Source organism: Quercus robur, chromosome 12, assembly GCF_932294415.1.
Source record: "Quercus robur chromosome 12, dhQueRobu3.1, whole genome shotgun sequence".
Taxonomy (NCBI): domain Eukaryota; kingdom Viridiplantae; phylum Streptophyta; class Magnoliopsida; order Fagales; family Fagaceae; genus Quercus; species Quercus robur.
Genome location: NC_065545.1, coordinates 11,008,426 through 11,069,373, shown reverse-complemented (window position 1 = coordinate 11,069,373; position 60,948 = coordinate 11,008,426). Strand labels below are relative to the sequence as shown.

Sequence of the window (60,948 nt, the reverse complement as noted above, 5' to 3'; positions counted from 1 at the left end):
TTGATATGTCATTGGTCCAAAAGAAAATAATTTATATTATTATTTTGACTATTATTTTTAGTATTAGGGTTTATTTAAATACTGCTTATTTTACTAAAATTAAAAATTTATTACTGAAAATACTGTAAATAAAAATAAAAATTTGCTGAAATAGTACAGTGGGGTTGATGAATAGTAAAAAAAAAATTATATAGTGAAATAATTTTCATTTTTCATTAGTATCCAAATAGAGGCTCAGTGAGCTTTTGGATACAGCGTTTTCCCTCAACGTTTGTGTCTGGCGTTTGCAGTTCGTGGGACCCGCGGCTACAGTAGCATCCATTAAATGCCTAAGACTGAAGAATGCGTCTGTCAGTGGATTCGTGCACTGTTCACAGAACTCACAAACCTATTTTTTCAACAGAATTTTCATTATAATGTGTCTACAGTGGGTCTCATGCTGTACAGCATGAGACTCACAAACTTCTTTTTTCAGCCAAATTTTCATTCAAAATGGGTCACACAGCATTATTTACACATTTAAAAATTATTTCACTACAGTATTTTCAGTTTTCAGTAATAAGCGGTTCCAAACAAACCTTTAGTATTAGTATTTGGATTTGGATTCTCAGCGAGAAAATATATATATATATATATATAATATAAATTAGCAATAATTCTGAAATAGTATACCAATATTAATTGATATCAAATTTTTTTTTTTTTTTTTTTACTAAATCGAAATAGTCTCAGGTATGGTATTAACTCCCTTACATCATACTTCACATGGAATTTGTTTTTCCAAACACGTGCTTAACGGATGATTAATTGACAAACCAAAAATTTTTACTGGCTTCCCACTTTCCTATTGTTGCGGAAAAAATATACGTCCAAGTAATGGTATCAACTATCAAACTATCAGTATCACCAAAATTACTGCTACATTTTCCCAAAAAAAAAAAATTAATGCTAAAGTCACAAACTATTTTACAACGTTCATCAAAATTATTGATGTAGATAATTCTTAGTGGTTCTGATATGGATATACCACTAATATCACTTTTTTATTTACCAATAATCGCTAAGGAAGTTAATACCATACCGAAAGCCATTTCGATTTAGTCAAAGAAATGAAATATTTCGGTACCAGTGTACCATTTTAGAATTAATACTAATTATATATATATATATATATATATATAATTAGTTAAAATATTTAAAAAGATAAGTTTACATCTTATATATTTTTATTTTTATTTTTAGAATACATATGTCATCTATACAATCAATCAATGATAATAATGGTAATCTATGATTTCAAAACTTAAAAAACCAATAATATATATACATATACACATATATATATATATATATATTTATATATATATATATATATATATATAAGTCTAGTTAATATATGCCCTTAGAGCACATATTAACCATCTATTTTGAGAAAAATTTTATGAATAATTGAAAAAATTGTCAAAACAATTAATTACTTTCTTGTTTTTCGATAAATTTTTTTTTTAAAATGGTTTACTAATATATACTCTAAGGATACACGTTAGTAAACCTCATATATCTACTAAATCTATTAACTATATAAAAAGCGGCTATGCCGCTACAGTGCTTCGGCATTGTGCACTCAGTGTGTTTGCACTGTGCAAGCACTATAGTGGAAACAGTGCTTTTTTTTTTTTTTTGTCTTTTTTCTTTTTCGGTTTGTTTTGTGCTTTTTGTTTTTTTGTCTTTTCCTTCTTCTTTATATATAGTGCTTTTGGTTTAGTTAACCGGTATTGTAGCTACCGTCCCTAAATTTTTTTTTTTTTTTTTAATATTTATGTAAGCTAGTATATATATTGTTATAATGACGTAACAAATTTCACAATTATTGACCGGAACTGTAGCTACAGTGCCTAAAGTTTTTTTTTTATAATATTTATATTTATGTAAGCTAGTATATATATTGTTATACTAACGTAACAAATTTCACAATTATTGACTGGCACTATAGCTACAGTGCCAAAAGTGTTTTTTTTTTTTTTTTTCTTTTAAATATTTATGTAAGCTTGTATATATATTGTTATACTTACACAACAAATTTCACAATATTTTCACAATTATTGACGTGTCAATTACTTACAAGTTGAAATAAATAATAAAATATGAGATTATGACTAACCGCAATTAAAAATAAATATTTTGAGAAAATGTTACAACACTTATTGTGTAGTACTTTTGTTTTATCGCGAATGCATGTAGGCACGATAGCTATAGTGCTTTTGGTTTAGTTAGCTGGCACTGTAGCTACTATATATAAAAGCGCAAATGTGCTAAATTACTGTAGCTACACTGATTTGGTTTCGTGAGCCATTTTTTTTTTTTTTTTTTTCAAGTTTTGAACAATAGCTACAGTGCCACTTCTATAATAGCTACATTTTTTTTTTTTTAGTAATTAGTTTTTGTTTTTTTTTTCCTTTTAAATATTTATGTAAGCTGATATATATATATATATATATATATATTGTTATACTGACAACAAAAATTTTATAATATTTTCATAATTATTGACGTGGGCGAATGCGCTAAAGCATTGTAGCCACAGGGCTTTGGTTTCGTGAGTCACTTTTCTTTTCTTTTTCCCAAGTTTTGAATAGTAACTATAGTGCCAAGTGGCACTGTAAATACAGTAGTTACATTTTTTTTGTTCCTTTTAAATATTTATGTAAACTGGTATATATATTGTTATACTGACACAACAAATTTCACAATATTTTCACAATTATTGTCGTGTCAATTTCTTATAAGTCGAAATAAAATAATAAAATATGAAACTGTGACCAATCACAACTAAAAATAAATGTTTTGAGAAAATGTTACAACACTTATTGTGCAGTGCTTTTGGTTTATTCAACTGGCACGGTAGCTACAGTGCCTAAAGTGTTTTTTTTTTTTTTTTTTTAGTAATCGGTTTGTGTTTTTTTTTTCTTTTAAATATTTATGTAAGCTGGTATATATATTGTTATACTGACACAACAAATTTCACAATCATTGACATGTCAATTTCTTACAAGTTGAAATAAAATAATAAAATATGAGACTGTGACCAACCACAACAAAAAATAAATGTTTTGAGAAAATATTACAACACTTATTGTGCAGTGCTTTTAGTTTATTCAACTGGCATGATAGCTGCAGTGCCTAAAGAAGTTTTTTTTTTTTTTTTTTTAATATTTATGTAAGCTAGTATATATATTGTTATACTGACACAACAAATTTCACAATATTTTCACAATTATTGACTTGTCAATTTCTTATAAGTTGAAATAAAATAATAAAATATGCGACTGTGACCAACCACAATTAAAAATAAATGTTTTGAGAAAATGTTACAACACTTATTGTGTAATGTTTTTGGTTTATTCAACTAGTACGGTAGCTTCAGTATCTAAAGTTTTTTTTTTTTTTTTTTTAATATATATGTAAGCTGGTATATATATATATATATTGTTATACTGACACAACAAATTTCACAATACTTTCATAATTATTGACGTGTCAGTTTCTTACAAGTTGAAATAAAATAATAAAATATAAGACTGTGACCAACTATAACTAAAAATAAAAGTTTTCAAAAAATGTTACAACACTTATTGTGCAATGCTTTTGGTTTATTCAACTGGCACGTTAGTTACAGTGCCTAAAGTTTGTTTGTTTGTTTTTTTTTTTTTTTTTAAATATTTATGTAAGCTGATATATATATATTATTATACTGACACAAAAAATTTCACAATATTTTCACAATTATTGACATGTCAACTTCTTACAAGTCGAAATAAAATAATAAAATATGAAACCATGACCAACCACAACTAAAAATAAATATTTTGAGAAAATGTTACCACACTTATTGTTATCACAATTGATGAGATCTCAGTTTCTTATATATCAAATAAAAAAATACTAAGTCCACAACATTTTAACATTAATTCCTACAGTGCCTAAAGGTTTTTTTTTTTTTTTTTAATATTTATGTAAGTTGGCATATTTATTAACTATATAAAAAGAGCCAAAGGCTCATGAATAGTATTTTTTTGGTTTGTTCAATTAGTGAGGTGCACTTTTTTTTTTTTTTTTTTTTTTAAGATCTTTAAATGTTTACTTTGTACTTGCAATGCAAGTTTACATTGTCAATACACAAAAGTGGTTAATATTATACACATTTGCACAAAAAATGGTAAATATTGTACAAATTTTGTAAATGTGTACAAAATTTGCCAATTTTTTTGTGTCTAAAATATAAATTTACATTGTAATTAAGTACAATATATACATAGAGATATTATGAAAATGTTGTGACGCATGTGTCAATTCCTTATGGATCAAAATAAAATAAAATAAAATAATAAAATATTATACCGAGATCTAGCATAATTAAAAATGCGGTGACATTTTGTTGTTATTACAATATATTCACAACTATTGAGGTGTAAGTTATAGGTCAAAATAAAATAATAAAATATTGGACTAGGATTTGTCATGGTTTTATACGAATGAGATTAACTTTTTATGACATAATTATCAAAATTCTTAAAATTAATGTCTCTTTTGATTAATGTAAATCTCTATGTATTTAAAAAATCAAATGATTTATATCTTTATTTTGTTATACAAATAAAATCTAAAATCGATTCTAATCACTAATATTTTTTTTTTTTTTTTTTTTTATGGCTAGCACATGCCTTGCACGTGCTGCTCTGACTAATATATAAAAATAGTGGGATGGCCATGGGTAGGGTATGGGTAGGGTATACCCATACCCAACCCAATTAATTTATCCATGGATATCCAATTACCTTACCCAATTAGTATCCATACCCAATTGTTACCCAGTTTGTTTACCCATGGATATCCATACCCTACCCAAACCCAATTTTTATAAAATCACCAAATATGCTCAAAAATCACTAAAAAGACCAAAATATTCTCAAAATCTTTAAAATGAGCAAAATACCCATGAAACCTCTAAAATGGCCAAAATACTCCTGATTCTCTAAAATCACCAATTATGCTCAAAAACCACTAAAATGACCAAAATATCTCAAAATCTCTAAAATTAGCAAAATACCCATTAAATCTCTAAAATGACCAATATACCCCCAAAATTACCAAATATGCTCAAAAACCACTTAAAATTACCAAAATACCCCCCTAAATCTAAAAAAATGACAAAATACCCCCGAAACCTAAAAAATGACTAAATACCCACGAAACCTAAAAATGTCCAAAATACCCCCGAAACCCAAAAATTATCAAAAATACCCCCTAAACCTAAAAAATGACCGAAATACCCCCGAAACCTAAAATTTGACTGAAATACCCCAGAAACTTAAAAATTACCAAAATACCCCCGAAACCTAAAAAATGACCGAAATAACTCCTAAACCTAAAAAATGAGTAAAATATCCCCGAAACCTAAAAACTTACTAAAACACTGCTGAAACTTGAAAATTACCAAAATACCCTTGAAACCTAAAAATTGACCGAAATACTCCGTAAACCTGAAAAATGACCAAAATACCCCCGAAATCTATAAAATGACAAAAATGCCCCTAAAACCTATAAAATGTCTAAAATACCCTCAAACCTATAAAATGACCAAAATAAGCCCTAAACTTGTAAAATGACCAAATATGCCCAAAACCTCTAAAATGACCAAAAATAACCCCAAACCTCTAAAATTACCAAAAATACCCCGAAAGCTATAAATCGACCAAAATAGCCCTAAACCTCTAAAACAACCAAATACCCCCAGAAAATATCTAAAATGACCAAAACACCCTTGAAAACTTTAAAGTGACTAAAGTACCCCTTAACCTATAAATGACCAAAATACATTTGTAACCTTTTAAATTACGAAAATAGAGGTTTGGGGTATTTTGGATGTTTCAAGGGTATTTTTGTCAAGATTAAAGGTTTTAAGAATATTTCAGTCATTTTTTAGGTTTTGAGGGAATTATGGTAATTTTTTTTGGTTTCGGGGTTATTTTGGTCATTTTTTTTAGATTCTAAGGGCATTTCAGTCCTTTTTTAGATTACGGGGGAATTTTTTTTCATTTTTTAGGTTTTAGGGGTATTTTGGTAATTTTTATATTTTGGGGCTATTTTGTTAATTTTATAGATTTCGGAGGTATTTTGGTAATTTCAAGGTTTCAGGGGTAATTTTTTATGTTTCAGGGGTATTTTGGTCATTTTTTAGGTTTTGGGGGTATTTTGGTTATTCTTTAAGCTTTGGGGGTATTTCAGTTATTTTTTAGGTTTTGGGATCTTTTGGTCATTTTTTAGGTTTCGAAGTTATTTCAATCATTTTTTAGGGTTGGGTGTATTTTTATCATCTTATAGGTTTTAGGGGCATTTTTGTCATTTTATAGGTTTCGGGGTATTTTGGTAATTTTATAGGTCTCAAGAGTATTTCGGTCATTTTTTAGATTTAAGGGGGGTATTTCAGTAATTTTTTTTATGTTTCGAGGGCATTTGGTCATTTTTTAGGTTTTGAGGGTATTTTGGTAATTTTTAGGTTTCGGGAGGTATTTTGGTCATTTTTTAGGTTTCAGTGGCCTTTCAGTCATTTTTTACGTTTAGGGGTTATTTTGGTAATTTTTAGTTTCGGGGGTATTTTGGTCATTTTTAGGTTTCGTGGGTGTTTCAATCATTTTTTTTAATGTTTCGGGGGTTTTTTGCTAATTTTTAAGTTTCGGAGATATTTCGGTCATTTTTTAGGTTTAGAGAGTATTTCGGTAATTTTTTATATTTTGAGGGTATTTCGGTCATTTTTTAGGTTTAGAGGGTATTTTGGTAATTTTTAGGTTTCAGTGGTCTTTTGGTCATTTTTTAGGTTTATGGGGTATTTTGGTAATTTTTAGTTTTCGGGGGTATTTTGGTCATATTTTAGGTTTTGGGGGTGTTTCGGTCATTTTTTTTATGTTTCGGGGATATTTTGGTCATTTTTTAGGTTTGGAGTGCATTTCGGCAATTTTAGAGGATTTTATGAATAATTTGGTCATTTTCAAGTTTTAGGGGCAATTTGGTAATTTTGATTATTGGTTAATTGGGTGGGTTGAGGTTTACCCATAATAATTTGGTTGAGTTTGGTTTGAGTTAGATCTAATTAGTTAAATGGGTAATAATGGGTAAATGGATAATATCCAAACCCTACCAAAAATATTTGGATAATATCCAAACCCTACCCAATTACCTTCTACCCATTAAGAACTGGATATTACCCAGAATAATTGGATCGGGTAGGGTTGGATATCCATTACCTAATGGGTATGGCCATCCCTGTGCCTCTGCAGGGAATTTTTGGTTTAGTCAATCACTGCCCAAAACTCACCGTTTCATCTCATGCCTCTATCTACACGGTACAGTATTTGTGCTACAGTGCTTTCGTTTATTCAATCTCACTATTAAATAAGCCAATGAGAACTTCTGCTACAGTAAATGCATTTATTCAATCCCACTGTTACGCTTTATTATACAGTTATACTTGCCTCTTTTTTTTTTTTTTTTTTTTTTCTTTTTTTTTTTTTCACTTGCTTATATGATAATAATAAAATATTGACACAATAAATTGCCACAATATTTTCACAATTATTGAGGTGTAAATTTCTTATATATTAAAATAAAATAATAAAATATCATACTGAAACTGAAAGCAACCACAAATAAAAATAAAGGTATTGTAAAAAAAAAGTAGTACATCTATAACATTTTTACAATATTTTCATAACACATGATAAAGTGTTATTATGATATAAACTTACCAATCTACAGTACTTTCCTTTATTCAATCCCACTGTTATGAAATTATACTTGCCTCTTCCAACTTTTTTTTTTTACTTGCTTGTATGATAATAATACAATATTAATACAACAAATTGTCACAATTGCTAAGGCGTATATTTCTTATATATCAAAATAAAATAATAAAATATTATACTGGAACCAATCACAATTAAAAATAAAGGTATTGTGAAAAAGAAAGTATTACATTAACAATATTTTCACAACATTTTCATAATAAATCTTACATGATAAATCTCTATTTCTATTAACTATATAAAAAGTGCCAATGCCTCTACAGTGCCACTTTGGTTTATTGAGTCTTTATTTTTATTTTATTTTTTCAAGTTTTGAACAGTTGCTATAGTGCCACTTTGGTTTGTTCAAGTGGCACTGTAGCTACAACGTTTTTTTTTAGTCTTCTGTTTGTACTTTTTTTTTTCCTTTTAAATATTTATAAGAACTCGCATATATATTGCTATACTAACACAACAAATTTCACAATATTTTCACAATTATATTGAGGTGTTAATTTCTTATAAGTTAAAATAAAATATGAAACTGCAACCAAACAAAATTGAAAATAAATGTTTTGTGAAAATGTTGTGACACTTGTTGGGTGAATGTGTAAAAGTTACAATACTTTTGGTTTGTTCAATATGTACTGTTCATCGTTTTTTTTTTTTTTTAGTCATCGATTTGTGCTCTTTTTTCTATATATAAAAAGAGCGAATAGGCTCATAAATAGTATCATGAACAGTATTTTTGGTTTAGTAACTTGCCTTCCCCCCCTTTTTTCTTCAAAATCACCAACTTGGTTTTTTTTTTTTTTTTTTTTTTTTTTTTTTTAAGGATCTTTATTTGTTTACTTTGTACTTTTAATGTAAGCTTATATTGTATACACACAAAAAGTAGCAAATATTATATATATTTAATAAATTCATGAACAGTGTTATGAACAGTATTTTTAGTTTAGTGAGTTACCTCTTTCCCCCTTTTTTTATTTTTTATTTCTTCAAGTTCACCAACTTGGTTTGAGCTTCTTTTTTTTTTTTTTTTTTTTTTTTTTTTTTTCTTTTCTTTTAAAGGAATTTTATATGTTTACTTTCTACTTATAATGTAAACTTACATTGTATACACATAAAAAGTAGCAAATATTATATACATTTGTACAAATTTTGCAAATGTGTACAACATTTACCAATTTTTATGTGTTTACAATATAAATTTATATTATAAGTGCAATATATATATATATATATATATAAACAGTGAATGGGAAAAGGCTATAGTAATTTCATTATAGTAATTTTGGTTTGTTCAACTTTCAATGTTTTGCTGACCCCTTTTTTTTTGTGAATGCATAAAGTTGTAGTATATTTGCTATATTATTTTTGGTTTGTCCAATTCACGTTGTTTCACATTATAATAAAATATTAACATCACAAATTAGCACAATATTTTCACAATTGTTGAGGTATTAATTCATTATAGGTCAAAATAAAATAATAAAATATCATACTAGAACCAGTTATAACTAAAAATAAACGTATTGTGAAAAAGAAGTGTTATATCCACAATAATTTTCACAACAATTTCATAACGAATCAAATATGGTAAATTGTTATTGGTTCTAATTTAAACTTACCAATGAAACTACTTTTTTGCCCACCAATAACAACTTGTAGTAACCTACTACTTATGATTTGTTGTGAAAATGTCATGAATATAACATTTTTTTGTGTGAAAAATGCTAAGACATCTTGATGTAGTCACAATATTATCAAAACTGTTGAGCTGTCAATTCTTTACAAGTTAAAATAAAATATAACAAAATTATAAAAGTATTATGAAAATGTTGCGTCATTCTGTTGTGTTTTTAGAAATTTTTTGTTGGTTTAATCAACTTTGTTGAGCCAAAATTCACTATTCCACATACAATTTTCTTGGGTTGACTTTTTGTATATTTTTTCCTTTACACATTATTTGAAGTAAAAACATATAGTTTTACACACAAAAACAAAAACAAAAATTTAGGAAAAAAACATTTTTCATTCTTTATGTTTGGGGTAGTTTACAATTCTTCCTTAAACTTTAAAATCAAGCAATTTTTTCCTTAATATTTTGAAAAAGAGCAAATATGTCATAGTGTTATTCTCTCAATTAAACCATAATTAAAGCTTATGATTCTTAAAATATTTTACTATGTAATGTCTAAATTATTCCCGCTAAATTTTAACATCCTAAAAATTTTCTTTACGTATTTTGAGTTTTAAATGATAGAAATTCTTAGAAAGTTAGAATGATGATATTAGGTGTTTTATTTGTAATCTAAAGAATGTTGATTTTTTAGGTTTAAATTTTCAAAACTTATAATTTATCTAATGAAAAATTTGATGACACATGCCTTTTGTTATCTTTTTTTTTTTTTTAATTTCTTAGCAAAACTTAGTTATTTATTGTTGGAAGATAATGATATTCGTTATCATTCTTAGAAGTTTTTGGAGAGTAGATATATTGTCTTTAACAAGTGTGTACTAAAAATCTATTATAGTTAAATAAATATTTATATGTTAAATAGCTATTCTAACTTTATGGTTGATCAAAAATCTTAAGCGAATGAGATTAACTTTTTAAAATATAATTATCAGAATTCTTAAAATTAATGTATTTTTTTATTAATGTAAATTTTTATATACTTTAAAAATCAAATGATTCATATATTTGTTTTGTGATATAAATAAAATCTAAAATTAATCTTTATTACTATTTTTTTTTTCATGGCAAGCAAGTGCTGCCCTATCTAGTATATATATATATATATATATCAAACCTTTATTACAAAAGGTGAATATAACTTATATAAGTACATTGACGTGAGAATGGAATAGTGGGAACAATTTACGTGGACTTAAGTGATCACTTGAATGAAAGCTGGCCTCAAGGCCACCTGTCAAAGCCATAACCCATATGTCTTTTCACTTGGTGGGGGTAAAGAGTGAAGATAAAGACAAAGTTTATATAAAAATATGAAACCTTTATTACAGTAGGTGAATATAACTTATACAAGTACATTGATCACTTGAATGAAAGCTGGCCTCAAGGCCACCTGTCAAAGCCATAACCCATACGTCTTTTCACTTGGTGGGGGTAAAGTGTGAAGATAAAGACAAAGTTTATATAAAAATATGAAACCTTTATTACAGTAGGTGAATATAACTTATACAAGTACATTGACGTGAGAATGGAATAGTGGAAACAATTTACGTGGACTTAAATCTGTCAAAGCCATAACCCATATGTCTTTTCACTTGGTGGGAGTAAAGAGTGAAGGTCAAGACAAAGTCTTCTCACTTTCCATCTGATTCGTTTCTCTCCACTGTTCTCACTTCTCATCTGCTCAACAGCTCAAGCAAGGCAGCAAGCTTCCTCCGCCTGGACGGCTGGACTGCTCTCTGCTCAGACTGCTCTCCGCCTCTCTCAAGTTCTCAACTGCTCTTCGCCTCTCTGTTCAGCCGTTCAGGTATAAAGTCTTTGACTTGGCCTTCTTTCTTTCTTCTTCTTTTTTTTTTTTTTTGGTGAAAATGACTTGGCTTTCTCTTCATTGGTTCTTGTTAAGATGATAAGATTGGGCCCTGGTTTTTGTTTATCAGTTTTGGGCCTTCAAGTTTTTTTTTTTTAATAAAGCCTGCGGTTTTTTTTTTTTGGGTTATAGATTGGATTTGTTTTGTGTTTTTTTTTGGGGGTGGGTCTTATTAACAGACCTTGTGTTATGGTTGTGATTAAATTTTTGTTATGCTTGTGTTTATTTTTTATTTTTTTATTTTAATCTTTTGTTTTTTTTATATATATTTTAGTTAGTGGTAATATATTGAATAAGTCGTTATTTATACCGGTTGAGATGGTTAAAAAATTGTTATTATTCGGTGAAATTACAACAATACTTTTTATATAAATCAGATTCTATTTTTCATTTACTCTACACTTGAAAGTTATTTTTTATTTTAATCTTTATAAATATATTGTTTGATTAAAAATGTCTACTAGAAAATATGCATTTGAGTATAAAAAACTTAAAAAAAGAAGAAAAATTAATTGAGTCTCAAAAATGATTAATGGATAAATTTGTTATTAGTAACAAACAAAATATAACTCAAAATTTATATAAAAATATCACAAATGAGCAAGAAATTCACCAAAAATAGTTAGAAGATAATAAAATGATACAATTGCAAGATAACAATAATGTTCAATTTTGCAATACAACAAATCTTGATAATGAACTTCAAAATAAGTGAATTAGCTATATTATCGATTGAAAATGAGATGTTTGAAGAACTTGAATACAAAAATTTAATTAGTCAATTTGCATCTCAAAAGACAAGAAAAATAGATTTTAAATGAAATATATTATAATATAAAAATATTAAATAAATATTAATTTAATTAATATATAAGTATAAAAAATGTCCAATTTTTAATTCTCGCTTTAGGTTCCAAAATGTCTAGGGCTGGATTTGACCCTACAAAAATTTCATAAATCACAATCTACATGAGTTTGCATATTATTTCCTTTAAAATCAAGCGATGGCCCCTTTAGTTAGTTTGACCCAATGTTAGTTTATCAAGTAGATCCCAACCAATTAAAGCATAAACTTTTACCAAAGCTTAACAAATACGCCGTGTCCTTTCTTTTTTATAAGCATACAAAAGTGCAATGCACTGTGTTCCTTTGTATATTTTGTGCACTGGCAAGCGATGGCCCCTTTAGTTAGTTTGACCCAATGTTAGTTTATCAAGTAGATCCCAACCAATTAAAGCATAAACTTTTACCAAAGCTTAACAAATACGCCGTGTCCTTTCTTTTTTATAAGCATACAAAAGTGCAATGCACTGTGTTCCTTTGTATATTTTGTGCACTGGCAACATTGCTTGAACTTATGAGTTATTTTCTTCACAAATTTGATCCTTTCGTCATCATTTCATATTTTCCCTAGCTAATTTTATCTTTCAATTTTAGTTTTAGATGCATTGATTCGAGTTTAGAAATATTATTATTATATTTTAATTTTGATCATTTTGTATTCCATATATTTATAAATTTAACATAAGAATATATAATTCGTCCCCCAGGCAAAATATCCAGGCTACGCTCCTGTTCATTCCTAAGATACTCTGAATCTCTGATTCCCACCCACAATGGTAATGTGTGGTGAATGGTTCTCAAGGATCTACGGCAAAGTCGGGAAATGGTATCACGATTATATCTTCTTCTCAAAGGCTGTGCCATTCATCTTTGGTAATAATTCTGAAAATAAAGTAAAAGTTTCATTAACGTTGGAGTTGACAGAGAATAGATTTGTATTCTTTTCTCTCTCTCTCTCTCTTTTTTTCTTCTTTTTTTTTTTTTTTGTAAAAATAAAAAAATATTTTTTTCTAATTCAATGAACTTCAGGATTGATTGTGAGCCATAAAGTGATCAACTCGGCAGTGGTGGAGATGTTTATTTATTACCTCGCTACCACCTGGGAGGGGGACCCTTCCAAGGCTCCTATGCTGGAGGAGGACTATTTGCCAACAGCTGCAACAATCGTAAATCTTCTGGAAGGCATATCAACCATATCAGCAGTTATTGTTGCGTATATTGCAGGTTCCTCTTTAACAAGTTTCACAACGATTGTCATCTGCGCGTTGACCTACACTATGGTAATTCCACATTCTTTTCTTGTGTAATAAATAGCCTTTGGCTGATAAAACTATTAAAAAAATAAATTGGAATTTTCGAACGTAGGTTACATAAAATGAAAGGAACAAAAAATACATAATGGTTTTGAGAAATACCTAACCCAATCTAGGTATTGATTAAGACCCCAAATTTTAATTTACCGCTTAATCACTTTTAAGGTAACCTTTTTTTTAAAAAAAAAAGAAAAAAAAAATGAAAAACAGTTCAAACCAAATTCAAGTGATTAGTCAATTATAGCGTGCTTGAACATCAAAATAAGCATGGATAAACATAAAGAGCATATATAAAGAGCAAGGGCGGAACTAGGTGGGGCCCATATATACATGTGTGTGTTTTTAACCATTTTATATTTGGGCCTCCACTTTCTAAAATTTTAAGGCCCCTCTCCCTACAATTTTACATTGAATTTATTATAATAGTGTTTGCATTAGTTGTAAAAAAGTATAAAGCCTCAAATTTGTCCAATCAAATTCGAAATACACCCACATCAATCTAGGAATCATTGTGCGAAAATACATATGTGCTATAGTAACTAAGTAAAATTACACAATTATTGTAGCACAAATATATTTTTGCAAATTTACACAATTACAATAACACAATTGTATTTTTGTACAATAATATATAGATTAATGTGGGTGTATTTTGGATTGATTGGAAAAATTTACACAATTATTGTTGCTATGCAAATGAATGTTTTAGAAATTATTTAGATTGAGGATAGTGGTTTTTGGTTGAAGAAGAGAGAGATGATTTGAGATAATAATAAAAAATTGATAAGGAAGTAGTATTATGATGAAATGTAGAGTAAAATAAATAATAGTGGGAATATATATATATATATATATATATATATAGATATATATAAAAAAGGTTATTATGCTAAAATAGATAAAATTTTTGCATGAGCTGATACAAATGCTCTAATGTATTAAGAAACAATGAAGTTTTGTGTTTTTGTCTTTATTAGTAGATGATTGCGTTATAATGTATTATTAGTCGCATACCCGCGCGTTGCGCGCGGTAATTTTTTTAGGATGGTCTCATTAAATATTTTATTAATACTATAATTTTAGTGATTAACCATTTGATTTTCATTAGTTTTTAAGTTAACAAAAACCTTAAATATACCTTCTTCTTTTCTTTTTTTTTTACCTTTACACACACACATATAGTGAATCTTTACACATACCTTCAAAAAAACTCTATATATTCCACTTTTTTGGATGCGTAAAATTATAGACTACTACTCTATATAATGATAGTGGCTAATTAATTTTATATATTTTTTTTAGTGATCTCATTTGTAACGCTTCTTACCATTATCATATATTTACTAACTGATGATTTGCATAACAAAGACGATAAATGAGAGGTAGCATTGTTCATTAGATTTTTGAAAGTAATAGTGCATGAAAATTATATATATATATTATAAATAAGGTTAAATGAAATGTCAAAAAATGGATTTTTAAATTTTCTACTACTATTAGAGAACATCTCTTTTTTAGTTATGATTAATATGGTTTCCATAGTTAGAATTTGATTAGTTTTAAATTTAAATTTAGTACTATGATTGTATTTAATTGTTGATTGTTGATTTAATTTTTTAAGTGAATTAAACAGTTTATGTTACTACACTGTAAAGTTTTTAATATTCTCTACACGATAATCTCTATTTTATTTTTTACTTCTCCTAACAACCTCTTTGTTTTCCAATCAACGATTACTAATTGACGTTTGGTTTTTTTTTTTTTTTCTTTAACTACTCTTTATTACTTTGTATTGGTTTTTTTTCTATACCATCTCTCTCTCTCTCTCTCTCTCTCTCTCTCTCTCTCTCTCTCTCTCTCTCTCTCTCTCTCTCTCTCTCTCTCTCTCTCTCTCTCCATTGGCAACCTATCGCTTTCCAAAATTTGATGATGATTCTATGACATTAAATATGCATTATTAGTTTTTTTTTTTTTTTTTTAATTTAGTGTTTCTAACTTGATTTGTTTTGTATTTCATTCTTCCTTTGATGCATTGGGTGTGAGAATGAGTGTTTCCCTATCATTACTCCACTTAATGTGGACAATTTTATTTATTTAATTTAGGCAAAATATTATATTTAAAATTTTTAAAAATAAAAAAGGAGTGGAAATATAAATAATTTAATGATATATATGGGGGATGTGGTTGAATTTAAATGTTAAATAAAATGATATGAGAAAAAAAATAAAAATAAAATACATAACAATAAACACTAACTTATCCAAATAATTCTATGTAATATAATAATAGTACATTCTTATATACTATTTTTAATTATTTATAATGAAATATGATAATATTTAACAATCAAAGACATAAAAAATAAATAAAAAAATTTAAAACACAAAGCTAAATCCCATAAACCAAAATAGAGCTCTAAAGAATACAAAACTTTATCAGGCTAAAATAGAGATGCAAGAAAAATAAAAATAAAAATCTACCAAAAAATTGAGGGAGAAAGAGTGGGAAATAACCACTTTTCTATGAGATAAAATTATGTAAAGAATAGAAGAGTGAATGATAAATTTATACTAAGAGGATGATAATATGAAAAAACAAAATAAAGGAAGATAAAAGGAAAGAGGAAGAGTGATATCAAGGTAGAATTTTTGGGGAGATGAAAAGGTAAAGAAAATGAGAAAGGTTGAAGAAAGTGTAAATGTTAAAAAAAAAAATGAGTACAACTTGATGAGCACAATTTTCTTTTATTTGAATTTAAGTAAAATATTACATTTTTTATTTTTTAAAACAAAAAGAGAGAGAAAATATAAATAATTTAATGATAAGGAGGATGTGGTTGAATTTCAATATTGAGTAAAATGGAAGAGAAGAAAAAAATAAGAAAAATTAAAAGATAACAATAAACACTAAATTATCCAAATTATGCTATATAATGGAATACTATTTTATTTTTATCTACTATCTTTAATTTTTTATAATGTAATCGGATAAAATTTAACAATCAAAGAGCAAAATAATAATAATAATAACTTAAAACACAAAACTAAATCGTATCAACATAAATTAGAGTTCTTAAAAATACAAAATTTTATCAACCTAAAGCGGAGATGCAATAAAAAATAAAAATCCACCAAAACATTGAGAGAGATAAAAATCCACCAAAACATTGAGAGAGAGAGAGAGAGAGAGAGAGAGAGAGAGAGAGAGAGAGAGAGAGAGAGAGAGAGAAAACCTTTTTGTGAGAGAAAACTATGCAAAGAATGGAAAATAGTGACAAATTTATAGTAAGAGGGATGGGATAAGAAGAGACAAATAAAAGAAGATGAAGAGAAGGATGAATAGCAATATTAAAGTAGAGGGTAGTGGGGAGATGAAAAGGTGAAGGAAGAAGAAAGGTTGAAGAAAATGTAAATATTTTTAAAAAATAAGTGAATGTAAAAAAAAAATTATAGGAAAATTGGAAATAAAAAAGAAATATATATAGATGTTAAAATCGACAAAGATGAATATGTAAAGTCAATAATCTATTTTTATATATATATATATATTTGTAAAAAAAAAAGGAATAAATATTAATTATATATAGATATTAAAACCGACAAAGATGAATATGTAAAGTCAATAATCTATATATATATATATATATATATATATATATATATTTGTAAAAAAAATAGGAATAAATATTAATTATGTGGCGAATGACGTGGTGGTGAGGTGGCGCAACAGGAGCTCAGCAGCTATAAATTCCACGCTTCAGCTTTTAGTAATATATTGATGAAACAAAAATTTTGTATATTTTTCTTTGTTAATTGTTTGTTAATACTAAATAGAAACTTATTTGAAATTTCATGATTTTTTTTTACTGTACTCTGGCTCCCCTTAACTCGAAATTCTAGGTCTATCCTTGATAAAGAGCAACCCACATAAAATTAAAGACACAAAACCACAAGATAACACTAAATGTGTTATCAAAGAGAAAACGCGAGAACCAAGAGGAAAAACCTCTTTGTGGCACCAACACTTAAACGATCTACTAGAATAGATTATTGCAGTATAGATTACATGACACAACCCTCCAAGCAATACTGTAATACTGTAAACTTTTGCTAGCAATTCCTCGACTCATTTCTCTACTCTAGCAATTGGATATGCAATCGAGCTCCAACTGCATCTTCAAGCCTCTATGGCTGATTTTGTGGTAGTTCCAATGATTCCCAAGGTTGCCAACAACACTCACAACACTCTGGTAACACTCTGGTGATGATGGGTGTGAGGAATTTAATCTCCTCTCAAAAATTTGGCTATGGCGAGAGGGAGAAAGTAGAGAAAAATGGTTAGTGTTTGGCTCTCACAATTTATTGGTTTCTCTCAACTTTCAAATGAGAATTAGAGTTTAATTTGTGGGAAATGAGGTTTATAAAGGATGGGTAAAGGCTAGAACAACAAGAGAGTGAATTCTTTGCTATTCTGACCATTTCGGTTGACCAAGGGTTAGGTGAATGTTTTTCCCAACAGATTTTCAAATGCTTGACACATGCCAGTTTTCATGGGACCAATAAAATTATTTGTTCATTATCAAGTATGATAAGACTTAATTTAAGAAGATGCATTTAAGCCATTGAAATTTGATTAAATGATTACTTTCAATTTAGAGGTCTGATTGAGGCCTGTGACCAGTTGTTTTGATTGTTACGACATTAACATCATTTTGATAAGGGACAATTGAAGATCAAATGGATATAATTAATATGATATCTCCAGGTATGAGATTAAATTTAGGTTGTAGAATGAGGTGTCTGTAATAATACATAATTTTAGATGATAAATAGAAACATATAAATCAGTTTAAGCATGTGTAGAAGACAATCTAAGCTTGTAGTAAATAGAGTATAAAATTATGATCAAGTATTTCCACACACATCCTTAGAACATTGAACTCGTTCTACTCACAAATCATAACTAGCTAATCATAACTAGCTTGATAATGCACTATGCCATTAGTACAAAGGTACTTGGGCAAACACAAGTAATATGTGATCAACCATATTTAGGTTAAATTTTTAGATTTTTCATTTTTTTTTTTATTGTTGTGTTTTTAAATTTTTAAAAACTCACACAAAAACAAATGAAACGCATTGATCATATAACAACAAACAAGATAAATAACTCCAAAATAAAAAGGATGTATATTGCATGTGAATAAAAAATCTAATATGCAAAATATGTCCAAAAATCAGATTAATTAGATCAAGGATGGAGTAGAAACCTCTCAAGTTAGAGCGTGTTTCTTCACGCAAATAGCTTTAATCTTCAACTTAGGGGTGAAGAAACATTAGGAGTGGGGAATTGTCTACACAAAGACAAAGATGTGGTACCAAACTTACCAAGGTTCAAAGAACTTAAGATTGACTAAATTTTCTTCACGGGTTGACCTTGGCATGCGATAGAAGGAATATCAACAATTCTAGAAACTCCACGTTTAGCATGTTTCCTTGGGCTTCCTCTAGGAATTAATCTGGCAACATGATTTTGTTTTTGTCTCAACAAAGAACAATGTGGTCTAATATGACTAACAACACCACAATGGTGGTAAGTGGGAACAAAATTTGATCCATCCATTTTCCTTGGATGAGACCTAAACACGGGCTTTGACTTATGAGCTTCCACCATAAGCCTTTTGCCATTATCAAATCTAGCTAAATTAGCATTTATCTCCACTCTAGGATTCCTCTTATGAGGAGAAATACATACCAATTTGCCTTCAGAGTTAGAGGACACACTTGGCACAAAATTAGGCTTAACATTAAGTTTGGCATAAGAACCTTTTTCCGATTTAGCATTTGATTAAGCTATGCCTTCTTTCAAACACTTAACATGTACCTTAAGAGATTCATTTTCACACTTAAGTTCATCAACCGACTTGTTAGTTACATCAAGCTTAGCATCCAAATTCATCTAAATACATTCAATTACTTTTAATATTTCCAAGCAATTTTGATCAATTTAAAAAAAAAAAATTTCAACCAACTTGTTAGATTCATCAAGTATTATAATTAAAGTTTTAACAAACAAAATTGCTCAATGTCTCTTGGAATTTCTTAGACTTTTTCTTGAAGAGCTTGTTACCAACAATTTTTAAAATTATCCATAGAATCATGTAAAACATCATTACAAGCATGAGAATAATCACACATAGATTCAATAGCATCACAACTCATGCAAAGAAGCACACAAACCTTTATCCATGGCAAATTGAGGGTCATCGATCACACTTAGGAAATAAATCCACAAATCATGTGTACCATGATTTGATACCTATTGAGATTACCAAACTTTAATTATGGTAATTATTTAGACCCCAAGTTGTAATTACAGGTAATTCCAATTTTAAGCTAATCTACCAATTTTTAGCCCAATTGTTTACATGATTAGCCAATTAACAATACAACAATAGCAAGCATGGATAATCAATAAAAGTAGCTCAATAGCAGCAAAATAAAGAGCATAGTACTACATGATATCACCAGATGTGTTATAAAAGAGAAAAACTCAAAAATTGGTAAAAAAAACCTCTTTGCGACATTGACTCTAAAATAAAAGATACACACAAAACCCTCCCAGCCTAGTGCTATTCTAATACTTGTGCCCTCTAAGCTCTAGTTAGCAACTGACTACTCTTAAGTCCTTTCTTCATCTAGTTGTAGAATCTACAATTGAGCTCCAATTTCATATTCCAAGTCTTCTTGGATGAATATGGGTGTGCTCCAATGATTTCTAGCAATCCAATCAACTTTCAACACTTAGGAATTGTGTAGATTGTGATGGAAATGATCTCTTCTCATAGATTTGACTATGTTGAGAGGAAAAGAGAGGAGCGAATGGGTAAGCGTCTGGCTCCCACTATTGGGTAGGTTTTCTCTCAATGTTAGATGGGAATTCTAGGGTTTATTTTGTGGGAAATGATGTATATATATGATGGGCAAAGGTTGGAACAACGGGTGGAATGGTCCTAGCACAATTTCAAATCAACAAACATGTGTCCATCTCGTGGATGCAACACATAATTTCACTCAAGCGAAATTCTCTTCTCAACCACAGCCCTTTAAGTTCTAAACCTTCTACCCAGTTACAAAAAAGAAAACACCAATAGTATACAATGTGTTGAATTGAATCACATGCAAATTGCATGGCATTAAGCCAACACAAAGACAAGACTTAATAATAATATCACAAGTTGGTCCTCAAGTAAATATTCTTGGCTCCCTCTTGCTTAGACAATGAATTCAAGATCCATGATAGGACCATACTATGACACCTTGTTCAAGTATTGAACAAAGGCGCTAGATCAGTAGGTGATTGTGACATTGAACCATCTAAAATTAAATCCAATATTTTTCTTGTCTATCAATGCCATTTGCATTGACCTAAACCACGTAGAATGGATTCGAGGGATCATATTTCTTGATTGTAACTGATGATGAGTAAGAAGTAGATGAAGAAAAAGTAAATGCTATTGAAAATTTGAAACGAAACTAATCAATAGTGATTTGACACCATATGAAATGAGAGAGAGAATTGATGAGAATTTGTTAATGTTTCTCATTGATTAAACTAGATTACAATGCATTTGTTATATTAGCCAAAATTAGAGAAACTAAACTAATCTTTACTGCTAAATAACATTGTTCATTAGTTGTTGTATAGTAGCAACAAACTTAACAGATTCCATTCACCACCTTGGCCAATACACGTGAGACACGTATTAGTGAGGCACAAGCAAAACACATGATGATTAGTAAGAAGTAGATGAAGAAAAAGTAAATGCCATTGAAAATTTGAAACGAAACTGATTAATAGTGATCTAATACCATATGAAATGAGAGAGAATTGATGAAAATTTGTTAATTTTTCTCATTGATTAAACTAGATTACAATGCATCTATTATATAAGTTAAAATCAGAGAAACTAAACTAATCTTAACTGCTAAATAACATTGTTCATTAGCTGTTGCATAGTAGCAACAAACTTAACAGACTTCATTCACCACCTCGGCCTATACACGAGGCACGTATTAGTGAGGCATAAGCAGAACACGTGATGGGACAAAATAAAATTACAACTTGCAGCCTTATAGTACAACACAAAACAAACTCACAACACAAATATACGTAACAACACGACTTGCTGTAGTGACTAAGCAACATGTTGTTTAATTAAAAAAAAATTCAAATCCTTCAAATTTTTTTTTTTTTGATAACTATTGCAAATCCTTCAATTTAACTATTGCAAAAGCTATGCAACCTATGTATTTCCTTCAACCATGTTCTTTCAAATTTTTTTTGATAAGTAATAAGAATTCATTGATAGAAAAAAAGATACACCCAAGCACACAGGTAGTATACAAGGGGGAGCAAGTCAAGAATGAAAATTACAAAGGTCAAGTAAATCCAAAATAGAAAGAGGATGGTTTCTCCACACAGAGAACCATTCAAGTAAGGTTCGGAAGAAAAGAAGCTTGAGGTCAGGCAAAGCACGCTCAGAGTCTTCAAAACATCTACTATTCCTCTCCTTCCAAATACACCACATCAAGCAAAGAGGAATGATCTTCCAAATGGCTCCATTGTGGAGGCGACCAAAGTGACCTTGCCAACAAGCAAAGAGACCAACAACAGATGAGGGCATGATCCAACACACTCCAAATAAACCAAAAACCATATTCCATAACTCCGAGGCAACCGGGCAATGAAGGAAAAGATGGTCAACGCTTTCACTACTACGCTTGCACATATAACACCAATCCAAAATGCAAATCTTTCTTTTCCTAAGATTGTCAATAGTCAAACATTTCCCCAAGGCTGCGGTCCAGACAAAAAAAGCCACTCTAGAGGGGATCTTCTGCTTCCAAATATTTTTCCAAGGGAAAAAATGCTCACTATGACCAACAAGAAGATGATAGTAGGAACTAACCGTGAACCCCTTACTCTTACAAGGCAGCCAAAGTCTCTTATCCTCCTCACTCCTGCTTCCAACAGGAGTGCTATAATTTTGACAACTTCTTGATAAAGAAACTCCCAAACTGGTGTTGATGGAGCTGTAGGTCTCAATTAATGGTGGTGACTGTATGGAGGTTGCAATTTGGGTCATTGTGTGGTATGAGTGATTTCTATGAGTTAGTGTGGGTTACCATTGGTCACAATGGGTTTATGTGTTTTCCGAGAGTATGGAAGTGCTCTTAGCCGGTTGTGTCCTAAATTTAGATCCACTTGCTGGGAACATGGAAGCGCTCCTAACCGATTGAACCGGTATGGTAAAAACCATATTAATTGCTAAAAAAATCAGTCAAAACCAGTCAAGAACTGGGAAAATCTAGGAACTGGACCCTTTCCTGATTCTTTGACCATTCCAGTTTTTAAAACCATGGTCTTGACCTTCTTGTCGTGGGTCACCGTCGGTTAATGGACTCAAATTATTCAAAACCCAATTATGGTTTCTTATGTATTTCTTTCTAATTATGTTAGTAGACATTACATATTTGTAGTTTCCATGGGATATGGTTTGAAGAACATGTAACTATAATGCTAGTACTACTGCAAAATGGCACACCATTATAGCTAAACAAGGATAATGGTCACTATAAGGACTTTCAATTTTTGTGTTACAGGCTCTTGCAGCACCCTTGGACAATGCTACAAACACAAAAGGATGAGAAATTTTTTATGTCTATAGACCTTCTCAATAGAATGGTAACACATATTCGAGTTATACCTTTAAAATAAGGATGAGAGGGCATATGTAAGAGTATTCGCATCAGTTTGTCTAAATTTTTCTGTTTATTTACGCATAAAAACCTACTTTTTCTATTTTATACAACCACTTTTACAAAACACCTACGTTAGATTATTTATTCTACCTTTCATTTTATTTAAATACTCATATTCATTCTTTTTAATGCTATTTGTAATCTCAAATCTCTTTCTCCCTCTCTTTTTCTCTCTCATTTAACATTAGAGGTTTAATTATCTTCTCTCTCCTCTCAACCCTAAGCTCTCTTTCTCCATTAGGTTTGGGTTTGATTTTGATTTTAGGTTATAATGTTACAAATCCATGGGTAGAACTCACAATTGAAAACCAGCTTGCAAAGAGAGGGTGCCCAAAAACTTATAAACACATGGTTAAGGATCATAACATACCACCATACTCCATAGCCGACATCCACGACGGCTCACTCTAGTGACAGTGACTCGATGGTAGCCTTTTCTCTATTAGCGGCTTCACTCACCTATTTGTTATTTTAATCTAGTCTTTAGGTTGCTCCCTTAGGGATCCAACCACAAAACCACAACTCATTTGATCCCATACTCAATGAACTATGTCCGATTACTTGACATGGTGGTTGGTTTTGATACTAAATGTTACAAACTCATGGGTAGAACTCACCCTTGAAAACTGGATTGCAAAGGAAGGGTGCCCAAAAGCTTATAAACACATGGTTAAGGATCATAACATACCACCATGCTCTGTAGCCGACGTCCACAACGGCTCACTCTAGTGACACTGACCCAATGGTAGCCATTTCTCTTTTGGCGGCTCCACTCACCTATAAGTTATTTTAATCTAGCCTCTAGGTTGCCCCTTTGAGATCCACCCACAAAACCGCAGCTCATTTGATCTTATACTCAATGGGCTATATCCGATTACTCGACGTGGTAGTTGGCTCTGATACCAAATATTACAAACCCATGGGTAGAACTCACCCTTAAAAACCGGTACACAACTTTAGCTTAACTGATGTGAAAGAATTTTGGAGTTAAATATATAAAATTGGGCACTTTTTTCTTTTTATACATTCACAAATGTGAATGCTCCAAGGCTCCTTTCTCATATAAGGGTGTACCTCACAAACAAGGTATCCATCTCATATGAGAGAGGTATTACATGTTCGATACACAGAGAGAGAGAGAGAGAGAGAGAGAGAGAGAGAGAGAGAGAGAGAGAGAGAGAGAGAGAGAGAGAGAGAGAGAGAGAGAGAGAGAGAGAGAGAGAGAGAGGAAAATGTAGTAGTGACTAAGGTTGTTCTATCAGACTTAACGATAATTTAAGAAGTTCCACAAAAATCTAAATATCAATTTGTCTTTCTTGTTGCAGGGAGTGATGCTTTTATGGTGTTCAGCCAATTCTCAAAGTATCCTTATCCATTATGGACCTATTTATGTAGCAGCGTTGGCTCTAGCACTAGGTAACTATGGCCTAGATTCAATCCTAAAAGAATTTCTTTCTGAACAGTTGATTGAGGGAGAAAAAGGAAATTCCAACGTAAGTGAAGCCCCAATAGAGGGTCGTACAAATGTCTGGTGGTATATTGCCTCGATTTCTGGATCTGCCATTGCTGTCTTTTGGCTTTCAAATATTGATACATGGGAAAGAACCTTGTTCGCTTCCAGTGTAATGATGGGAGCATCTCTTTTATTGTTCTTATGCGGCTTCAAATTTTACTGTACCGAAAGACACAATAGGAACTCCCATGTTATTTTCAAAGTCTTCAAGGCAGCTATATCCAAACGTTATCTCGCCTACCCTGGTACACCAACTCAGTTATCTTGGAAAACTGTACCAAATCTAAAGTTGTACGAAGAAAAAAATAGTCAAATACTGCCAAAAGTTTTTTGGTTCAGGTTGGTCTCTTTCTCTCGGTGTTACACACACTTCGTACGTATGTGTTTTCAAAACACATTTTACAAGTTTAACTAAAATTATGTTTTTTAAACTGATGTGGTGTTCCATAGAATCCATTCATATGATGTGGGGAATTCATGGGGTAATTATGCTGACGCAGGTGGTTAGACAAAGCTGCAGTGACTGTAGAAAAAACCTCAAGCAGTCCGCAGGAAGAGGAGAATCTTTGCTCAGTTGAACAAGTGACCCAAGTAAAGTGCTTTTTGACATTGATACCTTTGTGGACAACCTTTTTAGCCTATAGTTTGGTCCAGGCTACCGGAAATACTTTCTTTATTGAGCAAAGTAGCAACTTGAAAAGTACTAAAAACGATGTCAGGGTTCTTCTAGTTGCTTTCTTCGTACTCAATTCCTTTCTACGCTTCATAATCCCGTGTCTGTTTTGGTCAGAGAAAGCAAGAAATCCCAATGTCACACTGGTGAGAATTGGTGTTGGGATGATTTGTTCTATATTGTGTTGCATTGCAGCTTGGCAGGTGGAGGTCCACAGATTGAAAGAAATTGAGAGACTTTATCCTAACAAGTCATCTAAGACTGGCACTATCTCCATGAGTATCCTCTGGTTACTTCCACAATTTATTTTGTTGGGACTAACGGAGGGACTTGTCGAAGAAGGGCTCCGGGAATTTTTCACTAAGCACGTCACTAAATCGATGTGGAATTCTGGGCAATTGTTGACTGGATGTATATTAAGTTTCGGAAATTTCTTCAGCATACCTTGTGTTCAACTAGTAAGAAGCTGGTTCAAGGGCGACATAAACGACAGTCATCTGGATAGGTATTTTCTGACTTTAGCAATACTAAGCTCTGTGTTCCTCTGCTTTTATGTGTACGCTTCAAAATCTTACTCCAAGTATGCTGACATAAGAGATTTATCAAAGGAAGCAGAATTAGCCCCTAATGTTTCAATGGAAGGAGGAGAGATGAAAGATGAAATGTCGCTGGCTTCTTCCTCTGCTCAAAACACACCTTTAAATGAGGACTTGGACGATTATTCTGTCCAACCTTCTCCTCTCCTTTCCTCTCATCCTCATCCATCTCACTCTATTTTAAACATACCCCAAGGAGATGGTGTTGAAGACAATACCAAACACCTGCCAACCGGCAACCACTCTCTCTTATGGACAAAAGTGTCCAGAGTCATGGGCTTCACTCGCCACCTCTACTCCCGCTTAGCAAATGTTGAAATGGTTGGTTTGCAATCTTCCCCGGATGTACACTATGCTGAATCTATGGAGGAACTCCCTTTGCAGTCCCACGCATCCACTGAAGCTGAGGAGGCAATCTATGATGATGAGCCTAGGAACTAAGTTCCACGGTTTAAAAATTAAGCAAGAACATTTTTAAAATGTTTGCACATTGTAATTGAATTTAATAAATAGGTTGGAAATCTTATCTATTAGTACTCCATTTTTTTGGTTATTTCCATCTTATATTACTTATTAGCTTTTTTTTTTTTTTTTTTTTTTTTTTTGGAGAATTGGCTTTATTTAAAGAAGTATCTAATTATCCCCAAAATCAGATATTGGGCTAAGATGCTCTTGTTATAGGCTGCAATAGCAGAAGCATATAGATTAATAGAAGAAGATAAGCAGATTAATTTTCGGGCTGTAGCTCAACAAGTTTTCTGGCAGCAACATTCCCTAGAACAACATTTTCATGGATGTTGCAGGCTGATAGAAAAATCTGCCATATATGAGCATCAAGGTGAATGAGCATTTGTTTGATTGTCCTCTTTGCATCTTCTAGGTTTCCAACTTGTCCAAGCAAGTCAAACATGTTGGCATATTGTTCTAAACGAAGGACTAGGAAACACAGACACAAGTATGGGTAGGATATAACAAGAAGGTAATTTTTTGAAAAGTTAGGACATGAAATTGTAGGGATATGCATATTAAAATTAGAATACAAAACAAGAATAAGATCCAAAGAATAAATAAAATATGAGCAACAGCCTAAAGGAAGAGGGTGAAATTGCCTTGCATTACAATATGTGTAACAAGATCAGCAATGTTCTAACTACAATAATCAACAAAAATCTTAGGGGTAGAAGGCCTCTTCCAAAAAGGGGGCAGATAAAGTCAAGAATATCAGCAAATGCTTTCCACTCAGTAGTCTCTATGTTCTCTAGAGCCTCTTGAGATCACCAACACTCCTGCAGGAAAACTTATATGAGGAAGAATTGAAACAATTGAAAGCACTGATCCATGTTAGACATCGTATGATCAGTGATCATTATCTTATTAATATAGTTACTTATTTTTCTTTTACTACTTTCTTTATCCCATTTTCTTTTGCAAATGGAGTGTTTCCATTCTGATAGATTTTACTTTTCCCATGAAGTTGAAGGTTACATTATTCATGGTAATATTAGCACTGAAATGGAGATGCATAATTTCATGACTGGCAAAGATTATGTAAACAACTCTAAAGTATTTATCAATTAAAAAGGGGACAATAGAAAGCACAATGATATGATTAAAGACAACCACAAACCAAAATGCATAGACCTGAAACAACATGAGATCAAATTTATGGGAAACCCTGTGTAGAAACACCGTATGACATGTAGTATCCTCAAGAAATTAAGTGTCAGTTCCCTTGATATCACCTCCAGCTTACTCAAGTCAAGATATTACATCCTGCTTCTTGAAAATTTGAACTAATTTTAAATAGATGAATGCTGCCTATCATAAAATAACAACCAATTCCAATGCCTATAAACATTCATTACTAAGCAAGGGCGGAGCTGTGTTAATGGGTGGGGGGGCCATGGCCCCCAAAATTTTAATTTTTTTTTAAATATATATATATATATATATATAATTATTTTAATGTTTTCAAATTTTAGTCTATAAAAATAAGAGTTGATCCCCCCAAATATTTGAATTAGTCTAATGATGCTCTTAAAAAAAATAATTGCTCTAATAGTTATGAAGATATAACTCTATTTTTCGCAATTCTATTTTTTATTGTAAAATGTGCTCTTATATTTGTTAATTGAAAATACTAAACTCTTTTTTTTTGTTGGGTGTGTGTATATATATATATAACTTATCAAATAAATTAAAATGCGTGTATATATATGTGTGTATATGTAATAAAAAAACATGTGCGTACATATATATATATATATATATATATATATGTGTGTGTGTGTGTGCGTGTGTGTGTGTGTGTGTGTGTATGTGTGTATGTGGCAGTTATCTTGATAAATATATTAGTACCGCAACTTGGTCCCCCAAACAAAAATTCCTAGCTTCGCCCCTATTACTAAGTCATTTGAAAATGTATAAGTTACATGTTGTAGAAAGATGTCACGAGCCCAGCTTGTTCTCATTGGGACAAGAGGTCGCTATGTGTAAAGTAGCCTCCATGATATATCTTTATGTCATAAAATATGAGACTGTAAACATGAAACAAAACTAATATCCTAAGCATATGAAGTCCTAAATCTAATTATTATGTATCTTCTGCCATATCCTCATTCACCCACTGGCCACTTTCTACCGCAAGAACCATAAACAATCTCAAAAGATAGTGAATCAAATAGAGTTATATGATAAACTACTACTTATCCCAAAAGCTCAATCTGATAGGAGATTCTCGAATTTTAATCAATTAACCATTATTCTAACACTATATACTGGCTTACCTTCACCTGGACTTCCAACTCATCAGTCAAGCATTTTTCCTTTTATGATAGAAGATTCATCTATCCTTGGCAAAAATATCAGGAGCAGAATGCCACAGCTTAAAAGAGACCAGATGAAGTCAAGGACAGAAGCAGACACTCTCCACGGGGGACTGTGTAGCAGCAAACTTCTAAAACTTTGTTATGACCACATTCCGATGTCAAAACTCACTTTGAGCAGCCAAAAAAGCACCATAAATGCTGATTTACATGTAATATCTCACTTTTTTTCTTTCTAATGTTGTAGATTTTAGTCAAAAGAAGGCCACACTTGTTAACAGTATCTGTGATGGAAAGTAGAATCCAATCATTGCTTTCAGTTGTGACTAGAAATACTGCCACTGTAGATTAACGACAGAGCTTTTAGTGAGCAATGCACACCTGTGCAGTCATAATTTTGGCTAATGGCAGTTTATGGAGAATTCTCTCTCAGAGTCGTGTTAGTTAACTTGGAACAAATAGCTACAAAGCCATAATTTATGGCCTTTTCAGACTTGCGCCTCTGACCACTAGTCAGATAAATTTTCTGAAGTCATCTGTAATACATATGTTGAATGGATTTCATATGCCAACTGATTTTAGACAATAGGTAACGACACTTGATGAGCTCTGGAAACACACACCCTGTACAGTTAATTGCTGCAAAATAAATTAGAAAACATTTCTTTGCTTCTAATTCATATTTTCATCAGGAAAGCATCGTTTTGATCCAATTTTGGAGACACTAACATCTGATCATACAACTTTATTAGCTCCATATATATTTCTTTACTCTCAGGATGTGTCATGTCGCCAGCAAAAAAGTAATGTACTGATCCTCCAACTTGAATCCAATTAGAACCAGGTTATTTGTGAACTACTTTTTCCTTCATTTGTTTCCTCAATTTTCCAACATCACTCCACATACCAGCAGAAGCATAGACATTTGACAGAAGAAGATAAGCAGATTCATTTTCAGGTTGCAGCTCAAGAAGTTTTCTGGCAACAACATTCCCCAAAATGACATTTCCATGGATGTTGCAGGCTGATAGAAGAATTTGCCATATATGAGCATCAGGGTGAATAGGCATTTGATCAATTGTCCTCTTTGCATCTTCTAGGAGTTCAACTCGACTGAGCAGGTCAACCATACAGGCATAGTGTTCTAAATGTGGGATGACTCCATGAAATTCAAACATAGAGTTTAAGTAATCATTTGCTTCTCTCACTAGCCTTGCATGACAACATGAAGTAAGAAATCCAAGAAAAGTTATCTCATCTGATTCTATTCAAGATTTACACATTTTCTCAAAAACCTCAGAAACTTCATGAAAACAACCGTGTTGAGCATATCCCATTATCATGGCATTCCAAGCAGCCAAATTGTCTCTAGATGTAATCCTAAAAGCCTTCTGTGCATCACCAATGCTTCCGCACTTACAGTAGATGTCAATAGCACTACTTTCCACAAATGTATCCTGATCAAATCCAAATTTAAGACACAGTGAGTGAACTACTCTTCCCTGTACCAAATCTGTCAATGCACCACAAGCTTTGATGACAATACGGAAGATTGTACTGTCCACTTCAAGGTACAAGCTTCTTGTGGTGTAGAACAAATTTAAAGCATCAGCATGGCAATATCTCTTTTGCTTCATCTATCCCATGGCATTTCCCATATGTTTTTATCAAGCAAGACACCATAGAATCATTGAACATAAAGCCACATTTAATCATATGCAAATGAATTTTCATTGCCTGAATTACAGAATTCGAGTTAGAAACAACTTCAAGAATGCTAGCCAGAGTATATTCATTTGGCTGTAGTGAAAGATCACTCATTTGAGAAAACACTTCAAGACCCTGACTACTAAATCCATTCTCAGAATACCCAGCAGTCACAGAATTCCAAGAAACAGAAACTCGATGAACAATATCATCAAAAACATGTCTAGCATCATATATTCCACCACACTTACCGTACATGGACATCAATGCATTGCTAACACAAATCACTTTCAAAAACCCCACCTTTTGATAAAGTGCTTGGACTTGCCTACCGGAAATTAACAGCCTTGTTGTCATCCAAACCATATACACGTAGTCAATTTGGTCCTTATTATTTTCAACTTTCAGTTAAATTTTGGTTAGTGGGTTGATGACAAAAACCAAATCGACTCCAAGTTAAAAATAACATAAACCAAATTTACTGCTATCAAAATTGGCAAAAATACCATTTTTGGCCCCTACATTTGAAATTACTGTCAATTTAATTCTTACATTTTTGTAGTAGTCAATTTGGTACTTATTATTTTCAACTTTCAATCAAATTTCCGTTAGTGAGTTGACGATGAAAACCAAATTGACTCCAAGTTAAAAATTATATAAACTAAATTGACTTGCTATCAAAATTCTTCTTCATATATATATATATATATAATTGAGATTTTTTATTGGACCATGATTGGTTTCTAAGATCACTTCCAACTTTAGGCATTTTACTAATTTGTCCTGGTAAAGCCCCCAAACGGGATGCCCATGACATGTACGTGTGGGATGAACTAAATCTTTATTGAATTTAATTTTTCTATTGGAAGGGGCTCGTACATGTTCTATAGTACCACCTGTGAATACTCCGCGGGTATGAAAAGTTCTTAATGTTAGTTGAGTACTGGGTACCCCAATAGTTTAGCCTGTGATAATAACTACAGCCTCTCCCGTTTCGACGACGCACACGCAAACTCAGTTTAGCACTGCCCAGATTTAGCACCACTACTATTGAATATAAAAGTTAATAATAGTGATACGGTTTTGTACACAACATTGCTAATTGGTCATTAATCTTTGACATGAGAGGCTTGGTTTGATTTAGGAATGAGAGTGATAAAAGTGTTCCTGAGCTCTTTTTGGGGGTTACCATTCTAGAAAGAATTTTGAGACAGCATAAGTGACACGTCCATGGAAACAGTTGACCAATAAGACCATCCCGTTGGTCTGTGAGACTTTAACCCCAATTGGATCCAACCTGCCCATAATTGGTTCGGTTGGTCCGGAAGCTTCCAATCCTAGTAAGCCTCCGTCTTTTGATATGGGTTCGTGGAGAATCCCTTCCACCTGGACCAACAACAAAACTACTAAAGCCCACATTAAGGAGAGACTTGATAGGGCTATGGCCAATTCACCCTGGAACCTCCTATGCCCTTATGTTCTTCTAAAGCACTACCCTATCCAAACTTCAAAAAATGCCCCCCTATCCTCTTTTACATTGAAGGAAACACAAACTCTAGACCAAAACATTATAAATCTGAAGTAGTTTGGATAAGAGATTCTCTAGCAAGGGTGTTGTTGTTAGCTTTAGCTTGGGCAAATTTTGGCTCTCCTAGTCTCCTGTCCACATATTAGTCGATAAAGTAGGGTAGTTACCAATATATTAAGAACACAAATCCTCTGTACCATTTTTTGTATTTCATTTTATGTTTCACCAATCATGGTATAACCAGTTTTGGATGTTGTATTTATAAATTAGTGTATAACTAGTTTTGGAAAATAAAATTGTAATTATTATGTGGATAAATATCAGAACGTGTTCGTACAAATGGTACAGGAATTCTGAACCGTGGTCTTTTGGAAGTTCGATGTCAAAAACTGCAATACAAATAGGGACAAAAAGTTCTTGATTTAAACGATTTAAAAAAAAAAAAAAAAAAAAAAAAACTTTTATATCCAAATTATAGGGTAATTCAAATTTGACAATTATTAGTATCTTGTTGAAGTAACATGTACAGACCTCGAAATTGGAGCACCTGATAGACATTCTTTCATGTATTGGGATACAACATACAAGGGACTTAGCTAGGGCTTGATTAAGATTAGGACTTTACCTCTAACAATCCAAACATCATTTTGCTTTTCTTATTGCAGGGATTGATGTTGTTAGGTTTTTCAACCACATCTCCAAATCCAAGTATAGAATTCGGAAGTATCTATGCTGCAACAGTGGTCATAGCATTGGGCAAATCTGGTCTAGATTCACTTCTACTTGACTTTCTTGAAGATCAGCTGAGCGAGAGAGAGAAAATCCTGACATAGACGAGGACCAAAAAATTAGTCGTACAAATTTTTGTTGGTATACTTACTCTCTTTCTGGATACGCCATTGGTGTCTTTTGGCTTTCAAAAGCTACATGGGAAGAAATCTTCAGGATTGCCACACAGGTGATGGGAGCGAGTTTTTTGTTGTTCTTTTGTGGCTTCAACTTTTACTACCACAAAAAACCAATAGGAGGCCCCCTTGGTATGACTTTTGGAGTTTTCAGGGTAGCTAAATCCAAATGGGATCTCAACTACACTCATAGATCAAGTCAGTTTTTTTGGAAATTTGCACCATGGCTGTTTGTCTGGAATTATACTGGTCAATACAACTGTTGCCAAAAGTTCAATTTTTCAGGTATATCTCTCTCTTAGATAGCAAAACGTCTTTCTGACCTACGCAAGATTTCCCCTCTTTGAATACATACTACAATGTAACCCGTGAATAATAAATTGAAGTGGTGTTATTGATGTTAGCTTAATTTATTAAACATATAGAACATTAGTTTGACTAGGACATTTAGGGATACTAAAATAATTTTTCTCTATAATTTTCATAATATTAGTTACGCTAAGTTTATCATATATATAATTTTAAAAATCACTATTGAATACTACATATACAATATCAATTTACAATCATAGTACGTGAAATTCTACTAAATAAAAAAAAAAAAAAAAAAAAAAAAAAAAAAAAAAAAGATTGGTCCAATAATATCTCCTAATTGAATGGGGATAGATGCATAAGATTATTCAGCTCAATTACAACTTTTTAGTTTCAAGATATTCACATACAAAATATTTGAATAGAAACGGTATAAAAATTATAGTCATTAGTTTAAAGAAAAAATAACAGTGAAAATCTAAACAATTTAATTTTTATGAAAAGCTAATGTGTGTTACCTAGTTAGTAATAGACCGTACATAATAGTCATGGTATATTACATAAATAACTTATAAATTTGATTTTTTTTTTTTTAGTTACACAAAAAAAATGGTTCATAAATATAAAATCATTCAAACTCTCTTTTCCTTTAATTTTATATGTAAAGTTAGATATATGATTAGGTTTTTTTATGGTTTATTTATATTGGACTTTTCATTTTCTACATTGAATTAATTCACTTGGCACAAAAATTAAAAAACTTAGATAAGATGAGACACGTAGCACAAAATTAAACTAATTGAAAACTAATTTTTACACTGAATTAACTCACTTAGCACAAAAATTTAAAAGTTTAGATTCAACGGGATATATGATGCAAAATTAGACTCTAATTGAATTCTAATTTGAAATCTAATTGGATTTCCTCTCAGTTTTGGCTATACACACACACACACTAGAGGGGACATTGACAGTATCTGCATCCTAAAATGATCATATTTAGTGCTTAATGCATAAGAAGACTAGATGGATTCAGATTTTCTAGATTTCTTAAGATATTCTACCAATAGATTTCCTTAAATCCTAACCACTCTTTAATGATTTAATGATCTAGGTTCTGCCATATCAACATTCCACTAACAATATTCTTAAAATAATAAAATAATATTACAAATAAGACAATTAAGATTATTGTTAGTCGAATGCTGGCAAAATCTAGATCATTAAATTATTAAAGAATAGTAAAGATTTAAAGAAATCTATTTGATAGATTACCTTAAAAAATTTAGAGGATTTGAATCCATACTAAACGGAATCTTACCCTTTCTGAAGAGGGGTTGGACTGGACCGCCCCTTTCCATTGCCTTACATATTCTCTCAGCCTTCATGGGTGATACTGATAATATATGTTCATATTGAATACAGGTGGTTAGATAAAGCTGCAATTGTGGAAACATCCTCGATCGTTCCAGTAGAACAAGAGAATCGTGGGAACCTTTACCCAGTTAAACAAGTGAGGGAAGTGAAACGCCTGTTGACATTGATACCTATGTGGATGGCCTTTTTCGCCTATAGTTTAATCCGGGCTAATGGACATACTTTCTTTTTTGAACAAAGAAGCAACATGGACTCTCAAATTTCTCTAACTTATTGATTTTTACTCGAGTCTGTTGCATGCTTCGCAATCAGCAAAATATATACTGCGTTGGTTAATGAAGACAGAAAATCAACAACATAGACTCGACAAAATCGCTGCTGGGATGGTTAGTTCTATATTATGTTGCATTGCAGCTTGGCAGGTGGAGGTCCACAGATTGCTTTTGATTAAGAAAAAAGGAATTGATCCTAGTAAGCCAAGAGACCCGAATGACCCAAATCAGATTATCTCCATGAGTACCTTTTGCTTACTTCCACAGTTTATTTTGTTAGGACTAATGGATGCACTTGCCGTTGAGGGGCTCCAGGAATTTGTCTATAACCACGTTACTAAATCAATTAAGAGTTATGGGAAATTGTTCAGTGACTGTATTAGGCTTTGGAAATTTCTTCAATATAGGGTGTATTTTACTAATTAGACCCTGGTTTAAGGATGTCATAAACAATAGTCATTTGGATAGGTATTTTCTAGCTTTAGCAATACTAGGTTTGGTGTTCTTTTGCATTTATGTGTTTTGTGTTTTACCTAAGTATGCCCACATGGAAGCTCCATCAGAAGATTTAGAATTAGAAGACGTCCTGGAAGATGGTGTTCGAGACTTGACTGAAACCGAAGACGTCTTGGAAGATGGTGTACGAGACTCGACTGAAACGGAAGACCTCTTGGAAGATGGTGTTGGAGACTTGACTGAATTCCTTCCTAGTAGGAGGAATTCCTCTTCCTTCCAATGGAGAAAGGTGCTCGCAGTGATCTCTGTTGCTCGTCACCTATTATCCCCCTTAAAAAAGGGACAACAACACTCTCGGCTTAAAAGCGAATGAAGTGGTTGGCATGCAATCACCCACAGATGGAATTTGTTCAAGCATCCTATGCTATTGAATATTGTAATGCCTCAATGCAAATTGGATCTGCATATCCTAGAAATATTGTTTGCAAAAATTTGCTTGTTGAATTTTAACCTTTCATTAGAATTGGAGCTATGGTTTGGTTTCAACTTTCAATGGCTCTTACAAAGTCTAGACAATTAATTGAGTTATATTATTTATTTATTTAGTATTTTTCATGAATGACAAATTTTATTCGACACAGCAGAAACTATGACAGTTAACAAAAATAAAGTAGCCAGGTTACATTCAACTCTGGCTTCAGATTACACACAAATAACTCCCGTCTAAACCAAAATAGCAACCAAGTTAAAGTTTTAGATTACCATAGATACACAGAACAAGACCAAAACCAAACAAAAGTCAAAGGAATTGAATTGACAGTTGTTTTAATGGTTTAAGTAATTGAATTAACAACTAGACTAGAAGACAAAATTTGGGCTATGACAACAAGCAATGAACCCTCTAATTTGGTCTGTATGCTTCACATTGCTGCAAAAAGACAATCTTTTCCTTATCACTAACAATCGCTGCAAAATACAAATACCGAATCTTCATTTTGAAACTTTTGATTGTGCCATCTAGTATTCCTCTCGAACCAAAGTTAATAGAGATCAAGAGATCAACCTATCTTTAAATGCAAAAATTCTGTGCTGTTTCAACCTTTGTTGCTTCTCCAATTGACAAATTGATTTTCTTTTCTTTTTCTTTTTCCAAATTCGCCGTGGCAGCTTCAATCAATTAATTTTTTTTTTTTTCTATGAAAGCATAGTTACAACTTACAAGAAGAAGGGTGGAAGCATTATTTTCATATTATAGAGATGGTGTTAAAAGATGATATTGGAAATTTCTTCTGTATGCATTGCACAAGGCAAGCCATAAAACTCACACAAAGATGATATTAGAAAAGGCCTAACAAGGGAGTTTTGTCAATGATGCTAGATCAAACAAGAAATGGTGCTGCGCAAGGCTTTCGTGGAGAGACAATGATTCACACGTGAGAGAAAGATTATTGAATGTATACTTGTGAGTAAAATCCAACATTAAATAAGAATCACAAGAATAAGTAAATAGTTACATGCACATATTAGCAATTACTAATTACTATTGATTAACAACCATGAGGTCGTTTTGTCCCTTTATAACCTTTTGTTGCATTACAACTGGGAAAAGTCTTTGTTAACATCATGGCCGACCAGTAAACATAGATACACTTCCTTTTTTTTTTTTTTTTTTTGGGAAAACCACTTCCAACATGTTTAAAGCTAACAAAACTTAGTATAAGTGGAAGATATAAGCTCTTCAAAAAAAAAAAAAAATGGAAGATATAAACCGTATAAATTTTTTTGGATAAGTATATAATTTCTCCCATAGTTTGTGGTGTTTCAAAATTAAATCTGACAGTTTGAAAATTTTAAATTAAAACTTTCAAGTAAATTGCACATGAGAAAATTGTAACTTAGCCTTCACATGGACAACCTATTTTACTTATTACCAAAAAAAAAGAAAGTGCACATAATAATCCGATTCTCATTAGTCATTAAACAGTAGGAACATTTTTTTTTCTAACATTTTATTTTACTTATAAAAAAAAAAAAAAAAAAAAAACAATTTTTAAATTTTTTTTTTTTTTTTTTTTTTTTTTTTTTTGCGTGAACATACTATACATAATTCACATAGCATTTTTCTTTTTTTTTTTTAATGTCTTAATAGGTTAAAATTAAAAATTTGAAGCCACCCCTAAACTATATAGAAAATTGCGGTATACCCAATCAACATGAGTACAATCACATTTTTGCTAACTTACGATGGGCTGGGCCTCGCCATTTATCAGCCTATAACGGATTTAACCATTTGTGTGCTTAGTTGGGCCTTGCGAACCGTTCTTAGAAAAAAGCATTAACATGTCCAGCATTTTCCAATTCACACAAAACTCAGTTCTTCCGTGGCAGCTGACTTGGTTTTTGTTACAGAACAAATGGCGTGAAAATTAGCAGGCAAACCCAAAGTATTTTGAGCAATGCTCCGTACACAAAAATTTTCATAACAAGTTTTAACTAGTTTTCATTTGAACCCACCAAATACTTAACTTTTTTTACCTATTACTTATAATAAGTGAAAAATTGTGTGTTTAGTGGATTCTAATTAGCTCAACTGGTAAAGTCTCTGATAGTTGAATAAGAAATCTAGGGTTCAATCTTTGTCTACACAAAAAATTAATTAGTATCTTGATCTGATAATAAAGAGCTATCATTAGAAGCAGACGTCATAGATTAAAAGTTGAAACTTTCTAAAATAAAATAAAATAAAAATGTGTGTTTATAAACTCTCTTTATCTTTATCCAGTTGGAAAAATCCAACATGGAAATGGAAGCAGTGGCAAATAGTTTCTCCATTTCCATTAGAAGGGTCCACCTCAACCACTCCTCCACTAGGGCGCACCTACAACGTTTCACATGGATGACATGTCATATGAATATGATGCAACAATTCACTCACCCTGATTGGATTGGCCTAAATTATGCTCTTGCTCTGCTTTTTTTTCTTTTTTCTTTTTTTTTTCCTTAATAAATTGAAAAAAAAATTGAGAAATTTTGTATCTCTTATATTATATTTTTCAGTGAGTTCTAATTAGTTTAACTGATAAAGTTTTAGATGATTGAATAAGAGATCTAAGGTTCAATTTCTGCGTTCACCAAAAACTGATTGGTGTCTTGGTCTGATGATAAAGAACTATCATCAGAAGCGGACGCCATAGGCTAAAATTCTCTAAAATATATATATTTCAATAATAATAAAAAGCATTTAATCTTCCGCTTTTCTTTTTCTTTTTTGGTTGGTCATCTCATGGGTGAACTTCTTTCTGTCCAATTATGTACAGATTTTTTTTAGAGAGGCGAGATAGCTCTATTTGGGCCATTTGGGTACTAACTGAGGCCTTGTTTTTCCACAAGAGAGTCTATTCTAAATCATTTTGATATTCTTTGAAAGCAGAATAATTATGTGAAAGCAACTTTTGAAAACATGTCCAATAATAATTTTTAGCGCATTCAATCATTATTAGAGTGGTTTGTAATACTTTTTCAAATCATATTTCCCCTTTCTTCATTATCTACATATTACAAAAGTTATATACCTACCTACATACATACATACATATATATATATATATATATATATATATATAATGTCTCAATCACCGACAATCTATTATTTTCATTGCCAAACTATTTCTTTTTCCAAGTCAAATTTTATTGCATAAATATCAATAGAAGATAATATCTTATAAAAATGAATTATTCATATAAGCCGGATAGTAAGAATGAAATGGATTTGAATGATGCCAACAAAATAGCTAAGAACTAATTTCCACATGATACATTTTTCATCATTATAACATTTTTTTTTTTATCAATGATAGAATTGTTAATTGAAACATCTAAAACTTCATTAATCAAAGACATATAATAGAAAGTGGTATATTTATAAATTTAACCTTCACAAATAAGTGCATGTTTAATTTAGCACCATCTTTAGAATGGGTGAAGAAGATGAAAGAATACCTAATAAGTGGGGTTCACACCTTGGGTTTTCAAATTTTTAATGCTTGCCTCTACCAGAAAAACCCAACAAGTGCTGAAGATGAATGATGACTGTTGAGTTGGGTGGTTCACGAAAACGACAGCCGAAAGCATCGTTTTCCAGAGAATTTTGTGCCTTCCCTCTTATTAGTGCTTAGACCACAAATTCAACGGAGGTTTACTCTAGGATTATTTTAATTTTTAACACACAAAGTTTAACAAAAATACGATGTATAATAATTGATTAAACATTTTTTATTGGAAGCAATTAATTTAACACACGTGCACACATAGATTGATAAAAATAGGAGGAATAATTATTGGCAAAACATTTATTTATTGAAAGCAATCTCACTTCAGAGATTTTGTCTTTCATTTTCTTTTAATTTTGGTAGATTGTAGCTGCTGATTTTTGTAACGTAAGCCACAATAGAAAGGCTGCTAAAGGCCCTTTTTGGTTCTGCGCAAATATCATTGGTCTCACATGGGTAGAAGAATGTTAGTATACTGTAAAATTATACACAATTCTGTAAGGAATTGATGATATAATTTACATAATTTTATCATATAAATTAATACTGATACTGACCTTGTTTAAAGTAATTGGCTAATTACAAATTAAGTAAGGGCTGAGCTGTTATATTGGCATAATAATAATGTATTAATTAATGACATAGGGCCCAATAACATCAATGATGAAATAGAAATAAAATAATAACAACAATAAGATAAATCAGATAAGTACTCAAACTATTTGATTTTGAGATAATTAGTAAATGAAGCTTGGCATGTCAAACTTACCTATTAGTTTCTCAAAAAAAAAAAAAAAAAAAAAAAAAAAAAAAAAAAAAAAAAAAAACCTTACCTATTATGGCTACATGGAAAACATGCAGTTAAATTTTAATTCTCGTTTAATAAATCAATCATGTCATGCGTGGACTACCAGGGAAGGTTTACCCGGGTAAGATTTTTAAGATTTATTTTTTCAAAGTTTTTTAGTTATATAATGGTTTGTGGTTTACATGTTGATGCAATCTAGTCAGCAATGAGCCTCCACACACACACACACACAAAAAAAAAAAAAAAAAAAAACCTTACCTATTATGGCTACATGGAAAACATGCAGTTAAATTTTAATTCTCGTTTAATAAATCAATCATGTCATGCGTGGACTACCAGGGAAGGTTTACCCGGGTAAGATTTTTAAGATTTATTTTTTCAAAGTTTTTTAGTTATATAATGGTTTGTGGTTTACATGTTGATGCAATCTAGTCAGCAATGAGCCTCCACACACACACACACACAAACACAACCCCCCCCCCCCCCCCCCCTCTTCTCCTCCCTTTTTACCCAAGTTGGGCTGTCATGAGCCATGGCTTAGTCAGTGTGAACACAGGCCTAAGCCTTGGTTACATGCCCACTTAGGATTGTCATGGCCTAAACAACGGGGCGATGAGGCATGTACGATGGCATGTTTGTGGCCACGCTGGCATGCCCAAATAACCTCCTTTGAATATTTTGACTTGCCTAAATAACCTCTTTGGGCACTCAAAAAAAAAAAACATTTTAAAAATTTCTGTAAAATAATTTTCTCTTGAACTATTATTGTAAGCACTTAAAAAAAATAAAAATCCTAAGATAATAGGATCCCTCCCCTCTCTTGCTTATATATTGTAATCTAGAAGAAACTGAGATTCAATCATAAATCTTAGATGCCGTTTGGACGCCAATTTTTGCTCAAAGTTTATTTGCTTAAAATATATTTAATTTTTATAAAAATAAAAAAAAATTAAAAGCGAGAGGCATGTACAATGGCATGTTTGTGGCCACGATGGCATGCCCAAATAACCTCCTTTGAACATTTTGACTTGTCTAAATAACATCTTTGGGCACTCAAAAAAAGAAATTTTAATTTCTGTAAAATAATTTTCTCTTGAACTATTATTGTAAGCACTTAAAAAAAATAAAAATCGTAAGATAATAGGATCACTCCCCTATCTTGCTCATATATTGTAATCTAGATGAAACTAAGATTCAATCATAAATCTTAGATGCCATTTGGATGCCAATTTTTGCTCAAAGTTTATTTGCTTAAAATATATTTAATCTTTATAAAAAAAAATTAAAAGCGAGATTTTTCAAAACGTTGCTATCCTATAGGCTATCACCTCCAAAAACAACAAGTCGATCGAAAATTTAAACAGTTTTGACTTGGTAAATTGAGTGGCCATAGTAAGTGGCAGAGCCAAAATGTTTTCTCACAGGGCAAACTAATTAAGTTAAGGATTTTTAAATTCACATGTGTGTATAAAAAGTTTAACTTAAAACCAATTTGAACCTATTTTCTTCTAACCCACTATGTGGCGATTAAAAAGACTATCTTTGTGTAGTTTAATCATATGACTCGATTAAATAATTCACATGGACAGTGTAGAGATAAGGGTCCAGGATCATATATTGGGCCTTGGGCTTAGTCTGAGAATGTTGAATGGTCCGAGGAGGAACAAATAGTCATTAGGGGTTCCAATTTAAAGTCTCAAAAATAAAGAACGAATGGAAGGTAGTCCGAGGATAAACTCCTCCTCAGATATGATGAATACAACTCAAATATCTATTTCAGCAATTAGAATGACCCTCCAGAAAGTTTCAATAATAGGGACGTGCCTTATGAATATACGAAAAGAAAGGAAACCCAAAAATATCTAAAGAAAAACTGTCATCACCACATTAAATGTACTGCAGCTACTTTTCTGGCCACATTTATGTGGAGAAGATCTTAGAACAGTATTGCCTTGGCTACTACAACTCACAGAAAGCCAAAGAGGGTGTCTAATGGGACAAGTACTCAAGTAAGGATTCAGACGATCAACAAGTGTAAGATTAACATGATCCAAATGGAGTTATATAATGTAAGAGACTCTCTATGAGAAAATAGGGGGAAAATAGAGAGAGAATATTGTAACAATCTAAATTGTCTTTGTATCCAATTGTGATCGATTTATATAAGTGAGACCTCCTCAGACTGAAAGTCTATTGATATTAGAACTTCTTGTTTGTGTTTGATTGCCATTCAATTTGTGTTTGATTGCCATTTAATTTAGTACTAGCCATTGTTCAACTCATTAAGACCTAATTCTTTGACCCACTCTCTACAAATTTATTGTACTGGGCTCATTGGACCAAAATCTCATACATCTTGGGCCTGGGCCATAAATCGTGTCCTTACAGATAATTTTATAAATCGTCACATAGTACTAGGTTAAAAGATATAGTATGAAGCTAAATTTTGTCATATATGTGTATATGTGTGTGTTATACAAAAAACATGTATTTAACATAATTTATTAAGTAAAATTTGAACAATATAAAAATAAATATTAATAAAATAGTGGGAGAAGGGGGAGAAATTGAAAAACTATGGGTGGCATTATGCCCTCTATTCCCCCTCCTTTAGCCATTATCTTTAGTAATGTTTTGTATACTAAAATTAGAAGTTACTTTACCATTTATGGTTAAATTTAGAAAGTTTTATTTTTTTAAATCCTATAAACCAGTGAAGGAAATTATAGGTAATGATCGATTTTCCCATATATCAAAATATACACGAATTAGAATTAACTCAAGTAAGTTATAAGTACTTTTTAACTTTTTCACGAGAGAAAGAGAGATAGAGATATTTTGCGCTGCAATTGTGTGTACTCACAGGGCCTAAAACAAAATCCTAATCTGTTCTCTAATCAATACTTATATAGAGTTATATATGTCTAATGGCACGAATTTGGTGCCATATTATTGTCACGTTATTTTCTATTCTGTTTAACCCAGTTTGTTTTGCCCTTGGAATATACTTCAGCTTTGTTTTAAACTTTTATCCTCTTTGTTTGTTCTATTGTTTTGCAGATTTTGTTTCTAGCCTTCCAAGACTCTCGTTAGGCATTGAACTTAACTTGCTAAATTAATAAAATAATTTTTTTAAAAAAAAGTTAACGGACGCACTAAAGGTATTCGTTAATGGATAATTCTTAGAAAATTTTTATTAAAAAAAAAACTAATCTTTTTAAAATTTTTTGTATTTTTCATGAAAAATGGTATTTAATTTTTTTTAAAATAATCTATTAACAAATACTCTTAAGGAACTCGTTAACCAGACCTAATAATTAATACTTCCTTTTTTTTTTTTTTTTTTATACTTCCTGTATATATTAGCATATTAGAGTGAGGTTTTCCCTTCTATTTTTCTTAATTTTTTTTAGAGATTTCTTTGAAATTGTGAAGTTGTATTTAGATAGTTGTTGTTCATGTAATTGATGTTCTGAAATAGAAAGGCAAACAGTCTTCCAAGTTTAATTTTTTTAATGAATATATAATGGATTGCAAATTTCTTTTAGTATTACTGGGGAGCCATTTCATTTATTCCTGTTTTTGGTACTATAAAACAGGGCATGAAATGAATTGGAGCATTGACAGAAGGGAGCTATCTATTTGGCACAATATCAATGTCGTTTTATCAAATTGAAGGGGGAAAACAAGTTCAACGACATGAAAGTTTAGGAGGTGTTGGTGTAATTTATCGTAGGTGTAACCCTAAAATGTCATCCTTCTATTTTTATTTTTCCTTCCAAACTCGTACAGGTGGAAAATTTAGACTCTAATCTAATTAGCATGTAACACATGCAAATGCATGGATACATTTAAAATTAAATACAAATTTTATTATAAAAATATAAATAATTAATCAAATTATTAAAAAAAAAAATAGCATTTAATACATGTATATGCATAGGTACATTTAAAATTAAACACAATTTTTATCATAAAAATATAAATAATTAGTCAAATTATTTTTTTTAAAGTAAACGTAATTAGTCACATATTAAAATTATTCCCTAAAATTAATACTACTTATGATCATTTTTATTTTTTAATTTTTAATTTTTAATAAGATAGAACGTGTGGTGATCTTTGTTGTATTGTGATTTTTATTAAGTATATGTGATTGATTTTTTTTTTTTTAATTTTATAGTTCATTAATATTAGATTCTTAGTATTTTGCACTCATTAAGTCACTTAGCACAAAAATTAAAAAACTTAAGTGAACACATGATACAAACTTAAGTGGATATTTATGGTGTGATTCCCACATAAATTTAGACATATGACGCAGAATTAGATTCTAATTTCAAATTATAATTGAACTTTCTTTGAGCTTTACCTATTTATATATATATATATATATATATATATATATATTAACAATTTGACATTATAAAAAATATCATATTATATATATAAAATAATTCAATAGTTACAATAATGGGAAAAAAGAAGATTTGAACTGTAATTCTTCTCAAGAGAGAAAGTAAGCAATGTCCTCGAGTTCTTAGCACTCTATCATATTTTTTTTTAGGGTTCGGTTAATAGATAACTTTAAGACATTTTTTAATTGATCATTTTAAGAAAATCTTAATATCACTTTTATCAAAAATATAAAAAGTTGTCAAGAAATTAGGTTTTTTTTTTTTTTTTTCTCTCTCTCTCTCGTAAAAAGTTTATAAAAATATTTCTTAAACTAATAAGAACATCTATTAAGGTTTTTTTTTTTTAATTTTTTTTTTTTTGGGGTAAGATGTCTTTCATGACTTTTTCTAAACTATTCTAGAGCCTAAAAAAGTGTGAAAAGTGTTAGCTTTATGCATGGAATACTATGTTTGATTTACCGTATACGAAACTTCAATTGGGTTTTTTTAGTATATATATTAATAACTATCTTAGATATAAAAGTCTATATTTATAATTAAAAAAAGTGATAAATATTTATTACACCTGTATATTTTGTTTTGGAGAAGAATTAGAATTTTTTTTTTTTTTTGTCTCAAAAAAAAAAAAGAATTGTTTTTTTTTTTGGTTGAACTCTACCGATAAGTTATAATACAGTAGCTATTAATAAGTATATACAAACACAAGTAAAATATATATATATATATTAAAATCTATGTTTGTATATAAATTTATCTATTTTATGGTATTATTATTTGTTTATAGATATTTTAGCGTATTGAGATATAAATAAAAACTTTTACAAAATATCCTAATAAAATTTACTTTATTAGGCCAAATCATATTTCTTTAAGAGTTCATCTAGTTGTATTTAAACACATATTTTTAGTTTTTAAACAATATTATTTATATTTTTATACACTTTTTTACTTATACGTATTTTCAAAAAATACAAACAATATTTTTGGAACAATGATACCAAACGTCCCTAGTCTTTCTAACAATTCAACCAACACAAAAATATATCAAATACATTCAAACCTCACACAAATATCCACTTCTCTTTCAATACAAAATAATAATAAATAAATCCACTTCTTTCTCATGAGTCATGAACCATGGTACCACCTCAAAAACAGAGGAAAGTTTTTGTCGTCATCCAAACCACTCACACACGTTTCAAAGATCTAAGCAGTACACAGCCTAGAATCCTTTGCTTCAAATACCACAAGAACCCAAAAAAAAAATAATAATAATAAATAACACACACAGAGATTTCGATCAAATAATTCCTAGTGTAGACCTATTCAGGGAGGGCTGTGCAACCTGGCACCATTGCATGCTCTCCCACCTTTTCCACTCTGCAACTCATTTCTCATCTCTAGCTCTTTTTCTTTCCCAAAACCCAAATCCCTTCAATAAATCTCTTTTCTTTTTCTATTTTTTTTTCTCTCTCATCTTCTTATTCACATTATTGTTATTTATTAAGCTCCAATTCAAACTCAAGCTCAACTAAACTGATTAATTGGAAGAAAAGAGATCTGGGTCTTTCCCAAATCTACTAAATTTTCTTGGATTAGAAACTCTAGAAGAAAATATGAAAGTGAGCCAGAAAGATACAGAGAAGCTGATGATGATGAATCTGGGTACACCCAATGCTGGGTCGGGCCCACAATCCAGAGTCTTGCCTAGGCTTTTGCTCTGGCTCATCCTCTTCGTCACCGTCACCTACGTCGTCTACACGCTCAGGCTAATCTCTAACTCACGCGCCTGCGATCACGAGCCTTTCTCTAATCCCCGCCGTCAAATCTCCACCGCCTCCGCCTCATCACAACCAACACAGTCGATTCTAGATCAAGATCAAGCGGTCGAGGTTCGCCGCCAGACAACCCAGATACGAAACGTTGTGTTCGGAATCGCCGCCTCGGCTAAGTTTTGGGAGAAGAGGAAGAACTATATTAAGCTCTGGTTCAAGCCCGAGGAAATGCGAGGGATAGTCTGGCTAGACCAAACGGTGAAGAAGAATAAGACGAAAGATAACAAGGGAGATCGGGTGGCGGTGGAAGAGGCAGAGGATCTGAGTCTTCCTCCGGTGATGATCTCCGGCGACACCTCGAAGTTCTCGTACACGAACCGGCAGGGCCACCGGTCCGCGATTCGGATCTCGCGGATCGTGTCGGAGACACTCCGTCTCGGGCTCGAAGACGTGCACTGGTTCGTGATGGGCGACGACGACACCGTTTTCGTCACCGAGAACTTGGTCCGCGTTTTGAGCAAGTACGACCACAACCAGTACTACTACATCGGAAGCTTATCGGAGAGCCACTTGCAAAACATATATTTCTCGTACGGCATGGCCTACGGCGGCGGCGGCTTCGCCATCAGCTACCCACTCGCGAAGGCGCTGGAGAAAATGCAAGACCGGTGTATTCAACGGTACCCAGGACTGTACGGATCCGATGACCGAATGCAAGCTTGCATGGCCGAACTCGGTGTCCCACTCACCAAAGAACTCGGTTTTCACCAGGTCTGTTTTTCCTTCTCATCCTTTCGCTTTCGTCGGTGGTTTGTTTGGTTTTGGTTTTGTTTTTTCAGCTTTCGTTGGTTTTTTTTTGCTTTTCTTGCTTCCGGTTTTTTTGTTAATTTTTTTAATGTTTGGTCGTATCGGCGATATTTCGGGTTGAAAGAGTATCGGAGACGCGTTGTTGAATCCAGAACGATTGTGTACCGTTTGGTAATTTCCAGACCCCATAATTTTGGTGTATAGGAATAGGAGCTCCGGGGTCCTAAAATCTAGCAGAGTGATTTAATTATAGCTAGGTTCGGTGGGTCCCACGTATGAAAAAGGTGTTGTCCATACCTACATAGCTAGGTTCGATGGGTCCCACGTATAAAAAAGGTGTTGGACTCGCTTGGTGACATTAGTCACTAGTTTGTCCCTACATGGATGGAAGTGTTTACAATTACGACGAGCGTTTTATGGGTTCGTTCACATCACGCCCCTTCTTCTGCAATAGTGTACAGCTGTGCATAAGACTATTATTGTTTTGGTGTCTTTTGAATGACTTGTTTAGTTGTTTACATTTGTGTATGTTCAATTATACGAGTCAATTAAATGATGCGATCTAACTCGGATGTTTATACCACTTCTTTAAATTTGGATGTTTTCCACTAAATGGACCCTCCTCAGACTTGTCCTGGCACGGAAGAAATTATGAAGAATCTAGCATTGGCATATAGGGAAATTATCTACTTCAAACTTTATTATTATTGTTGTAATGTTGGCATTTGAGGATATTTTTTTCCCCTTTTGCTTACAATAAGTAGGGTTAGCATTGTAGCCTTTGATAATAGAAGTTGATGGTGTCACGTAAATGTTTATATTTCTACAATATGGTTATGATTTTAGAGGGGATATAGAGAGAGCTCAAAGTAGGGTTGCCTCTATATCTAGAGATGTTTTTTGTCGCTAAGCCTTAGTAGTATATTGTTTTGAAAGACCAACAACACTGATTTTAACAGCGTCTCTTTTTGTTTCATGACAATGCCAGTATGATGTGTATGGAAACTTGTTCGGGCTTCTTGCAGCACATCCAGTGGCACCTCTGGTATCATTGCATCACCTTGATGTGGTTGAGCCAATCTTCCCCAATGTGACTCAAGTTAAAGCCCTCCAGCGGCTTACCAAACCTATGAAGTTGGACTCAGCAGGGCTCATGCAACAATCAATTTGCTACGACAAATCTAAGCGTTGGACTATTTCAGTTTCATGGGGCTTTGCCGTTCAAGTATTTCGGGGAGTCTTCTCACCTCGTGAGATAGAAATGCCTTCAAGGACATTCTTGAATTGGTACAAAAAAGCAGATTATACCGCATACGCATTCAACACCCGCCCAGTTTTCCGAAACCAATGCCAAAAGCCTTTTGTTTTTTACATGTCAAATGCAAGATTGAATTCTTCAACACACCAGACAGTGAGTGAATATGTACGGCATCGCGTCCCTCACCCTCCATGCAAGTGGAAGATGGCTGATCCAACCAAGCTTGACAGAGTGGAGGTATATAAGAAGCCTGACCCGCATCTATGGGATAGGGTAAGTAGTTTTTCCTCTCTCTTTTGCTTCCTTCGTTTTAAGACTGCCACCAATAGCTTCTGATTCGCATTTACGTTACAATTACCTACAATACCTGCAAAGCTTCACTTTTACTCTTCAAGTTACTACTTACTTGTTGAAGTTTCAAATTTACAATTCAAGTCTTATTAAAAAAATAATTAATTTAAATCTTCCAGTTTTGTTTGTGTTCCAATTTTACTCCAATCTCTGACTGTTAGTTGAATTGAATGGATCATCATTCCCTTGTCACGTGGGATGGTCTGGTTGTTACTATTATTGATGATGACATTGACATTCCTATAATTCTATGTGACAACTGACAAGCACATGATTTAGCTCCATCAAATGCCTTTTCAACAAAAAAAAGCTCCATCAAATGCGATCAACGGTCTTAATTATTGGAATTTTGACTAAATTTGAAAACTCAGTGAAATTAAGTGGCAGTGAACTGTGATGTGGGTTCTTTTGATTCAAACAAAATGTTTAATGTGGTTTCTTTTGCTTTGTTTCTGGACAGTCTCCGCGGAGAAACTGCTGCAGAGTCATGGAGTCAGGGAAGAAAGGAACCATGGTGATAAATGTGGGTGTGTGTAGGGAAGGCGAGATCAGTGAAATATAGTTAAAATTAAATTGATCAAATTTTAGGATGGGGTAGCTTCTTTTTTTCTTCTTCCTCTTCGTCAATTCTTAATTAGTCTTTTTTTTTTTTTTTTTTTTTTTGAGCAAATTCTTAATTAGTCTATTTCTTTAATTGTTCCACGGTCCAAATTTTGTTGACAAACAATCATTATAGAAAAGAAAATTGATGTTGTACAAAAGTTGTAGTTTATACATTTTGTAGGGGGCTGACCGTTAATTGTTTTCAACTTATTGCCTATTGGGTCTCGAATGTGATTGTGGCCTGGATGGGACATCACTCACGCGTAAAGAAACAATGAAAAAGAAGAATAGAGTTTCATAAAATTTAAATTAAAAAAGAAAAGAAAAAGAAGAATAGAAATATATCAGCAAATTATGATGACCATTAATCCATGTCGTTATATTGGTTCCAAGTGATTCATGCTTTTCTTCTAAAAAAAGAAAAGAAAAAGTGCTTCATGCTTTATGCTTTTTTTGTATATTATACTCTTCAGAGCAGTAGCATCGGGATGCCAAAAAAAAAAAAAAAAAAACCTGCTACACATTCTCAAACTTTACTGTATCTATTTTATCAACTCATTTTATAACTTAACTTACATCTCAATTTTTATTTTTACATACAACCTAATAAAATAATATAAACTATCTAATAAAATAATAAAAAATATTATTCTCTCTCGTTAACTCTACTCACTTTTTCTATTCACACACAATTACATACAATTCTTTTTTTACAACCTATGAATAGGTTGCAATTTTTTTTTTTTAATTTACAAACCTGGATAAAGTGGGTTTTGGGTGACTTGTAAAATTGCAATTTGGAAGTGTTTACATCCCCAATGCTAGTGTTCTTAAGGACATTTTAAGTAGTTTAGTTCTAAATTATAATTGAACTCAGTGTTATTTAAGGGGCAACAAAATAAAGCTCCATTTCTTCATTTACCTTTTAACTGAGGTTAAACTAAATTGGGTGGCTAATTTAAGTCCAGATAAAGGTGATTCATAAATGCAAGGTCAAAATTTTATTGTTGGTTTCAAAGTGGCAGATCCGAAGTTATGGCTAGTGAGTAGTGTCTTACTCGCAGATCCGAAGTTATGGCTAGTGAGTAGTGTCTTACTCCAAAATAGTAATTTTTCCTATAATTAAAAAAAAAAAGAAAAAAAAAAGGTTATCTAATGAGGACCAATATGATTAGACATGTTCAACAATCCGCTCAATCCATCCAAACTATTGGACCCCGCTTCTATCTGCATGAATATGAAAATGATTTTCAAATATCTGCATGAATATGAATATGATTTTTAAATAGGATGAGTATGTTTAACTATTAAAGTAGTAGGTTGAATTGGGTGACCGATTTAGTTTTATTTAAAATCGGCAAGATCCAACCCAACTCCCCACACACACACACATATATATATATATATATATATATTATTTTTTTTATTTTTTTATCTCATATCAAATTTAAGGGTTTTTTTATTAAAAAAAAAATTTGGCTAAAAAAATTCCATAATTTACACATAATAAAATATATATAAAGAATAATATATTCCCAACATAATAGATTTAATAGTAAGTATACATAATAATATAAATATAGTACTTTCATTTTTGGTGAAAATTTTAAAAAGTATTAACAACTTAAGATGTGTATACTTTGATTTATGGGAAAGTGATTCATTTCTTTTGATTTCTCTAAATGGTTTATAGGATAAGGAGGAAATACAACTTAAATTTATTCGTAAATGGTAAAATAAATTTTAAAGTTTAGTATAGAACACATAGCTAAAAATAACCCACCCAATTTGCCAAATCAAAGCTATCCAAATTTTAAACCAACTCGTCATTTTTGGAGGTTGGTAGTTTGGCAATGGTTTAGAATTTTTCTTCAACCTGCCAACAATGTATTAATTAAAATTTTTTCATCTAACCTGCACTGACAATGGTCCTTGACCCTTTGTGATTATACCATTTTTATTGCTTCGTGTATTTGATTATTCAAATAAAAAAATTTATCCTTTAGTAAGACCAAGTATTTAGTACAATTTTTGGTATTAAAAAAATATTTAGAATTTGAAATTCAGAAAGATAATCGGTGGTCTCACTCACGATGAGGAAGAAATATACCTTGTTTTGGGTATATGCTTCCTCCCCCTTACAGTCTGTGGAATCCATCAATTGTGGGTCCCCCTAACTATGAAAAGGAAGAAACTTACACCAAAAACAAGTTGTATTTTCTCCACAATGAGACCCAAACCCAACAATTTCTTATTTCTTTGATGGTTTCTTTTATTGTTATTATTAGCATTTCTTTTTCTTGATAAACTTGTATTTTTTTAATTGCTTGTGGTTGTTCCCAAACGTCACCTTTTCATAGGTACGTGGAAGCTTGTTTGGAACTTTGGACTGTACTGGGACTTTTTACTTCGGTTTTGATCCCACCAACCATCACCTACCACCTGCTGAAATCCCGCAATGTTTTTATGAATTATGATCACTTTCTTTAGCTTAAGCGCGTAACAGTATGGGTGCGTGTGGGTGTGTGTCAGTGCCATAAATTTTTGTATATCGGATATATTTTATTTAGGCTAAATTGGAAATTGGGATGTTTGAATTTTATATTCAATGTTTTAAAATTTGAATTTTATTTTATAAGATTTAGGATTAATTTTATTTTATATTCTAAAATTTTAGAATTTAAATTTTACCTTCTAAATTTTAAGAAGGTTTGGATTTTACTCCCTAAAAATTGGGGTGTTTGAATTTTATATCCCATGTTCTGAAACTATAGGATATAAAATCTAAACACCCTAAACTTTAGGGATAAAATTTAATTTATGAAATTTCAGTATAAAATCTGAACACTCTCAAATTTTAGAAGTAAAATCAAAATTTTGAAACTTGAAGATGTAAAATTCAAACACTTTGAACTTTAAAAGTGTAATTTATAATTTAGCCTTTTATTTGTTTATTTTGTTGATTGCAAAACAAAAATTTTATATCAAACTTAAATGCATATTTTCCCCCAAAAAAACCAAAGACTTAAATGCATATTCAGGGGTAGGGGAAAAGTCCTGGTCCAAAATTAATTGACACTTAGAGGATGTCACGTAAATAACCTTACCATTCCGTGATAAATATAGTAAATGCAATAAATTTTTTTTTTTTAGAAGAATAATAAATACAATAATGATCTGAAAGTTTTAGACCAACTGTGCCCTGTGGAATCAGATACAAGTATCTTCAAATATACTTGATTAATACCACCGAAGATTTCTTAGTTTACATTGAACTAGTAAAACAAGATTTATATTGTAAGCAAAACAAATGTGTACAATATTTTATGCATTTGCAAAAAAATGTATAGTGTAACATTTACATTGATAATAAAATGTAAACCTATAATTACCCTACAATATTGTTAATATTTATTTTCTTTTATTATAATATATATATTCTCAAGAACCTTATAACTTTTTTTTTTTTTTTTTTTGGAGGAAGAACATAATGCATATTATTAAGAAAAACCGATAATGTTAGCAAGGACAATGGAAAGAAAAGGTAGTAGAACATCCTCCATCCACACAACAAAATTCGAAATACATAAAACATGTCTAGCTAAGCTATGGGCAACCTTATTTCCTTCTCTCTTAACACGAGAGTAATGTAATTGACTAAAAAACCTAGTAGCCAAACGAATATCATCAATAAGCAAACCATCCGAGGATAAAAACACATTATCATTAATTAGAGTTTCCATTAGAACTTGCGAGTCACCTTCAAGAACCACCTGTGAAAAACCCAACTTTGAAGAAAACCGGAGAGTTGCTACTGTCGCCGTAGATTCAATCTCCACAAGATTATAGGCTTGAGACACTTGCCAAGATAATGAGGCCAACACCGAACCTTGATCATCTCTGAGTACCACACCAATCCCAAACCGGTGCTCCTTAGTGAAGATGGCCCCATCAAAGCTAGTCTTTACCATGCCAGACAGAAGAGGACGCCACTAACATCGAGACACAGGGAAACGAGAGTGAGGAGCAAGTTGCACTGCCAAAAATTTTGCAAGTCGTTCTTTCGCCACAGAAGCGATTTGATGGGGACTACAACTAGGTTGGTGCAAGCGAACCTGGTTCCATTGATTCCAAATAGACCATGCTATGAGAGAGAAAACGTCCAAAGGAAGCTGTCCTATAATAAGCCTTGATAACAACTCTTTGAAATTCAAGAAAGTAATGGACCTTCGACACGCCCACAAATCATCAACATCCCAAACTACATCAAGTTTTGGGCATAACCATAAAGCATGCAGCGATGACTCTGGTTCAAGTTTGCATCGGTCACAAAGAGGACTATCGATAATAGTTTGGCGTGAAATTCACCTTTGGTGATAGCCTAAAACTACAATTTTACTCAATAAAATAACATTACTATTGTAGGGGTATTGGGCCTAGGAGTTCATTATCTATGTATATATTGGGCCTTCATGCCCAAGCCGAGGATTAGGAGACGCCCAAGGAAGGGTAAATATTGTCAAGAGAGCCCATATTAGTGAATGAAGAAGTTAGTTTTGATTACAATGGCCCTGGAGGATAGGCTGAGGATGAGTGCCTCCTTGGCTAACCCAAGCCGAGGTCAGTAGAGGTGGTCTGCTGTCTAGGGGGATGTTCTAGGAAGTTCTGCTGGCACGGATAAGCATTGCAAAAACAAAGGACAGAGGGGATTCCTAAAATATCTAAGGAGAAAGTTGTTACCACCGCATTAATTGCTCTGCAGCTAACTCTCTAGCCGTATTAATGTGGAGGTGATACCTGAACAGTGACATTCAGCCTTATAGCTACTACCTAAAGACTTTAGGAAGGGGCTGATGGGACAAGTATCAAGATCAACAATTTGGCTTGCACGTGGAGGATGGAGATGAAAACAGAAAAGAATATAAAAGAAGAAGGAAGCAATGAGAGATAGATTGGAAAATTGTAAGAGAAAGCACTGTAGCAGTTTGAACCACATTTGTAATCATTTTCAATCAATATATACTAGAACAGACCTCCTCGGATTGTGCCGAAGACAAATTTACTTAGATAACTCTAGTTCATTTTTGTTTGATTATCTTTGAAAATCTATTCTAACTGTTATCTCATTCAAGAGCCTAGTTTTCCAACCCACTTTTTACAAATTCATTGTATTGGGCTTATTGAGCTTGGATCCAATCATACTTTGGGTCTAGGGTCTAAAACGCGTCCTTACAACTACATATTTTGAAAATCTAACCGTTGAATTGCAAGTTCTTTATGCTCTTAATACACATGTCAAATTTTGTGTCAATCGAATATTATTTACTATATTATCTATAAGCTTATACTTGATTCATAATTTTAAATTACAAAAACCTACAATTTAAACAATTTATTGATGACATAGCTATTGATATTTAATTTTCTAGAAATTTTGCAAGTATGGAGGATATAAGAAGAATATGTAATCCTATAGTGGATTTGTCAAAATTTGACTCCAATAAAAAGATATTGAATAATATTGTAGCTAAACTTTGTCCATAACTTAAAACTTAAAAGTTCAAATCTCCTATTTCCTAATTATGAAATTATCAAATAAAATTAAAATAAATGATTTTATATAAATTTTATGGATTATAAATTAATATTAGGATTTTTGTTATGATAACTTCATACTGTAGTTTCTAAAATATTGTACATTTTAAAATTGATGGATATGATTTTTTTTTTTCCAAATTATCAATAGTTTAGATTATTTTTAAATAATATTATCCATTAATTATAAAATGGTTAGATAAAATTTTGAGGAATTGAGATCTTCTAGAATTCCTAAGCTAAGTCTACCGTATTTTTGAATTCCTATCCATTCATATTGAAAAGGAAGGGATTAGATTTTATCACACATTAATATGTATTAAAACGATTACTATCACTATTTTGATAAGTACTTAAATGATTAATGGTGACATGGTGTGGTAAAATTTAATCATCTCAATTTCAAATGGTAGTTGGGAATTTAAGAACTCGAAGGTGGAGTTATCCTAAGCTCAAGAGGGTCTTAATCTAATTTTGAGAACTCATAAATGTAGCTATCCCAAAAACTCAAGATAATCTTAGTCTAATCTATCATTAATTAAAAGGTAATAAATGTTTTTATAATACTTGGGCTTAGCGTCAGAAGAAAAAGCATTGTAATTTTACTATTTTAGGATGAAATAATTGGCGTTTAGCAAGAAGACGGTGGGGTCTAACTCAAATACTCAATTTGTCAAAGAGACTAAAAAATAACCTATTCTGTGATTGTTTCCAAAGGTCGCCTTCAGTTCTGAATAGGTCCGTCAAAAAAAAAAAGTCTAAACTTTGTTGGATTGAGTTTGTGGGGTTATTCTACTTCAATTTGATCCCCACAATTAGGTACCAATATGTATTATTTTATGTTCAAATTTATTATACAGTACATAATTTGATAGATTCCGTTAACGCATGATACTACGATGTTGGTCTGTGTGCTTGCCACCGACACTATTTCAGACCGTAAAGTGTTATTTTCAGAATAATTGAAAGACGCTTCTTACGCTATGAAATAGTGTCTGGCATGCACACAGACCAATTATAACAACATGTATGAGCTTGAATTTAAGGATTATTTTTTTATTTTGTTAGACGTGAAAACCAAGTGAAAATTTATATAGGGATGGTATGAACTTGAACTTTGAGGCTTATATATATAAATTTCTGTAGAAAGATATTGAGGGGAGCTACAGTTGTGATTGATTATGATGTACCAAAAAGGTCTGGAGTTTTTCAAGACCAGTTAAAAGCATTTGCAAAAGAGGAATTTGAATAGATGCATCACGTGATTAGGATTTGTCCGAGCTAAGCCATATGTGACAAACATACATAAACTAGAGGCTTGGATTTTCATTCATTATTTGAATTTCTCAAAGTATACACACCACCAAAGGGTAAGAGAAGTTCAACTTTTGGACATTACCTTCTAGAAGAACATAAGAGAAAATTCACATGAATGATGTGGAACCAAAAAAAAAATCTCATGAATGATGAAGCCAATGCATCTACTGAGAGCCAAATCTTGGGCGTGACAAATATGGAAATTATTCTCACACAAGATTAATTATGAAAACTATATAAAGAGTAATACTACATACATAACTTATTTTACAATAATTTTTACAAATTGTTGTTATGTCCAATTTTTTACTGGTTTTTATCTAGGTCTACCATTAACATCACTTTTTTATTTACCAATAATCACACACCACATCAACAATTTGTAAATTTTTTGTAAAAAAGTTTGTATTTCTAGCATTACTCAACTATAAATTGGTGAAAGATTTTACAAAACAAAAAACTTATTCATAAAATTCAAAGAAAAGTAGGACAATGTCTGTTTTGTCAATAGCTTATGTTTAAGGACAGGTGATGGAGAAAAAAACTTAATGAAAATTTAAGGAGATTAATTTTTTTTTTTTTTTTTTTTTTTGGAGAAGAAGGAGATTAAAATTTTGACATAGAATACTCTCACAAAATCTAATCCTAAATACATTAAAAAAAAAAAACCCTATTAAAATAATAAATGTTACAGCTTGCAAAGAAATATAAAGGGACCAAATATATATATCACTCCAAGTCGGCAAGAGTTGTGCGGTGTACAAGTTAAATCCTAGAGGGGAATAAGATTCAAAAATACGCAAAAAGTCGCTAGCTCTTTCCCATCAACATTAGAATGGATTATGAAAGGATTTAAGTATAACATACCCAAAACCTCACGTATGGCTTTTTCATACAACACGAAAATTTTACTTAAAGTTTTTAGTATAGTACATAACCCCATGTGATACTAATTTATGTGTAAACTATTAATTGCATAACCAAAAAAAAAAATAAAAAAAAATCTTGAGGAATTAAGTACTTAATTAATTCTTCAAGAATTTTTTTTTTTTTTGTAACACAAAACCCAGTTGTGATATTATTTTATGTAGAAATTTCACAAACTATATCAATGGCGATTTTGTGTTATACACTTACACTAAAATATATTAGAGGTTAATTAAGTAATAAAGCTCACGTATTTCTCATAAAAAAAAAAGTGGTATACAATTAATAGTTTACACGCATAAATAATATCATGTAGGGTTAGAGCATTCACAGCAGTGGAGGCATATTGCTATATTGCTAAAATTTAGCTCCTCCAACACTAAAATCGTGCTCCAGCAGTGGAGCTAAATCTAAAAAATTTAGCTCCATTGCTACAGTGCACATCTATAGATAGATGTGCACTATTCATGAGAGCTAAAAAAAAATATATTATTTTATTCTACTTCCTGATTAAAATAATGCCACTTGCTCTCTCTCTCACTCCGTCTCTCTCTCTCTCAACTTTCAGACCTCTCACGCCACCGCCCCCTGACCCACGCTGCCGACCCATGCTGCCACAGACCCAGCAGCTCCGACCACGGCAACCCCTACCACCACCACCTCCACCACCACATCAGTCACAAATCCAACCATACCCACACTTATCAAACCCACTACCACCAATATCAATCACCACCTCCACCACGGCAACCCCCACCACCACCACCACCACATTAGTCACAAACCCAACCACACCCACACTCATTAAACCCACCACTACCAGTAAAAAAAAAAAAAAAAAACAAACAAACATCGGCAAAACCCACGGCCAAAACATCACCAAACCCACGGCGGCAGATCGGAAGAGAAAGATGAAAGCTTTGGCGGTTTTTGACTTTGACATCGTCGGCGGCTTTGCTAGATATCGGCGGCAGCGGCTTTGACTTCTTCAAGCTTTTTGGGTTCGGTCAGGGGAAGAAGTGCAAAGCATGGATTTGGCGGCATGGGTTTTTGGGTTCAATCAAAGGGAAAAGGATCTTGGAGCGGTGACGGCTTGGTTGAGGGAAGGAGAGCAACATGGGAGAAGAAGGCAAAGGAGCTGGGCGGCGTGTTGAATCGAACCAGAAAAGAAAAGGAAGAAAGGCAGCATGTGTGAATGAGAAAGAGTGGAGGGACTTGGCACGTGTGGGTGGGATCAAATTGTATATATATAATTTGGGTTTTTTTTTTTTTTTTTTTTGAAACCATATATAATTTGGGGTTAAAACAAAATATTATTGTTACACTACATGAATATTTACTTGCTATCATGATGATTGAGAAATTGTTTTAGTAAAAAAAAAAATGTATAAGTATAATTTGGGGTTTAAAAAATCACTTGTTAACACTAGACAATTATTTGCTATCATGTGGCGGTGGCGGCGGCGGCGGCGGCGGAAGAGTCAGTGGCGGCGGCGGTGGCGTTGGCGGCAATAGTGGTAACGGTAGCGATTGCGGTGGCGGTGGAAGAGTCGGTGGCGGCAACAGTGGCGGTGGCGGTAGTGGCAGCAGTAGCGGTTGCGGGTGGTTGTGATTGTTGTTTATTGTAGTGAATATATTATTTTATTGTAATAGATATATTATTTTATTGTGATGTTTATATTATTTTATTGTGTTGAAAGCTAAAATAGATCCACTGCTGCAGCATGTGTGTAGGTAAAATAGATAAAGTAACTTTTGGTGGAGCTAAATAGCTAAATTTTTAGCTCCACTGCTGTGGATGTTCTTAGGTATTATACTTGAAAGTTAAAGATCTTACAGAAGTCAATGTTTTACGAAAAACCACACGCGAAGGATTGTGTAATTTCACCATATTTAAATTTGATTAGCAAAGTCAGCTAAGTATGATGAAAAAAGTAACTACACCCAGTTGACTTACGAGTGATCATCTAAACCGACAATCAAGCCGAATTGGACACCACAACTTGACAATCAACTAGACAACTAATTATTATGATATACCCAACTTTTTTAGAACACTAAAGAAAAACAATTATATAACGTGTTGGGAAAAAGCTTTTCTGCTTTTTGCTTTTTACTTTTTATTTATTATTATTATTATTTTTTGTAAATAACGAACTTTTAGGAATTAATTTAGCTTCTTTTTCTCTTTTTTCTTTTTACATTTAACATATAAATTACTTTATATTAAAAAAAAAACACGTACTCTTTTTTATTATGAGAAAAGTTAATGGATGTTTTAAGAATATTAGTTTAGAAACTATTTTTAGAAATTATTTATTAAAAATAAAAAATTAAGAACAAAGTTTAATTACAAAATTTGTTGTAATCTTAGGCTACAACCTTACTCAATATCTTTTTATTGGAAGTGAATTTTGACAAATCCACTATTGAATATCAAGAATCCACCATTGGTTGTAGCCCAAGGCTACAACCTTACTCAATATCTTATATCTTCCTTCTTTGCAAAATTTCAAAAAAATTAAAGTTCAATAACTATATCATCAATAATTTTTTTAAATTGCAAGTTTTTGTAATTAAAAATTATGTATAAAATATAAACTTATAAATTATATAGTAAATAATATCCGATTGATACAAAATTTGACACGTGTATTAAGAGCATAAAGAATATGCAATCCAACGGTTAGATTTTCAAAATATGTAATAATATTTATTTTATTAAGTGAGTTTGTAACTTTAAGTTACAACTAATTTTGTAACTAAACTTTGTCCAAAAAATAATTAACTTTTTTGACAATTTTTTTTTTTACATTTCTCATAAAAGTTGTATTAAAATTTTCTTAAAATGGTCTACTGTGATCATTAATATCAACATTTTATTATATATATTTAAGAATAATTTATTATTGTATTATAAAAGAAAAAGAAAAAGAGGGTAGGACTAGGAGGGCACCGACCCATCTTTGTCTTCTTGAACAAAAAACCAAAGATGGAAGAGTAGAAATGGTGAGGGGCCATCCCTCCCACTCTTTACTCTAGAGATATAAATTTATCACTGTAGATAAGAATTAAGATAGATTTTTTTTTTTTTTTCCCCAATCATAGCAAAGCACGTTTATGGTAATAAAAAATTTTGTGGGGGCCTAATATTACACTTTTTAATAATGTAATATTTTACTTATAAAAAGACAGCAAAAAGTGTCGGTAACTAAATCAAAAAAAAAAAAAATTGGACTAGTAGTGTTGCACTTGCAAGCTGCCAAGTAGCGTACACTGTACATCGTGACATGATAGCAGCAGTTCAAACACTTTTTCAGTCCCGTTTTGAACAGTCGGCACAAATTTTTTCAAAGGTAGATCGTAGATGTGAGACCAGCGGGCTCCACTTACAGCCAAAATTGTCACACTCTTTGGACTCTAAACAGTAAACACGTTTCCCGTAACTGTAAGAGTAATCTTACAAAGGAGAAAGTCTACAGACACAGAAA

General features: G+C 31.7%; 3 protein-coding genes and 1 pseudogene across 3 annotated transcripts; 3 read left to right on the top strand and 1 right to left on the bottom strand.

The window, feature by feature from the left end:
* Positions 1 to 11,155: 11,155 nt before the first annotated feature.
* Positions 11,156 to 26,720, top strand: LOC126708928 (protein NRT1/ PTR FAMILY 5.4-like). Its single transcript, XM_050408934.1, has 5 exons — positions 11,156 to 11,344; positions 12,955 to 13,120; positions 13,277 to 13,527; positions 24,711 to 25,237; positions 25,399 to 26,720. The coding sequence occupies exons 2-5, from the start codon at positions 13,021 to 13,023 to the stop codon at positions 26,606 to 26,608; spliced, it is 2,088 nt and encodes a 695-aa protein (XP_050264891.1). The 5' UTR covers positions 11,156 to 11,344; positions 12,955 to 13,020; the 3' UTR covers positions 26,609 to 26,720.
* A 2,677-nt stretch (positions 26,721 to 29,397) lies between these two features.
* On the bottom strand, positions 29,398 to 31,065 carry LOC126708125 (pentatricopeptide repeat-containing protein At2g13600-like; annotated as a pseudogene).
* Positions 31,066 to 45,998: 14,933 nt separating this feature from the next.
* LOC126708781 (uncharacterized) lies at positions 45,999 to 49,785 on the top strand. Its single transcript, XM_050408716.1, has 3 exons — positions 45,999 to 47,370; positions 48,395 to 48,937; positions 49,476 to 49,785. The coding sequence occupies exons 1-3, from the start codon at positions 46,441 to 46,443 to the stop codon at positions 49,575 to 49,577; spliced, it is 1,575 nt and encodes a 524-aa protein (XP_050264673.1). The 5' UTR covers positions 45,999 to 46,440; the 3' UTR covers positions 49,578 to 49,785.
* Positions 49,786 to 58,573: 8,788 nt separating this feature from the next.
* LOC126708124 (glycine-rich RNA-binding protein 10-like) lies at positions 58,574 to 59,069 on the top strand. The gene is made up of 2 exons (XM_050407941.1): positions 58,574 to 58,685; positions 58,888 to 59,069. The coding sequence occupies exons 1-2, from the start codon at positions 58,574 to 58,576 to the stop codon at positions 59,067 to 59,069; spliced, it is 294 nt and encodes a 97-aa protein (XP_050263898.1).
* Positions 59,070 to 60,948: the final 1,879 nt, after the last annotated feature.

Coding starts and splice junctions, on each gene's coding strand:
- LOC126708928 (XM_050408934.1), top strand. CDS start 13,021: ATGGTAATGTGTGGTGAATGGTTCTCAAGGATCTACGGCAAAGTCGGG. Junction 13,528..24,710: donor GCGCGTTGACCTACACTATG/GTAATTCCACAT, acceptor TTCTTGTTGCAG/GGAGTGATGCTTTTATGGTG. Junction 25,238..25,398: donor CCAAAAGTTTTTTGGTTCAG/GTTGGTCTCTTT, acceptor ATGCTGACGCAG/GTGGTTAGACAAAGCTGCAG.
- LOC126708781 (XM_050408716.1), top strand. CDS start 46,441: ATGAAAGTGAGCCAGAAAGATACAGAGAAGCTGATGATGATGAATCTG. Junction 47,371..48,394: donor AAGAACTCGGTTTTCACCAG/GTCTGTTTTTCC, acceptor TGACAATGCCAG/TATGATGTGTATGGAAACTT. Junction 48,938..49,475: donor ACCCGCATCTATGGGATAGG/GTAAGTAGTTTT, acceptor GTTTCTGGACAG/TCTCCGCGGAGAAACTGCTG.
- LOC126708124 (XM_050407941.1), top strand. CDS start 58,574: ATGGGAGAAGAAGGCAAAGGAGCTGGGCGGCGTGTTGAATCGAACCAG. Junction 58,686..58,887: donor GAGGGACTTGGCACGTGTGG/GTGGGATCAAAT, acceptor TGTTAACACTAG/ACAATTATTTGCTATCATGT.